This window comes from Lytechinus variegatus, chromosome 19 (assembly GCF_018143015.1).
Source record: "Lytechinus variegatus isolate NC3 chromosome 19, Lvar_3.0, whole genome shotgun sequence".
In the NCBI taxonomy this organism is placed as follows: Eukaryota; Metazoa; Echinodermata; class Echinoidea; order Temnopleuroida; family Toxopneustidae; genus Lytechinus; species Lytechinus variegatus.
Window position 1 is genome coordinate 538,378 of NC_054758.1, and position 72,089 is coordinate 610,466.

General features: G+C 36.7%; 1 protein-coding gene across 1 annotated transcript; it reads right to left on the reverse strand.

The window, feature by feature from the left end:
* Window positions 1–10,425: 10,425 nt before the first annotated feature.
* On the reverse strand, window positions 10,426–45,794 carry LOC121406104. Its single transcript, XM_041597120.1, has 5 exons — window positions 45,562–45,794; window positions 43,725–43,832; window positions 33,357–33,501; window positions 31,710–31,812; window positions 10,426–10,733 (listed from the first exon to the last, which is right to left on the reverse strand). The coding sequence occupies exons 1-5, from the start codon at window positions 45,604–45,606 to the stop codon at window positions 10,427–10,429; spliced, it is 708 nt and encodes a 235-aa protein (XP_041453054.1). The 5' UTR covers window positions 45,607–45,794; the 3' UTR covers window position 10,426.
* Between the last annotated feature and the right edge of the window lie 26,295 nt (window positions 45,795–72,089).

Here is a 72,089-nt window from a genome sequence, read left to right on the forward strand (position 1 = left end):
CCAACTCTTATTCTTTATCTCTACTCTCCCTTGCTTATCATTCCAACTTTTATTCTTTAGCTTTACTCACCCTTGCTTATCATTCCAACTCTTATTCTTTATCTCTACTCACCCTTGCTTATCATTCCAACTTTTTTTCTTTAGCTTTACTCTTCCTTGCTTATCATTCCAACTCTTATTCTTTATCTCTACTCTCCCTTGCTTATCATTCCAACTCTTATTCTTTATCTCTACTCACCCTTGCTTATCATTCCAACTCTTATTCTTTATCTCTACTTTCCCTTGCTTATCATTCCAACTCTTATTCTTTATCTCTACTCTCCCTTGCTTATCATTCCAACTCTTATTCTTTATCTCTACTCTCCCTTGCTTATCATTCCAACTCTTATTCTTTATCTCTACTCTCCCTTACTTATCATTCCAACTCTTATTCTTTATCTCTACTCACCCTTGCTTATCATTCCAACTCTTATTCTTTATCTCTACTTTCCCTTGCTTATCATTCCAACTCTTATTCTTTATCTCTACTCTCCCTTGCTTATCATTCCAACTCTTATTCTTTATCTCTACTCTCCCTTGCTTATCATTCCAACTCTTATTCTTTATCTCTACTCTCCCTTGCTTATCATTCCAACTCTTATTCTTTATCTCTACTCTCCCTTGCTTATCATTCCAACTCTTATACTTTATCTCTACCCTCCTTTGCTTATCATTCCAACTCTTATTCTTTATCTCTACTCACCCTTGCTTATCATTCCAACTCTTATTCTTTATCTCTACCCACCCTTGCTTATCATTCCAACTCTTATTCTTTATCTCTACTCTCCCTTGCTTATCATTCCAACTTTTATTCTTTAGCTTTACTCACCCTTGCTTATCATTCCAACTCTTATTCTTTATCTCTACTCACCCTTGCTTATCATTCCAACTTTTATTCTTTAGCTTTACTCTTCCTTGCTTATCATTCCAACTCTTATTCTTTATCTCTACTCTCCCTTGCTTATCATTCCAACTCTTATTCTTTATCTCTACTCACCCTTGCTTATCATTCCAACTCTTATTCTTTATCTCTACTCTCCCTTGCTTATCATTCCAACTCTTATTCTTTATCTCTACTCTCCCTTGCTTATCATTCCAACTCTTATTCTTTATCTCTACTCTCCCTTACTTATCATTCCAACTTTTATTCTTTAGCTTTACTCTTCCTTGCTTATCATTCCAACTCTTATTCTTTATCTCTACTCACCCTTGCTTATCATTCCAACTCTTATTCTTTATCTCTACTCTCCCTTGCTTATCATTCCAACTTTTATTCTTTAGCTTTACTCACCCTTGCTTATCATTCCAACTCTTATTCTTTATCTCTACTCACCCTTGCTTATCATTCCAACTTTTATTCTTTAGCTTTACTCTTCCTTGCTTATCATTCCAACTCTTATTCTTTATCTCTACTCTCCCTTGCTTATCATTCCAACTCTTATTCTTTATCTCTACTCTCCCTTGCTTATCATTCCAACTTTTATTCTTTAGCTTTACTCACCCTTGCTTATCATTCCAACTCTTATTCTTTATCTCTACTCACCCTTGCTTATCATTCCAACTTTTATTCTTTAGCTTTACTCTTCCTTGCTTATCATTCCAACTCTTATTCTTTATCTCTACTCACCCTTGCTTATCATTCCAACTCTTATTCTTTATCTTTACTCACCCTTGCTTATCATCCCAACACTTATTCTTTATATTTTAAAGGGGAATCCAAACCACATAAAAAGTTGTATTAGAGGGGAAAAGTCAGATAATTCGATAGTTGAAAGTTTGATCAATATCGGACAAACAATAAGAAAGTTATGAATTGTTAAAAGCTGTAAAATTTTGTAATCATTATCCCCATTCAAATTGGCCGCATTTGTCATGGCATAGTGATAACAGGCAAGTGTTACTCTTTCATTATACTCCAAATGGCTAATATGTCTCAAAAATTTTCTTCAAAATTGTATTTTTCTTTCATTAGGACATAAAACAATATACCTGGCTTATATTTAGATTACCGCCCCAGGGAAATATATAGGTACTTGTGAGAAACCTACAACACGGGCCTATGGGAAAGTTGTCCTTGCCCTTTGTCAGGTTTGTCATAATGTGCTGACCCAGTTGCCAATTTGAAATTTGCACATCCTTAGCAAGGGATCTCAACTTTAAAGCAGCCATAAGCCCGATTACTTTCATATCCCCACCGTTCCCTTTTACTTATTTTCCTCCTTTCCAACACAAAATTTTGAGACCAAAAAAGACACTCAAATGAAATAAAACGAAGAGATTAATTTTACTATATAAGTCGTAATATATTCTCCTGAATTAAAGTCTCTCTAAAAAAATCCTACTCTTCACAGCAAACCTATCAAGATAACCATGATAACGCATAGATATGATTGGGTAGCAGTCACATTTCCCCATATACGGTGTCCGCACGGCGAGTCGAAAATAATTAGACAATGCACACAAATAGGCTTCCTAATCAAAATAAACACGTGCTAAGTAAAACTGATTATGTTAAAAACATAAGTAAAATTGGTTCATAAAAATGTAAAAATATGTGATGAAACTTTCAAAAGCAGGAATCAACAGGAATTTCGAGACAGCGTAGGTATTATGTCACATTATCAAATTGATTTTTTTAAAGCTTTTGTAGTTTGTATTTGATACCATTGTGCTGACCTCATCTCCAGACGCCATTTGAATTTCAAACTGGCCGCTGTTGGAACACGTATTTTAAACCCTCATCTCTTTTTCTAATAAGGTTAAATTTCCGAAAAAAATGAAGTCTTCTAAAACAGGACACTCTCTCATATCTAAAATTATTGATCATTTTACCATGCACGTTAATGGCCGCCATCTTAAAATCCATTATGGCCGAAACAGCTGAACCCATTTTTTCATATCTCTGGTTACAAACATCCTAGATTAACATAAACATGAAAACTTCTTAAAATTTGATCATGTCATTTTATTAAATTAATTGCGATTCACGTGTATCAGCTGTCATTTAAAATTCAAATTGGCCGCCATGATAGTTGCATTTTGGTCCGTTTTTTGTGTTGCAAGCATTGCTCAAGTTTGATGGATGTGGTAAATTTATTCCTTTGATATACGTTATAATACATGTTATGTTTATACAAGCAACAACCAAAACCAGTACAACTATAACTACATAAACCAATACTTCCCCTAATTTGCAGGCATTAGACTACAAAAGTAATGAATCATTGAAGGCATAAAAAATACGTTTTGTTCTACAACAAGTCTGAATCTACATAAAGGGGCCAATAACGTCATTACTTTCAACTGAGTATATAATGGTTTCCTCTCTTTAGACTACGGTTTCCAATACAAATTTAAATTACAACAATTACAACATTATATATTTACATTTCAAATTCTACAATTTCCTACAATATTGGATGCCATGTCATGTAATATGGTCGAATTGACAAAGATATGATTTTCTTTTTCGTTACTCATCACGAATCCTCTTCAATACATGAATTCAAACAGGAAAGGATTCATGTCTTTCGAACAACCTGCCCCCCAAAAATGTTGATACACTGTCATGGTCTAAGTTCCTTAAATAAACAAGTTAACATGGTTAAAGAAGGACAAGAAACATCCAGCATTAAGTTAAGTTGAAGATTAATAGGGTAATCAGTGCACCAATCTGAAAAAAAATATGTACGAAGTACGAGTAGTACAATACATAAAACAATGAAAGACGAACAACACGTATATCACACTTTGCGAAAGCGAACAGTATACCAATGGAAATGGACTTGAAAAATCGAATAGGTAAATTAACTTGACCTCATTAATAAAGGGCAAGTCCGCCCCAGGAAAAACTTGATTTGAATCAATAAACAAAAATCGAACAAGCATAATGCTGGAAATTTCATCAAAATCAGATGTAAAATAAGAAAGTTATGACATTTTTGAAAGTTTCGATTATTTTTTCACAATACAGCTATATGTATATGCACAACTTAGTGATATGTAGATGAGAGAGTTGATGATGTCTGTCAACTAGAAGTCGTTGTTCTTCTAATATGAAAACAAATGCTTGGTGTCTTTGAACACATCATTTTGTTTCATAAAATTATCACTGTTATTCCCAATGGACGAAGTCGCCCCGCCTATATAACCGGCGAACTTGCCCCAGGGTGGGACAGGTTCTCCCTGCGGGGACTGGGGGGCACTCAGTATATAATGCATAGTGGGTATGTGCCGCGGAGGGGACCCCCATTTTCACACTCAAATTTCCGTTCCAAGACATAGCATTTTTGCCTTGTTGAGAAAAAGAACAAAGAAAGCCGCTCCAAGGCATAGCATTGTCTTCTTATCGAGAAAAAACAAGAGAGAAATCCGCTCCAAAGCTTCGCAAATTTTTCGTTACGCCGCTCCGATCGCATTGAATGAGCTGCAATTTTGGTGAAAAGCGGCCGCAGAGCTCCCCGGCGGAGGCCGCGCTAGCTGCATCATGCACGCATGACCGTTTCATAGGGATGCATACGCACTCACACGCTGGCGATCTGTTCCCCGGACCCCCGTTTTCACAAACATCTGTCGTTCTGAAGCCCATTCCGAGGACCCTCCTTTTTACATTAAGCCCGCTCCAAGGCCCCCGTATTTTGTCTCGCCCGCGTCACAACCCCACCACTTTTTTGGTCGAGTGTCCCCCCCCGGGTCGCCTTGCAGCGAAAATTTTCTTTACGGCCCATTTTTGCTTAAACCGTATGCCTGTCCTCGCCGAACATAAGGTATATCACCTAGACCTTTAAACATTCTAAAACACGACCTTCCTGCTAAAGGACGGTTCTAGAAGAGCGTGAAAAAGAGGACGGACTCGTCCCACTCTCCAGATACATCATGTATTCAAATCACTGTACAGGGAGACAAATGATTTTTTAAAATAGAAATTAGAGCATGAAATGAGGCCCCTAGTTCTGCACATCTAATTCATAATATTACTTAATTATAGAATCAATTCGGTTGTTTGTTTGAGGGACAATTATTTTGGGACGCGCTGTATAGGCCTATTTTTTAATTTCTCTTTATTTCAATTTGCTTTCATGTGATCCTATAGCCAATTGAGGACAAAATTCTCATAGCCAGGACAGACTTGTGAGCAGTAAACTGTGCAGGGAAAATGAAGGAAACATAATATACATGTATATGAAATATTGTATAAAATGTTAAAAGCGATTTTTCTGTGTTAAGTCGCCCTGTTTGGCTACTCTCCTGGACTGATCCTTACATTTATTCAACCATTTGATTATCTCCTTCTTTGTGAGGTCGTCTGTCTTAATGAGCATAAAACAAAAATATCCCACATTCACTGAGGAGCAGATGTGTAATTGCAAAACTTCATAAAAACACGCAACGCCTCTTATATATTCATGGTTTATTCATTCCAGAAAAAAAATACACATTTGGCAGCCAATGGCTTTAAAAAATGTGTTTACAAATGGTTCACATAATAAAAAAGAAAAAAAAAACAGATTCACAATATTATATGCAGTAGAGCTCATTATACTTAAGAAAAAATATGGATATGAGTATTAATTTCAAACTGAATAATGGAGGGTATAATTCATTTTAAATGGAATCATAATGTATTCAAAATATAACCTAATACATGTCAGAAGAGTGAAAATGAAAAACAGATCAATTTGCTAGAAAGATGACAGCCAGTAATTTATGTTGAGTTGATATAGATAGATCAGATAGATATAATAAAGCGATTAAAATTTAATAAATTGAAGAGAGTTGTTTAGTTAATTATAAATTGTTTCAGTTGAAAACAGTGAATAGATTAATCGTTATTTGCCACAAAATACAAGCAGTCTCGCTTGCATTACGCAATTCATTGTAGCAGCAGTGCTGACTTTCAAAACAACTACATGTACAATATGGATCATTTTTCAAACGGAGAGGGAAAGACAAACATTCATTTGAGAAGTAAATCCTCAGTTTGTCGACCTCAAATACCCTTTGGCCTCTTACCCAGTGACCTGAAATTGCTTTGTCTATTTTCCGATACCTGATAACCATTTTCATGGAACAGCGATTTATACTTGCAAAATTATATAAAAAATTGAAAATTAATGTGGTCGAAGTTTATTGACGCTAAATGACTTTTGACCTTAATCATGTGACCTGCAACTCATGTCAGATGGTCAGTGATACTTGATCAAGTTTAATGAAATAGGCCAGAGATGACATAAAAAAAACGTAACGTTGGCTACGATTTCAATGGTCAAACTTCATTGACCCTAAAGGACTTTTGACCTTAATCATGTGATCTGAAACTAATGCATGGTTATTTGCACGTTGCAAAAAGATTGAGCGCCCTATTGGCAATCTCGGGTTAATTTGTGGTTACCAGTGTGTTAATCCAACAACCTGGAGTTTTGTGGCCAGTTTTTGGATGGATCCTTGTTGATCCTTGTTCTTTCTATAAGTGTGAGACAAATTTCATCAAGTTTGTAATGGAGTAGGCATCAACTTGCTACAGTCAGCCATCATAGAAGCCTCTATTCTGAATCCCTATTCTTCATGATCAGCCAGCCTTATTTTCTATGGAACAATGCAGCTACTTAGGCTTCTATCTATGCAGCCACTCTCTGCCAAACTTTCAACTGTCATGTATTACATACACATGTACGTACAAGGATACCAATGTATATTCAAGTCGCCCCAAAGTGTTGAGGAAGTTCTCTGAACTCCCAATCCCGTACCATGCCAACACATCTTCAACTACAGCTAATGAAATGTGGTGATGTGTCCCGTGATGTGTGTCCTAATCCTCGCCCAGAAGAACATGATGGATCTGGGGAGCGTTTCATGAAAGGACTTGTCAGACGTTTTATTCGACAAGTCCTGTTTTATCCGACAGTTACTATAGTAACAGTGCTTCTCAAACAATCAGAATCAGGAAAGTTGTCAGATCTGACAACTTGTCGGACTAAAAATATTGATGAAACGTTCCCCGGGTGTTAAGATCAGATTTACTGGCACGTCTGTTACGGTCTTAAACTGTAAACTCTTGCTTTAGTGTAACTCGCTCCCTAGCTTATTGAAAAATGTGTCCAGTCTGTGCGCACACTGCCTTTGTGTTGTTTGGTACCATTAATTCGTTTGTACACCAACGCACCAGATGCACGCATGGGATCCATTGCATGCACACGTACACGATCGCCTATGATTTGCTCTAAATAGAAAATATGCTGCAGTTTTTTACCAGGTTATTATATGTCTTAAATCTCTTTTATTTTCTGAGAAAGATGCTTTTTCTAGAACGCGGACTACAACTCCCCACCCAAAAAGAAAAACGTAAGTAGTCGGGGGAAAAAAAAAGAAACACACAGAGTGTTTGTGCGTGAATATTTTATTGAAGCGATATTCTCGCTTAAACTCCCCATTCACTGTGCGCTCGTACATTATATTTGCAATAGAACACTTTTACGCGAACTTACCCGACGAGTTACTCTATAAGCACGATTCGCTTATAAGATCGTAACACACGTCTGACATACCTTCTGTTATGCATAGATATGATCCTCTGTATATGAAGTCTATCAATCAGTCATCACGGATTATGACACATGCACAGCCTCCAATGAATGTCAGAAGCCTCATACTACAGTAGATCTTGGAATCTCGCAACGTGATACAGGAAGATCAGTGAAACGGAAGAAGAGAACTCGTCGTATAAGACGGGGAATCCAGCATCCTTGACCATGCTTGAATCTGTTGAAGTTGCAGAGCCAAAGGATATTTACATTCCTGTGGTCATTACTTCTAGGACATCAATAGCATCTGTCTTCAAAAGCAAACATCCATCACAACATCTAGGCAAATCCCACAAACCATTAGTCTCCAGGGGAATCTCTAAAATTTCTCTAACAAGGATTGGACTTTGGAACACTCGATCTTTGATGAACAAAGAGACTGAAGTTAGTGACTTTATCATCTCGGAACGCCTAGACGTCTTGGCTTTCACAGAATTGTGGCTCAGAGGGGATGGGAGAGACTCCCCTACAATAGCAGGCATACAGAATACACTTCAGGATTTCAAGCTACTAAAACTACCCAGAAAGGAAAGAGGGGTAGTAGTCTCTGTGTAATTTTGCGAAATTCTTTTTCTAATAAAAAGAAGCCACATGTGTTTGACACATTTGAATGCCTTGAGGTAATTGCAAGCTTTAGAAAGACGAGTAGCCAGAGAAGTCTCTCTTTGTTTGTAATCTATAGACCACCATCGTGCTTGCGTGGTCAGTCATTTTGGCATTTTCTGATCGAGTTCTCAGAACTTCTTCAATCGACCAACCTGCTTCTGAATCAAGACTTTAGTGGTTATCTTGGGTGATGTCAATATACATGTTGACATGACACAAATACAGACGCAAAGAACTTTAAAGATCTACTGGAGTCAGCGGGTTTGAATCAGCGTATATCCCACCCTACTCATATTAAAGGACACACTCTTGATTTGGTAATTATGAGGGATAATGATCACTCAATTAGGGACGTTGTGGTAACCCAGACTTTGCCATCAGATCATTCTGCATCATCTTTTCACTCCCCTTCGTGAGACCACCGCCAACATCTAATGTCATTCATGCCCGTATGTTACGTGAACTTGACATTGATCAATCAAGTTAGATATCGAGTCCTTCGTAGCAGTTACAAGCTTAGAGGAAATGGAAATTGACCAGAAGGTACATATTTTCAATGACCCTCTTGCTTCTAATCTAGATCGCCACGCACCAATCAAGAAAAGGAAAGTGAGAGTTCGTCCCTATGCTCCTTGGTACAACGACGCAATACGCAAGGCCAAACAAGACCTTCGTGCATGGGAAAGGAGATGGAGAAAGAACACACGTTCATCTACAACATTTGTATCTGATGACATGAAGAAAGCAACGAGAGAATATTACCAACTTGTCAATAACTTTAAGCGTCAGAATCTTCAAGAACTTATATCCACTAGCAACAGCAAACAACTGTTTCATGTGATTGACAAGATGATTACTGAAAAGCCTGATAAATCATAGCCATCATATCAGTCAAGTGCTGAGATTGCCCAGAAGTTCTCAAAGTTTTTTGACAGTAAAATTCAACAACTGAGATCTTCATTTTCTTCCTCTTCTATTGTTGTGGGGGGGGGGGGGGAAGCCTGTGATCAATTGATCATCGTCTTGAGAAATTTGCGCCAGTTTCCCAAGAAGATCCAGCGCTAATTCTTAGCCAGTGTCTAGAGTTCCTGGTACCGGCCATCACGGACATTACCAACGATTCACTATAATGCGGAGTCTTCCCTTCAGCGCTCAAATCTGCTTTGGTCATTCCTACCCTAAAGAGACCGTCACTGGATGCAGAAAGTTTAAGGAACTACAGACCAATTTCAAATTTACTCTTTTGGGGTAAGGAAATATAACGAGTTGTCTCAAATCAATTTACTGAATACCTTACTGCTAACTCCCGTCTCGCATCCCGACAGTCTGCATATCGAAAAAATCATAGTGTGGACACTGTGCTACTTCGTGTTCAAGATAATATTCTACATGCTTTGGATACTGGAGATGATGCTATCCTCATACTTTTGGACCTACGTGTAACATCAGCCTTCGACACAGTTGATCACGATGTTCTTCTTTCCAGGCTGAAAACACGATTCGGTGTCTCTTGGACTGTAGCAAAGTGGTTTGACTCTTACATCACTGGACAATATCAACAGGTGATCATTGATGGCTCACGATCTGATCCTACTCTAATTAAATGGGGGTATCAAAATCATGACCAACCACCTCAACTTTCAAATAGTTACCGCACACAATAGGTCAATATCATGCGCTAAAATATACAATTTTAATATATACATATATTACCTGATGTACGCCTCTCATCTGGTTGAGATTAAATACATTTATACCAACATTTCTTTGAAAATAACTGCAATATCGAAATTTCAGAAAGTGGGCTAATAAGAGTTTTCACTGTCGTTGCAATCTTACTTTACACTGTGGGACACTATGTTATATAACATGATATAAAATACGTACTCATCAATATATAATTTTTAAAATATAATTATATACACCAAGGCCTACATAGGCCTCACCATATATGTCAGGGCCCAATACTTGGTTTTGTGTGTTTTAACAACCAACGTTATGACATTTATTCATACTCAGTGGAGTCATATAATCTCATGATGACATACTGATCTCACAATAAGATTTGATTTATGTCATAAATCCGAACCAAAACTCTATTCTATGACTAATTTCGTTATTTATGTTCGACGTCATATCGATACATTTCACCAAAGATTTGCCTTTCAGCTGTCTATTTTTATTCTTTTGCTTCTGTAGGATCACGTTAGATTGACACCACCCAGGTAGTTGTCTGCCAGATGAGTAAGCTTAGCATCTTTAAGGGCTTTCCTCAACTGTTCTCGTGCTCTTGATTTAGTTGTTCCTTTCCTCCATTTACGAAGCATATTCAGCGTGCCCATGTAATCTCCATCCCTCTGATTAACCCCTATGTAACGTTGCCTCTCCTCCGGTTCAAAGCCCAGTTTACCTCCAAGACGATCAATTTCTGTTCTTTCGTTGATCCGGTTAGCAATTTCTGTTAGAATGTCATCGAAATCCTTTTCACACTCTTCCCCTGGTGCTTTACTGAAAGAATATAAAATGAAATTAGGAAAATAGTAATGTTCAACGATGAAGATAACGACCAAAATGATCATTATCATCTGATTATTTGTAAACACCACATATATCGTCCCTGTTTTCACGAAGTGACGGATAAGAGGAAAATTTTCACTTTTTTCAATTTTGAGTTTTTTGCATTTTTGGACATCTATGACTTATATCTTGAACCTCAAAAAGTTTCAGATCACAATAATGTCTAATTACGTTGCTATGACGACATGACATTCAATAAAATACCGGGTAAAAGGATTTCTTGTTTTCACGAAGTGACGGATAAGCAGCCGTCAATACGTGAAAACAAACGAATACGCTTTGCACTCAAAGAGTTTTTTCACGAAGTGACGGAAGGCAAATATTTACAGTTTGGAACAGCCGAAGACCATGAAATGGTGAGTTTTTTGTAATTGTAGGAAATGAAATAAATGTAATGCAGCCTTTAAAGTCATTTCGAGTGATTTCAACCCTTTTTAAACGTCTCTGATAGCAAAAATCCTTAAAAATAACGTCCAATCTCTACATACATTGCCCCACATATTTATTTTCGTGTCAGTGAAAATTGAACGGAGTATTGCGTGTACTTTTTTGTCACTCAATCGAACTTGAATGTAAATTTAGTCAAACCATAAGGGTTAGAATATTTATCAAGACTAAATAGATTTAATGAAGGCTGAGGATTGGTGAAATAGTCGTATAGGCCTATAGGGGCATTAGTTTAGGCCTAGATCTAGTACATGCATTGCCATTGACATTGTGTTAACTCGCCGTACTCGTTAAGTTCTAACTTGTCTTCACAAGATCCCAGGCCATATGAATAGTATTTGCAATAAATTTCCATAAAAAAATCACAAATGAATACATAGATTTTATTGTCTGCTTTGCTATAGTGAACTCATCATGTAATTACATACTTTTAAAAATATGTAATGGAAAGATACCCCCCCCCCCACCCGGGGGGATCTATAAATAACAATCATGAATTAATTTGGTACAGTTAGTGGCCAACCTACGTGGGCAAATAAGTTGAGTCTTTAGTTAAACTGAAGATTACTGGGGATTTATGTTTTAAATAAATCATCTCAAGTCCAGACTCAGTCTACATCTAATGTAGATAGAGCTTTATACTTTGTTGTTTGGTGGCCACTTCCTCGCCCTTATCTCTATAACGTTTTACAGAAACTGAAAGAATCTACATCAATAACTGCAACTGGGATTTGATCATAATCATGATGATGAAGATATTTTCATTTTTTACAGATGCAGTGTATACAATAAGTGATGTTTCAGAGAAAAAATGAGAGAAGTCCTGGAACTGGTACACTTGCTATTTAACAATGCTGATGGTCAGATACAATTCCAGGTGAGAATTGTCATACTCACATGACATCCTGTCAGTATAAGCAATTCATTGATTTTCACTCACTACCAAAATTAATTTCAATTTCAAATCTGGTAAACAATGAAGCTATAAAACTATGTTGATTCAAAGTTATAATCAGAAAATATTAATTTTGGAATACGTTATAATTTAGCAGATATACATGTATTTCTAAGTTGTAAAAGAACATTATTCTCATTTTAATAGATGCTTGGTGTACTGCCCTAGAACATTACAAATTTGACATGTGATCATATTTTCAGCTGAAACTTTCTTATAAATTGGAAACATCTAATTGAAATATTTGCTTTAATTATCAGTGGTAAATAGAGTGTATATAGTATATTCTTGTACCATACTGACTGGGGAGTTTTATGTTTGGTAAGGGAAATTTAAAATATTGAGTCTGCTATCTATTCTACAAACTTGATATTGGATTGACAGAAAACTTTGAAAACAAACAGATAATTTGTACATTATTTCATTCCACACACACAGGTTAGATCCAGGGGCCAACACGCTCGTCAGATGGGTCATTGATGATTCCCTGAACATCGCAGATATGATCTGATTTGGTGACATGACAGTGGAATTGGGTAGTGACTGGATTTTTATAGTGTGCCCTGGTTTTGAAATATTGAAGTAACCAAACTAGAAACATCTTCTGAGAACTCTGACTGCAATTCTAATGATGAAACTCTGTCTACACTTGTGAAAATGTAAAAGGAGTTGGCTCTACCTCGTGGCTTTTCAGGTTCAGTGCTCTCATCTAACTTTTTCTTTTTCCAGCTGGGTAACTGATACCAATTTTAATTTTCTTGAGATTTTGACTTCAACATAAGTTAAGTTTTAATTTTGATAGGACTTTCAAATCTGGTTTCATTTTAGAGCAGTGTATTATATAAAGAAACTATACTGCTTGAACTATAAGTCTCTGCTCTTATACAGCGCGTCCCAAAAATGTCCCTCTGATATGCTGCTTAATAACTTCCAAAAATAAAAATTATTCTCAATGAAATGTATGGATATCGGAAGCCCATTTCATGTTCTAACTTCTATAAAAATTTCATTGGTCTTGCTTCAGTGGTTTTGAATACACAGCCTATTATGTAACAGTGGTGCTTTTCAACCCATTCCAAGATTATATGCATGCAACACTGCTTTGTGTTCTGCACTTTCTTGCATATCAACCCCCTTTGACCATTCTGACCAAGGAGATATCACCTCTATCTCCTTGTTCTGACCAAGGAATTTCCTGATCTGACCAGGGAAATCTCCATGATCTAACCAGGCTCATCAAATCACAACCTTGAGCATGTTCAGAAGGGCAAAAACAGTATTGACAGTTCATTTCATGTTTGATAAACGGGGAGACGCACAATGATTGAGACAACGGGTCATGTCTGTTTCATGCATAATTCTAACAATACTGCATTTTTGTTTTCATTACTATACATGCCATAGACAATGAAGAAATGCATCAATGCTGCAAACTTGGAATGAGCTAAAATGCACCACTGCTACGTAACAGAGTGTGTATTCAAAACCACTGAAGCACGACCAATGAAATTTTCATTAAAGTTAGAACATGAAATGAGCTTTCTACTCATGAACATTTATTTGAGAATCCTACCACATTTTAGAATTAATTCAGTCCTAAGTCAGAGGGACATTTTTTTGGGACGCGCTGTAGTGATATGATTATGAACTCCTTTAAAAATATTTTATATATACAGTCAAATATAAAGTTCAGAATAGTCACTTATCTGCTATACTTACATGTTAAAATTGCTAATACACATCGTCCACATATGGATGCAGAATAATTACCCTTTTTCATTCATTTGTTTCGCATGTTTTCATATTGCTTGGTGCTATCTAAAAAACAGAAATACTGCATATTTCTACATTTAGAACAAAACTGAATGTTATTAGCTCTATTGTGCTTAAATGTATTGTGTTAATACTCTATATTCTTTAATAATAACAATCATAAAATTTAGACTGACATGCATTGTGAAACTCGATAGCTGCATGATATATTACTAGTAAGGATGTAGGGGTGAAAATCATATTAGGTTTTTGTGAATTCATTTTCAAAATCCAAATGTGTTAATACAGACACCCCCCCCCCCCCCCCCTCTTCCATGAGGTAATGTTTTATTGGTTTATCAGGGGTGTGAGAATTCTTAAGCTGATTTTAGTTATTTTTTGCTTTTTATTTTAAGCTTGATATCCCCCATTCCTGTACAATAGTTTGAGAGCTCATTCAATTTAATCCCCCAACTCTTTACAGAATTTTCATGTCTTTATTTGTCATCGCTCACACACCTGGTTCATGCAGTCGATGTGTCGTAATTTTATTCCAGAAAATCCAACTGTTAGATTTTGTTAATGAGTGTTATTCAGGAAAGAAGTAATACATGATTATTTTTAGCTTGAGGTTAAAGATACACTGCAGCACATGTTTTTCTGTCTATTTGTAGTAAGAATTTTACTCTTTTTTTTAATCCCACAAGATCAAAGATGTTATTTTCTAAAACCATGAAGACGATTTTTTTGTAAAGTTTTCAGATTTGGAAGAAACTAAGGTGTATTTTAATATATGTTCCTGTTTTGGACTCTGACAATAATTTGCAATTAAAAAAAAACAAGTGTTTGAATGGAAAATGTATTGATGAATGTTATTTAGCCAATGACTTGAGAATGATGGAAAAAATACAAATCTACTTAGTCATTCGTATTTTTTATCATTGCCTTTTTTTTTGCTTTTGTCGCTGTCGTTTGGAATTTTGATTATAAATTTGTTTAAAAAATTATCCTGTTTGATTTGACGTTAAATTATTGATTTAAAATTATATTTCTTTCTTTGACCATCATAGTTTATAATTGTTTATTCAAAGGTTTGCATGGTTCCTTCGGTAAAGATAAGCTTTTTGTACTATTGGACTTTTTAGTCCTTGACAGTGTGTAAAAACATGAAACAACTCTCAAGGCAATTGATTTAATTATGACATTCTTTTCATTAAAAAATTCCAAAGAGTAGTGAATGTAATAAGTAATGTTGACTATGTTACTTCTATTTTGATGGAAAAGAAATAGGCAATTATACTTGTATATGTGTATGTTAATACAAATATACATTAGAGAATATAACTTTCCTGCACCACTAGCAATGATTATTTTCCAGTATTCTTGTAATTGAAAGTTTATTAATTTGTCATTGGAATGTTTTGAATGTAGAATTGGGTACTTGATAGCAATTCTGTATTTCTAAATGTGGCATTCCCAGACTAGGATTATACTGATTGTGTTTAGCAAGGTATGATATACAAATAAATATATTGTTGCATAACGGTATATTCAAGTTTTATGAAATGTATAAAATGACAAAATTCTGACAATGTGTACCTGATGGTTCATTTCCTATACCTTTCACAGTGCAATATTAAATTAATTTTAATAATTATGAATGTCGATGTGTTTGTCACTAGCGATTATGGTCCTATATATTATTGAATTTAAAATTTTGTCAAAAATATTTTTCCATTGTTAACATTGTATGGAGATGATACTTAAATGAATTTATTAAGCATACCTTTATCGAAATGATTGATATGAAAAAAATGTTATATTTAATTTTCTTTTTGTCACTTGCTGCTATGATTTTATGTTATAGAATTAAAAGTGTTCTTCTAAATTTATTCACATTGCTAAATTTGAAGAATTTATTTTATATCGTTAGTATTTTCAATGATTTATGACATAACTCTCATTTTGCATGAAAAGATATTTTAATAGGATTTTCAGGAGAGAATACATGACAATTGTGATAAAGGAAAAATGGAGTAGAGAGAGAATGAGAGGGTGAGTGATATGTAACTCGAAATTTGTTCGCTTTATTTTGACATTTTTTTTTTGGGGGGGGGGGGTAGCAATTAGTCATAATTTACCAATTCTTGTTGCCTTTGACAAGTTAGGTCCACATTTAGTTGAGTACAATTTTCGAGGTATTAGTCTCAAAGAATAATGTTGAATTACTAACTCGGCCTTAACAAAGAATTAATACACAACATTTAAGAGACATTCAATCGGGATTTCATTTTATGAAGGGGGTAGGGAGGTTAATAAACTAACAAAAGTTTATAATGTTGAATTTTCAATTTCCAAACGGAATCAGAGCACACAAAGGGTATATAATTAAACTCTTTATAAAGACAAAAGACAATTCGACTACATTGTAGTCACATTTTTCATGACCTGTTATACAAAGCTTTCGTATTTCAGTGTTCATCTATCAAAAATGAATATGATATTGAAATAAAATAGGCCTAAGAATTTAAAACGTGTGTCTATTGGGCTTCCCTTTTATTACGTGAAAAAAAAGAAAACAGTTTTAGAAGTGATTTTTTGTACTTATTAGCGGAAGCTGCAGGCCCTATTAATCTCACATTTAGGATTAATTTTGTTTGCAATAGCAAATAAAGAGTTTGTGTATATCTAAAACATAAGTATGGAATTGCATCCACTAGGCTATACGTGGGACTAAGGCGGAACCTCTTCCCGTCACTTCGTAAAAACAAAATTGAAGCGCGTCCTTGAATTTCGGGTTTTCACGAAGTGACGGTTATGCGCGCGGAGCACTATCCGTCACTTCGTGAAAATAAATCTAAGCGTGTCCCGTAATATTTTTTTTTCACGAAAATATGGTTCTGTTTATAGCTCATTATCTTCTTAAATACTAAAGGAAAATGCAAATGATTGGAATCGAAGATTGTCTAGAATATGCCCTCTACGAAAATATGATATTTATTCACCCTGCATACATTAAAGAGGTTGAGATTGAGGTCTAAACCTTTGCAAGCGATTTACTCAAAACTAGCTTTTAAAAAGTTACGCGCACATCCGTCACTTCGTGAAAACAGGGACGATATATATATATATAATATAAAATATATATATATATTAATATAATATACATGTATATATATATGTATATATATATATATATATATAAAATAATTTATTGGTTGGATGTTTGACTTAAGCTGGTCGTACAGACTGTTTCACCCGAAGGATCATCAGCGACTCCTGATGATCCTTCGGGTGAAACAGTCTGTACGACCAGCTTAAGTCAAACATCCAACCAATAAATTACTTATACTCAGCTCCTACACAGTCGAGCACTATTAGATATTGCAGTATATCACTACTCAATTGCTTACCTATATATATATAATATATATATATATATATATATATCGATGGATGACGAATAGGGGGAATGCACGAAATGCACGCAAATTCAACGAATTTAAATATAATTTCCGGCAAATCATGCATTGTCAAATTTTATCAACGAACGGTAAGCATGGTAAGCGAAGGATAAATACAACATACAAAGGATATCGATTTTTTTCGGTTCAACTCTTTGAGTAAATTGCAGCCGAAGGCGAGCGAAGACGAGCGAACAGTGAGCAATGGTTTGATGGCGTGCGATTAGAAACGAAGACGAGGGAATAGATTGGGCGTTCTTGTACGTTTGTGTCATCGTGTTGCTTCTTTAAGGGTTTATTTGAGATCGGTCCACATTGGCAAAAGTGCGATGAGGGACTATGCGTGACAATAAATTACGAACGATTACCGCAGACTATTCAAACAGTTGGCCAACTATTTTTCAATTCGTCCGCGCGAATTTGAATAATCGCAGCTGTTAGTTCAGAAGATGTACGAACCCAAACACGGAGGGTAAATGATATGATTTACTATCAGTTGCCATTGATAACGATTTAAAAAATGTCTTTTGCCAGCCAGGCGCGGATCCAGGATTTCGAAGGGAGGGGGGCCCAAATTCGACCTGATTTTGGCGCCCCTGTGTACTTTTCGGAAAAATGGCGGCCCCCATAGGCGGAGGAAGCGGGGGAGGACGTGTCCCCTCCTAAATTTTAGACGGGGACGGTCCCCCCTAAATTTGTTTATAATAAACTTTTTTTTTTTTGCTGGGCAATTTGTTTTCCTGGTTCCCCCCTAAATTCACGTGGACTCCCCCTGAAACATGTGTTGTCCCCCCCCCCTAGGTTGATGGCCTTTTTTTTTTGCTTGTCAAAAATTTTTGGTTTAGCAACTCCTAAAATTTAGGTTGATAACCTTTTTGGGGGGCGCTTGTCCAATTTTGTACCTGTGTCCATCCCAAAAATTCAAGTGCACACCCCCTACATTTTTTGGCTTCCGCCGCCAATGGCGGCCCCTCCCTCCCCCAGGCAATCATAAGTGCCTTAAATGCATGTTGAATTATCTTATTTCATAAGCACATGAATCAGGGGCGGATTCAGCCTTCGCCAATAAAGGGGCCACATTTTCCCCGATCGGCCGCTCGAAGATTTTTTTTTCGTTTGTTTCTTTGAAGGGGGTAGTCCTATAAGTCACCTCTTAGCTTTATTCTCTAAATCAACATAAATGTATAATATCATAATCCAATATTTTATAATGACCGCGCGAAGCGCGAGCAATTTTTTTTTGAAATTGTATGCATTTTTCCTAAAATTTGAACATTCTGAAAAAAGATGTGCCTGCAATACTGCGAACGCGAAGCGCGAGTATAAATTTTTGATAAACGTTTTGAACTGATTGGAAAGGTAGGCCTACCAGTCCTGTTAAAGACTGCATACAGTTAGCCATGAAGACGTTAAAGATTTCAACAATCAAATAATGCGAGCGCGAAGCGCGAGCTGAAAATTTTTGACATTTCTACATAAAGAATGGAAAACTTTAATCAGTTTTTGTAATCATGAACAGGATAGCTATACAGTATAACTAAACAATTGATGCGAGCGCAAAGTGCGAGCGGAAAATTCTAGATTTAGACCTAGAACGGGACACTCTATTCATGTTTCCTAAATCATGAAAAAGATGAGTAATGCGAGCGCAAAGCGCGAGCAGAAAATGTTTGTTTACGTTTTGAACTGATCGAAAAGTGCCTTTTAAGGACTGCTTGCATTTAGACATGAAGACATTACATATTTCATTAATCAAATAATGCGAGCGCGAAGCGCGAGCTGAAAATTTTTGACATTTCTACATAAAGAATGGAAAAATTAATAATCACTTTTTGTAATCATGAACAGGATAGCTATACAGTATAACTAAACAATTGATGCGAGCGCGAAGTGCGAGCGGAAAAATTGTAGTTTTAGACCTAGAACGGGACACTCTATTCATGTTTCCTAAATCATGAAAAAGATTAGTAATGCGAGTGCAAAGCGCGAGCAGAAAATGTTTGTATACGTTTTGAACTGATCGAAAAGTGCCTTTTAAGGACTGCTTGCATTTAGACATGAAGACATTACATATTTCATTAATCAAATAATGCGAGTGCGAAGCGCGAGCTGAAAATTTTTGACATTTCTACATATTAAAAGAATGGAAAACTTTAATCAGTTTTTGTAATCATGAACAGGATAGCTATACAGTATATAACTAAACAATTGATGCGAGCGCGAAGTGCGAGCGGAAAAATTGTAGTTTTAGACCTAGAACGGGACACTCTATTCATGTTTCCTAAATCATGAAAAAGATGAGTAATGCGAGAGCAAAGCGCGAGCAGAAAATGTTTGTATACGTTTTGAACTGATCGAAAAGTGCCTTTTAAGGACTGCTTGCATTTAGACATGAAGACATTACATATTTCATTAATCTAATAATGCGAGTGCGAAGCGCGAGCTTAAAATTTTTGACATTTCTACATAAAGAATGGAAAAATTAATAATCAGTTTTTGTAATAATGAACAGGATAGCTATACAGTATAACTAAACAATTGATGCGAGCGCGAAGTGCGAGCGGAAAATTTCTAGTTTTAGACCTAGAACGGGACACTCTATTCATGTTTCCTAAATCATGAAAAAAATGAGTAATGCGAGTGCAAAGCGCGAGCAGAAAATGTTTGTATACGTTTTGAACTGATCGAAAAGTGCCTTTTAAGGACTGCTTGCATTTAGACATGAAGACATTACAAATTTCATTAATCAACTAATGCGAGCGCGAAGCGCGAGCTGAAAATTTTTGACATTTCTACATAAAGAATGGAAAAATTAATAATCAGTTTTTGTAATCATGAACAGGATAACTATACAGTATAACTAAACAATTGATGCGAGCGCGAAGTGCGAGCGGAAAAATTGTAGTTTTAGACCTAGAACGGGACAATCTATTCATGTTTCCTAAATCATGAAAAAGATGAGTAATGCGAGTGCAAAGCGCGAGCAGAAAATGTTTGTATACGTTTTGAAACTGATCGAAAAGTGCCTTTTAAGGACTGCTTGCATTTAGACATGAAGACATTACGTATTTCATCAATTAAACAATGCGAGCGCGAAGCGCGAGCTCAAAATTTTTGACATTTTTACATAAAGAATGGAAACTTTAATACAATTTACTTATTACAGAAAAAGCAATTCGAATCTGTACTGATTCCCAATATTTATCACACACAAATCCATTATTCCATAAACTAAAGACTCTAATGCAGTATTTGACATAAATACACTTCAAAGTTTACTACTTATGTTTAAGTACGTAAATAACATGCTCCCACCTACCTTCATTCCACAATTTTTATTCTCTGAATACATCTATTCATTCATACCCTACCCGTAACTCCAAATTTCTATTTAATCAACCCCAAACTGCTTATTGCGCAGAAATCCATAAGACACCATGGTCCAGATTTGTGTAACTCTCTACCAGCAGAGTCTGTAAAACAATCTTCGTCTCTTTACTCATTTAAGGCAAACGTTATATCTATGTTATTATCAGAATATTAGAAGTAAAATTTTTGTGTCATATCCTTTTTATCGTGAATTTATTCCTCCTTCGATTTAGTCATTACCAATATCTTCATCATGACCACCATCATCTCCATGGCCATCATCATCATCATAATCATCATCAACATCATCATCATATCACCGTCACCCTTAGCTTTATCATCTTCATCTTCATACTATAACATTGCATGAATTTATGTTTCGTATTTGAAAATATATGCCAATTCTGCTTTATAAATGTATTAATTCAATTAGTATAAGTTTGGGATTGTCATTTTTTCAAGCAATCTGCTTATGATGACAATCCTCCTGCAAATTGTGAATATCATATAGTTAATCATTTTTGCCTGGAATTATTTTTTTAGTACTCATTATTTATGATTCATGCCAAAAGTGCTAACATATTATGTTTTTTATGTTGTGAAAAATGTATTATACGAATGTTATGGATGCAGAAGAAAACAATAAATCAAATCAAATCAATTGATGCGAGCGCGAAGTGCGAGCGGAAAAATTCTAGATTTAGACCTAGAACGGGACACTCTATTCATGTTTCCTAAATCATGAAAAAGATGAGTAATGCGAGTGCAAAGCGCGAGCAGAAAATGTTTGTATACGTTTTGAACTGATCGAAAAGTGCCTTTTAAGGACTGCTTGCATTTTGCCATGAAGACATTACATATTTCACAATCAAATAAATACGTGCGCGAAGCGCGAGCTCAAAATTTTGACATTTCTACATAAAGAATGGAAAACTTTAATCAGTTTTTGTAATCATGAACAAGATAGCTATGTAACTAAAAAATTGATGCGAGCGCGAAGTGCGTTTTGAACTGATCGAAAAGTGCCTTTTAAGGACTGCTTGCATTTAGCCATGAAGACATTACATATTTCACAATCAAATTATGCGAGCGCGAAGTGCGAGCGTAAAAAAAAAATCGAGATTTCGACCTTGAACGGGAAACTCTATTCGTGTTTTGTAAATCATGAGAAAGGGGATCTTCCTAATACGAGCACAAAGGGCGAGCAGAATTTTTCGATATTGTGATCTGAAACTGGATAACTGAATGAAAATGCGCGCGCGTGTTTCAGATTTACACCTAGAATCTAGGCATTCTAAACAATCTTTTATCATGAAAATAAAAGCGAGCGCGAAGCGCGAGCTTAAAATATTTGATATTCCGATCTGATATTTCAAACACTTTGTAGGAAACTTGTAAGGTGGATATAAATCGCACTTGATAAAGAGCTGATATGTTTCATTATTACTTTAATTTTGAGACATAGGACCTTGACATCCTTAGGACATGTTATCATATGAATATGATGACTATATATCTTCCTATTCATCTTGCTAAGCGCGAGATAAAACAAAAGTGACAATTTAATTATTAAATTGATATCTTAATATTAATGCATAATGAGGGCGCGGAATCTGATGATATTATGGCCTGAACACTGAACATTTCAAGCACCTTTTTATTCATGAATAGGATGCATCATTAATTAGTTGATATATTTTTAACCATTAATGCGAGCGCAAATCGCGATCAGAAATTTTTGATAAACTGTCATGAAAAGGGGATTTTAAGTAGTTTGTTATACAATCAATATTGAGACATACATAACCTGCCAATCAAAAATGCAAGCATAGCAGCGCTAGCTGATGCGTTTTGATAATCAGACCTGAAAAGGGATATTTTGAAAACTTTGTGGAATACATGAAAATAATAGGTACCTGATAAACCAAATTCGCGAACGCGCAGCGCAATTGGAAAATGTTAATATTCAGACCATAAAACTAACATTTTACAGAGCACTTTTTAAAAATCAATATGTAAATCACAAAAATTAATGAAAGTTCGATTTCCAAGGAGAAATATGTTTTGAATACTGACTTCCAAACGTGATATTCAAGCTCCGTGTTGAACAAGATATTTTGATCACTTAACAGGCAATGCGAGCGCGAAGCGCGAGCGAAAATTTTATATAGTGACATAAAATATTTTTTCCAAGTCTTCCTCTCATCTTATTTTATTCATTCGTCTTCCTCCTTTTCTTTTTTCTTTTCCTTCCTTTTTCTTTCTCCCCCCCCCCCCTTTTTGCTCTACCAATAGGGGGTCCGGGCCCCCTCGGGTCCCCACCTGTATCCGCCTATGCATGAAGAAGATGCAATTGAATAATGGTATTATGATGTGTTCATGAATAAATGTAATATCACTTTAACAAATAATCGATGCGAGCGGGAAACTCGAGCGATTTCTATTTTAACCATTTGATGCTTTCAATTCGTTTAACTTCTCATCAGAGTAGGCCCTGCTAGAATTATGTGAGCGGGATCCAGGCGCGGATCCAGGATTTCTTAGGGGGCCCTAATTTCAAGTCAAGTAATAATCGTTCCGAAATATTGACTCCCATTGCCGAATGGGTAATGTCTAGTTCAGTTACTTCTCACAGAAACCTCTCTTGCATTGTAGGCATTCTTCGTTCTTGTGGGTACTCCCATTACTTTTTTCTTTTCTACTTTTTGCTTCAGGGGTTGAAAAATCTTACGGGGATGACGCCCCTGTATCGCCGCGTATGAAAACTGGTTGTGCAATTACTAAATTGTATATTCTGCATGAAAGAAATTAATATTTTATTTTGGGTAAGATGTTCTTGAAAAAGATATAAATTTACATGTTTTTTATTATAAAGGTGAGGTAGATTCAGTAGTCAGCACTCAGCATTTACTAATTGGGAGTGCACTGCCTACTTTCATCTGTAAGTGTTTGGATATATTATATAATCTTTTGTTATTCGCTTGAATTCCATTCAAAACAGTGAGTTGTCTTGTCAATCCTAATCAGCAAACATTGGCTCTTCCGCTCTTGCAACAATCATATAAAGTATCAAAAGGTTATGCATCTTATAATCTTGCTCAAATTTTATATACTCCAAATAGATTTTCAAAAGAAACAAAATGCGTGTAAACGGTGTATATAAAAAGAATATAAGATACTAAAGATAAATTACTTACTGTAAAAATATACTTTATTGTCAGTGTCTTTATAAATATGAAAACAATGCTCTTAAGTTCGCATCATTTTGGACGATAAGTTCTTATCTCTCCCTTTCATACAATACTAGTGAAACATGAATTCCAAGGTCCCATGTATCTTGTATACATCAACTATTTCAAGATGTAAAAATAAATGTAAATGATAGCAATGCAGTTTAGGCCTGAGTAAATCCTCGTAATATTTTCAGTGGAATTCGTTAAAAAAATAAAACGTGATTTCCCACTGTAGGTTAGAAAAGAAAAGGTGTTGTATCATCAACTGTATATAGCTGTCTTTTACGCATTACTACATGAAACAAAAAATATAGGAACGATATAAACCATAGAGTTATTTCAGTTATTTGAGTATTTGACGATTCGTCAAAAAATAAACGCCTCCGAAACTTTCACCATTACAATGAAAGAATCATTTATTCTTTTACATATTGCACACTAAAAAATAAAGGTTCAAAATTGAACCCCGAAAGGTTCTTGCAAAATCAGCACCCAATGGGTTCAAAAATTGAACCCCTGATTTGGGGTTTAAAAATTGAACCCTGCGGTTGGGGTTCATTTTTGCACCCTGCGGGTTCAAAACTGCACCCCTAAATTTTAAATTGAACCCCTAGGGGTGAAATTTTGAACCCGCAGGGTGCAAAAATGAACCCCAACCGCAGGGTCAATTTTTGAACCCCAAATCAGGGGTTCAATTTTTAACCCATAGGGTGCTGATTTTGCATCAACCCTTCGGGGTTCAATTCTGAACATTTATTTCTTAGTGCTTGCAAGTAAACTTCAAAATTTCTGTAAATAATATCTATCAATATGTCCATCAGTGTTGTAGTCAAGGCTCAAACCTCCAAGGCCAAGGCTTTAATACCCAAGACCAAGGCATCAATCCCCAAGGCCATGCCTAAAAACCTCAGGGCCAAGGCACTTCAAACTTTCAATATATGGAACAATGAGCCGACAACAAGGCGGCAGTTCGAATATCAGTTCGGCGCCCCTACATGTAGGTCGATCATCAATTTGCCCCCCCCCCCCGAACATCATTTTGGCATCCCTTCGAACTCAATTTGCCTTCCCTAGTTCGAATATCATCCCCCCTAGCTCGAGTATCAATTTGCGCCCCCCTAGTTCGATCATTTGGCCCCCCCCTTCGAATTCCATTTCGCCCCCCTAGCTCGAGTATTAGTTTTGCGCCCCCCTAGTTAGAACATCAATTCGGCGCCCCCTAGTTTGAGTATCAATTTGGCGCCCCCTACCTCGAACATCGATTCGGCCCCCTCCCTAGTTCAAGTATCAATTTGGCGCCCCCACTTCGAACATCATTTCGGCGCCCTCATAGTTCGAATATCAGTTCGGCGCCCCCTACATGTAGGTCGATCATCAATTTGCCCCCCCCCCCGTTCGAACATCAATTCGGCCCCCAGTTCGAACATCATTTTGGCATTCCTTCGAACTCAATTTGCCTTCCCTAGTTCGAATATCATTTCGCCCCCCTAGTTTGAGTATCAATTTGGCGCCCCCTACCTCGAACATCGATTCGGCCCGGGCCCCCTCCCTAGTTCGAGTATCAATTTGGCGCCCCCACTTCGAACATCGATTCGGCCCCCTCCCTAGTTCGAATATCAATTCGGCGCCTCTACATGTAGGTCCAACATCAATTTGGCGCCCCTAGTTGAATATAAATTTGGCGCCCCTACATGTAGGTCGATCATCACTTCGGCCCCCCCCCCCCCCCCGTTCGAACATCAATTCGGCCCCCAGTTCGAACATCATTTTGGCATCCCTTCGAACATCATTTCGGCGCCCTCCTAGTTCGAAACTCGATTCGGCGCCCCTACATGTAGGTCCAACATCAATTTGGCGCCCCTAGTTCGAATACCATTTCGCCCCCCCTAGCTCGAGTATCACTTTGACCCCCCCCCAGTTCCAACATCGATTTGGCGCCCCTACGTCGAACATTAATTCGCCCCCCCCCCCGTTCAAACATCAATTCTGCCCCCAGTTTGAACAGCATTTTGACATTCCTTCGAACATCATTTCAGCGCCCTTTTGGTTCGAACATCATTTTCTTTCCTCCTCTTCCTCTTTTTTTTTCTTCTCGTCCTTTCCCTCTTCGTCTCCCCTTTTCTTCTCTCTTTCCCCCTTTCTCTCTTTCTTTTTTCTTCTCTCCTTTCTTCCCTCTTCCTCTTTCTCCTTTTCCCCTTTTCCTCTCTCTTTTCACCCTCTTCCTCTTTTTTCTCCCCCTCCCCCCCCTCCCTTTTCTTCTCTTTCTCCCCCTCTTCCTCTTTTTTCTCTTTCTTTCCCCCCTTCTTTTCTCCTTTTTTCTTCTTTTCTTTCCCCTCTCTTTTTTTCTTTCCTCCCTCTTCCCCTCTCTCCTTTTCTTTCCCCTCTTCCTCTTTTCCCCTCCCTTTTCTTCTCTTCCTTCCCCCTTCTCTCTCTTTTCCTCTTCTTTCTTCCCTTCTTCCTCTCTTTTTCCTCTCTCTCCCCCTCTTCCTCTTTTTTTTGTTCTCCCTCCCCCTCCCTTTTTCTTCTCTTCCTTCCCCCTCTTCCTCTTTTTTCTCTTTCTTTCCCCTCTTTTTCTCTTTCCCTTCTTCTTTTCTTTCCCCTCTTTTTTTCTTCTCTTCTTTCCTCCCCTCTCCCTTTCTTTTCTTCTCTTCCTCCTTTTCTTTCCTCTTTTTCCTCTCTCTCCTTTTCTTCTCTTCCTTTCCCCTCTTCCCCTCTCTTTTTTTTTTCTCCTTTTCCTTTCCCTCTCTTTTTCCTTCTCTTTCTTTCCCCTTTTCCTCTCTCTTTTCCTTCCCTTCTTCCTTTTTTCTTCTTTTCTTTCCCCCTTTCCTCTCTCTTTTTCCCCTCTTCTTCCTTCCCCCTCTTCCTCTCTCTCCCCCCTCTTCTTTTCCCCCTCTCCTCTCTCTCTTTTTCTTTCCCCCTTTTCCTCTCTTTTTTTCTTCCTTTCTTTTTTTTCTTCTTTTTTCCCCTCTTCCCCTCTTTTTCTCTTTCTTTCCCTCTTTTTTTTCGCCGAAGGGGGGGGGGGGGGGGGCCAAGGCCCCCTCGGCCCCCCCATGGATCCGCGCCTGTTGCCAGCCATCGCAAGGCATATTTCAGGCAATTCGGTTAGGAGTGAGGTGGCCTCAAAATCTAAACACCAACAGGGCTGGCCTTTATTGGGATGACGGCCTCGCCGTACTCAAGAGAACTTCGGGCAGTATAGGTCACGAAAAGCCCTTATTAGAAGAAACCAAAGCCAAATAAGAGAAGCAATCTCATTGGAATGAGTAAAATGAGAGAAACAATTAAAAAAAAATGCATTTAAATCGGTTAAATAAGTCTTGTTGTACTTTCTATGGTGATCCTCAAATTGGCAAACATGCTTCAAAATGGCTGATTTGTGGACAACTCCCATTTGTTTTTGTACACAATTTTCAGATTTTCCTAATTATCTTTCAAACTGCATCTCGCCTCCTTCTGAGCACAACACATATCATGGAAAATATGATTCACATCACTTATATCAAGGTCAGGAGGAGATAAAGTGAAATATGTAAAATAAAGGGGAAAATCTGAAAATATGTGTACAAAACAAATAAAAAGTTGTCCACAAAAATCCGCCATTTTGAAGCACGTTTGCCAATTTGACGATCCCAATAGAAAGTACCAGACGATTTTTTAAACGTCCATAACTTGCTTATTCCATAACCGATTTTGATGAAACCTTTTTTTTCAATTTATTGTTCCTCTCATTTTACTCTTTGTTCCTCTCATTTTACTCTTTCCAATAAGATTGCTTCTCTCTTGGGCTTTGGTGGTACTCAACCGATGGGTCTACTGGATGTAACATTGAATGTAACAATGTACATCCGGACGTACAGAAAGCCAAACTTAAACGTGTAAAAGAGATCCCTTACTCAAGCAGATTCCATAGTGAAACAAGTCTATCAACAAACAATTTTAATCAAACAGAAAAAGAAAGAAAGATACTGAAGAGAAAAAAGCAAGTCATCAAAAAATTATTGAATAAAAAAGCGTTCATAACGAAATCAAGCTAAAAATTCCTTGTGAAATATGAATCGTTTGCAAATGGAACCAAGAAGAACGAAAATGGGCCTACAAGATACAATCATTGTTTATAAGAATAAAGCTAAGAAGAAATTTGCAAATCGGGGGGGGGGGGACTTACATTGACGAGTGGATACCATGCGAGACCAAAAAAAAAAAACAAACGGATGTCTTTTTCAAGATAGGGCACACTACGTACGTAACGTATTAAGGGTGTCAAAATACTAAGATAATGAATAAAGGGTATCTATTTCGCTAACAAAACTACGTGTTAAGGGCAAAATTGCGAGGGTATAAAAAAATTAAGACTAAAATGTTTATAAAGGATGTACTTTTTGCCCCGAGAGTCAACACTACGTGTTTAGAGTACGATTTGCGCGAGGTGTGGAGGAGGGGGCTGTACTAAACCAATGATGTAAAGGTAAAACCGACGACCGACGTCCGTGACATAACAATTTAAATATCGCTGTACTTGTTAAGGGTTAAATTCAGGGAATACATGCCAATAGTATCGTTTTATTTTCAATACTTGTTAAGGGTAGGGTTTCACACGTCAATACTTGTTAAGGGGTGCATTTTCAGAATCTGGAAAATACATGTTTAGGGTGCTTTTGGAGACCCTATGGTAGCGCATGGTATCCACTCGTCAATGGAAGTCCCCCCGGGGGTTGCAACTATAGAAACCAACAGATATCAGTTTGAACGGCCGATCTGGAAAAATGTGGATCAAACTATTTTTGCGCGCTCTCGATCCTATCGGCGAACAATGGATGCGCTCCTGTAAGTCGCTGTAAAAATGTGGCATAGGTCTCTGTTACATCTGCATCGGGTTTGAAGCCGACGTCGGGCCACCTTCACGTGTGTGATTTGAAGCTTCGAGATCATTACACATCGTAGCATTGTCTTCTTTACACCATTAAAATGTAAGGCTTGGGTCCTCTTGTTCAGAACTTGTAAAGTTATTCTCAATAAGTAATGACAAACGAGCAAGTTTTGTGAAAACCTATTGAAATGATTTCATTTCACAAGCTGATAGGATATTAATGATACAGTTTTTAATGGAGTTTGTTTATTAATTGCAAGTTTTGTGAAAGGGTGCATATTACGGGTGATGATAATGACACTGCGACCCAATTCAAACGCTGCATTGATAAAGGAATAATTATAAAAAAAATCCCCCAGAGGAAAGGTCACATGTTGTATCAAATCATCAAATTCAAATTTTCAAAATTTCAAATTGGAAATTAGTGACAAAGTATCAATACTATCATCATCGCCAACCATCATCACCATCATCATCATCATCAACACCATCATCATCATCATCATCACCATCAGAATCACCATCATCATCACCATCACCATCATTATCATTACCATCATCACCACCATTAGAACCATCATCACCATAACTATCGTCATTATCAAAAGGAAGCCCCCCTAATTATTGTGGTACATGAAATTACTAATGTGGACAAACTGGAACTGATATGGATGCATACAAATATTCATATAATTGAAACTTCATTGGGGATGTTACACGTCGTCTGAGGCCCTATGGCCCGGCTTCACTTCGCCTTCATGCCGCCTATATGCACGAGTTACATGACTTGTCATGAACATAATCTTTTATTATTTTTCTTTTAATTCAGATCACAGCTATAACTATTGAAAGATATCACTTAACTACTGCCTTTTGTGCCGACGTCAGTCCCGGGGGGGGGGGGGGGGGCACTATATAATGCATAGTGGGTATGTGCCGCGGAGGGGACCCCCATTTTTTAACCCAAATTTCCGTTCCAAGGCATAGCATTTTTGTCTTATTGACAAAAAACAAAGAAAGCCGCTCCAAGGCATAGCATTTTGTTCTTATCGAGAAAAAAGAAAGAAATCCGCTCCAAAGCTTCGCATATTTTTCGTTACGCCGTTCCGGTCGCATAGATCTGCTGCAATTTTGGTGAAAAGCGGCCGCCGAGCGCTGTCCGACCATCGTCTCTGCCCGAGCGCAACAACCGGCGGCGGCCGCGCTAGCTGCATCATGCACGCATGCCCGTTCCATAGGAGTGCATACGCACGTACTCACACGCTGGCGATCCGTTCCAAGGACCCCCGTTTTCACAAAATTGTAGTTCCGAAGCCCGTTCCGAGGACCCTCCTTTTACAATAAGCCCGCTTCAAGGCCCCCGTTTTTTGTCTCGCCCGCGGCACATCCACTTTTTTGGTCTAGTGCCCCCCCCCCTGGGCGTCAGTCCATTTAAAGGTGTTAGACTGAGGCCGTTCGCACACCGCATTCAAACCACATCCAGGGGTGAACTCATTTCAGGCTGTTACATACCCGTCGAGCAGCCTCAGAAGCCAGCCGGCAGTCCACTTTCAAGACATGTACTCCCCCTCCCGATAAAACACAGTATTTGCTTGCCGGGGAGAATGTTTTGGGATTATCCGTATGTAAATATGCTTTATTGTAAATTACACGCGGCCTTTTCACACCGCCTTGCGATACAACAGTAAATTAGTAGGCACCGTTGTTGAACGAATCAAATGAAGTAACTAGTGGAGCGCCTCTGACGGTCTCACCTGCGTTACGCGATTCAATATAGCAGCAGTGCGACTTTGAAAACTATTTAATAATTTAATGATTATTCACAAAATCACCATTCATATAATGATACCGTATTGAGTTCACTGACCCTGAATGACATTTGACGTTGATCATTTGACTTAAGACTTGTCAATGATACTCGACTACCCCTATGTCCATATTTCATAAACCATATCCATAAACTTAGAGAGTTATGACAGCAATTTAATAATTACCTCCAACGTGGCAAAAGTTCATTAACTTTAAATGACCTTTGGCTTTCATCATGCGACCTGAAACTCGTATGAGATGTTCAGTGATATTTGATTCCTCTCATGTCGTAGTTTTATGAAATAGACCAATACAGTTTCAGAGTTATGCTGGTAATTCAACAAAACCCCCGATTTAAATGACCTTTGACCTTGGTCATGTGACCTGAAACTCGCAAGGATGTTCATTGATACTTGATTACTCTTATGTCCATGTTTTATGAGTAAGATCCATATTTTCAAAGTTATGGTAATTATACAAATACCCCTAACTTGGAAAAGTTCAATGACCCTAAATGACATTTGACCTTGGTCATGTGACCTAAAACTCACGCAGGATGTTTAGTATTACTTGATTAACCCTATGTCTTAGTTTCATGAACTAGGTCCATATACTAGCTAAGTTAGGCTGTCATTTAAAAAAATTAACCTTCGGTAAAGATTTGATGTCGACGCCGCCGCCGTCGTCAGAAAAGCGGCGCCTATAATTTCATTCTGCTATGCAGGTGAGACAAAAATGAAACGAAAATCACTGCTGCCAGATAAAGGGGTGGACAATGGAAATATGACCATAAATCGTAAAAAAAAACTTGTACGTGATTTGTTTTTGTCTTTATATTTTTTCTTGTCCTTTCCCATACCCTGTAATATTACATGTACCTGTTGTTGATGTTATTTTCGGTTTTAAGGCAATTATTATTCTGATATGAATATTTACGCCTATTCACCTACGAATATTTACCTAAGATGTATTAAGGCATTATTGTTGTATTGATTAAAACATAATTCTAACCTGGAATCAGCTGCTGTTGCTAATGTAACTGGATGAGGGATGTTAGATGATGATGATGAACTGTTGACTGGCGGGAAATTACTGGCTGCTGTGGGAACCTCATCTGAATGAAACAGAATCCAAAAATTATGATTAGAAGTTGTATGTACACAATTGTACGTACATGCCATTGGATTAAGATTCATTTGCTAATTAGGGCTATCAATGTTCGTTCCTCATTTGATAAAAGTTCATTACCTATCAAGACATAAACCGTGCCTTACCAATTCGCCCTCACACATGTCACATGAGATACGTTAGAAAGTACAGTATGAGATAATGTAAGTACATATTGACTCCTGAATTTTATTTCAATAAAGGGAGAATGTTTCATTTCTTCATGCAATGGAAAAGTCGAATTTACCTGTCAAGGATTTAGCGGCAATATATATGGTTTATACTCGACCCAATTTAGAATATTGTGCCCTAGTGTTCAATAGCAGTCTTACAGCAAACAAAAAAAATAAAACAAATATAGATGAAGAGAACAATGGTAGGCGTAGTCTCTGCCGGGAATCGAACCCGGGCCCCCAGCTTTGAACGCCGCTGCCTTAACCACTAGACCACAGAGACGGGTCAGTGGCTAGGCCGAACCCTATTCGATTGACCGTCAGTTAGACAAATTTTCGACACTATACCAATTATAATTTCCTTTGTCGGGTGAAGGTGGGTTTAGAACAATGACAAGCCGTCTAAACCCACCTTCACCCGACAAAGGAAGTTATATTTTTTTCGGCATCACCAATTTTTCCAAAGGGTAGATAGCTCTGGGGAACCTTGATTTAAGCTACGCCTACCATTGTTCTCTTCATCCATTTCTTTACAATATTTAAATAAAAAAGAGTTGCCAAAAGCTGTTGTACATGTATAACTTTACACACACACACATATATACATATATACATATATATATATATATATATATATATATATATATATATATAATAATATACATACATACATATATATATATATATATACATACATATATATATATATATATATATATAATATATACATACATATAATATATATATATATATATATATATATATATATAATATACATATATATATATATATATATATATATATATATATATATATATATATATATATATATATATAAAGATTGATGAAGAGCCGTGTGCCAATACAAACTTGTAAACTTGAATTGGCCATTTCCAGCTGTTTTTAAAAATTTTTTTTTATCTCATTTTATTTTGATGTTTTTAACGAATTGAATTAGAATGTTCGTCATTTATCATCTCCATCCATTCATAGTAAGTTCAAAAGGTGAAAGAAAACCTTGCTATAAATTGATATGGTTTGGTTAATCACATTTATTTATTACCATGTACAGATTTCTTGAAAGTTTCAATGGAGATTACAAAACCAACAAATAAAAGATTATTTTCACTCCTCTTCTCTATCTTATTTATGCAAATCGTTACACTATAATTATAGATGTCCCACTGCCACCCCGCAGGCCCACACAATGCAATTTCTGAAGTTGAAAGCACAATTTTTCTTATTGTGCCTACATTAATATTACATTTGATTTTTTCTTCATTTATATTGCATAAGAGAGATTCATTGATAATAATACCACTTAGCATCATTGGGACGATGAGATCCCTTCTTGTCCACTGTTCCAATAGGAAGTGCAACAACACTTTATTTCCGCTGAAGGTTCGTGTATCTAACTCGAACATCACTTTCTCCTTCTTCACATAGTAAAAATCCTTAAGAATCTACAAAATAAAAATAATTTTGCAGAATTTCAACAAATAACATAACACCAATAATATTTTTTTGCATTTTGATTTTGATTTTATTTCTTAATTGGGTGGAAGAGCCGTGGTGTAGTGGTTCTGACTCTCGCCTTGTAAACAGAGGGTCGTGTGTTCGAATCCCACCGCGGTCTAGCGTCCTTTGACAAGGCGTTAATCCACACTTTGCCACTCTCGACCCAGGTGCTAAATGGGTACCCGGTAGGATGCGAAAGATATTGTATGTTTGATTTTGCCAGCGCCATGAGGCTGCGATGAATGCAAGGAATGCTCCCCAGGGAGTGGAAATTGTGCACTTTTCGTGCGGGATTGAAATGAATCCCATGACCGGGGTAATAATATGCTGTAACTCGCTTTGGGCCATTCTGGGAAAAGCGCTTTATAAAAATTGGCTATTATTATTATTAGGTGGTCTGTCTTTGACAGATCACCTCTTAATTTCGTCAGGATTTTTTTTATTTATTTATTTTTAACGATTTTCTTGTCGCCAAGTTATCTCAAAATAGACTTGATCAATTTCATTGAATTTCATGTCATTTATAGGATCTGTCATGGACACGTCAAAATAAGCTTTTCAAGGTCATCAGGTCATGATGACGTCATCTAGGCGCCATTTTGTAAAATCACATTATCAATGATATCTCCATTATCAATTATCAAAAATCAATCAAATTAACATCACATTAACTTCAGGTCAAGGGTCATCAGGTCATGTCATCAAAGGTCACCTGGAGGTCACGACGCGCGCGTACGCGCGCGTCAAAATTTCAAAATGCTCAAAATCATTTTTTGACCAAAGTAGAGTACGTTTCAGGTCATTTTAGGCATTTCAAAATTTTGCGCGCGCGCTTCCGCGCGTAACGCCTTAACGCAACGCAAAACACTGTTTTTTTACATCTTTGCATTGATAATAAAATTCTGAACAATTTGATACCTTGATCAACCTTCTACGACCATTAATGACGTAATTAACACCCGTTAACTCTGCAGCACGTGTGCGCGCGAGCTCTCACTATAGGCCATATATGGGCAAAAACATGCCTATTGCAAATTCACTGTAGCTCTTTAAATAGTCCGTTGACCCCCAATTTTTTTTCATATATCGATAGAGTATTAGTTGTAGATTTGATTTCATGTCACCATTGTCCCTCAATATGATCATGACGTCATCAAAATGGCGCCTAAACTAAAAATTTCATTTTTTAAAAAATGACGTCATCAAATTTATGCAAATTTGGTTGTAACTTCTCGAATATAGATTGTTTTTCGCCCAGATTTCGATATGTTGTAGTTTAGAAAGTACTCTTTATGCTTAGTAAACATAAATTTTCGTTTTGAGAAACGCATCATTGCGTAAAACAGCGATGAAAAGAGGCATGTCATTTTTCCTCATTTTGCGTGTAATCTCTATGGGACATGACTTTTTTCTCAAAACTAGATTCGACATTCCTCTATTTCGTGAGCCATATCTCCATTTTTTCTTGTCGGTTTTCCCTGAGCTTTAGTATGTTGTAGCTGAGATTCTAAGCTTTCGAAAATGTGTCCACCATTTTTTGATCAGATGCCGGATCATGCCCGTATTTCGCTTGCAAAATTGGAATTGTAATTCTCAAATTTGCTTACGTGTAAAGTCTATGGGAAATATGCTAGCTCAATCGGTTAGGCGTCAGACTTGCATCTCATTCAACCATGCGGGCAGGGTTCGAGTCCGCGGTGAACATGATTTTTTTTTTTTTTTTTTTACTATCTTGCACACGATCAATCATAAAAATTCTAATATATATAGCTTAAATATTGCAAAATAAAACAGATTATAATTATTTTTTTTTTCATATTATATATATAATCTATCATATCCGTCCATCTGCTATCTGTTATAAATCTATCTATATTTCTATCTATCTATCTATCTATCCATCCATCTGTCTGTCTATCTATCTACCTACATGACATATATGTCTATCTCTCTTTCAAATATATATCTACCTGTTTGAATATGTCTCTCTCTCTCTCACTCTATCTATCCATATATATGTCAATCTGTTCATCTACCTACTTTGTATATGTAACTGTCTATCTCTCTCTCTCTCTGTCTAATAATAATATACCTATCTGTTTAGATATGTATATTTATCTATCTTTCTATATATCCATCCATCTATCTGCCTGTCTATCTATCGTTCTAAATGTTTGTCTGTCTGGCTATCTATCTATCTATTTCTCTTATATATATCTATTTGAATATGTCTATCTTTCTATATCAATCTATATGTCTCTTTCTATCTACCTACCTATCTATCTGTCTATCTATCTATCTATCTATATGTCTGTCTATTTATGTTTTATTAATATAACACCTATCATTTATCTCTCTACCCATCACTTGATCCATCCATCGCGCCATCCATCTATATATATAAACATGATCTATCTTCTATATATCTGTTTGAATATGTATGTCTGACGATTGTCATCACCACATTAATAATCACATTTGGCAATGGTCAAAATTTATTCTTTGGATGTCTACGATCAAGATTTATCAATCATATCTAAATGATTCATTTCATACATTAGCCGACGCTGAATGAAAAATCATGACAGACCACCTAAATTCGTCCGCATGACGAATTAAATTCTAGTTATTATTAATTTACTGTATCACTGCATACACACTCAGCCTATTGGCCGTTCTACTATTCCGTGCAAAAGTAAAAGTAATAGTACCACATATACATGTATAAAAACAAATGGTCTGATGATAAAACAAAGTAGAGTACATGAAGACATGCATATCACTTGGATGAAACAGGCTTTCTAAGGACTTGCCTACTTATAGACGGGTCAATATACGACCAAAATACCCTTACCCGGAACAAAATTGCAACAAATGATTTTCAACGGTTTGTGCACTATTTGACCTCAGGAATAACATACTAAAAAAAAAAAAACAAAATTCGCATTTGGGAAAGTGGTTATTTTCAAGATGGCGTCCAAGATGGCCGCTACTCACTGAAAATGGATACAACTGACTCATTGTCCACCCTCGAATCCTATTTCGATTCGTATTCCATGGTCAAGGGGGTAAAAAAAATTGTTGATACAGGCTAGAAATGCATTATAAGCCCTCCAGTTAAGTGTACCGGGCAAATCCAAGATTTCGCCCAAAATGGCTGCCGTAGGCTGAAAATCCACAATTCATCTAAGTGCTTTAATTTGGTTTTTTGTTCAAAGGTTTTAAGGGTGAAGTAGTGAATTGGAACAAATTACAAGGACACGCAGTGGTCTGGTGTGTCAAAAAAAATTTAGATGGTGTCCAAAAATCCAAAATGGAGTTTAAAATGGCTGTTGATAATTAGAATGGACATATTTCATTGTATATGCATCCGGGTCATAATGATTTTGCTGTCTAGACCGTGTTTTTAATGGTCAAATAAGACATAGGGACAAGTGACAAGGACAGTCAGTGGTCCAAGATGGCTTACAAATGAAGTCTAACATTGTTGTTGCTACTTAAAAAAAGAACGACATAGTTGATTCAATATCCAGAAATATGATTTTTATGTCTATACCATGGTTAATTGGGTCAAATAATACATTGGGGCAATTAGTTACAAAGAAAGCCACTGGTCTGGTATATGCAAAGATCAGCGATGGATTCCAAAAATTGATTCCGAAATGGCTGCTAATACTTAAAGCGGACAAACTCATTTCATTTTGGCCTGGGAGATGTGATTTTGATGTCTAAACCACTGGTTTCAAGGGTCATATAATAAGATAAGTTACAAGGGCAGTCAGTGGTCTGATATGTTAAAAAATCGAAGATGCTTCCAACAATTGATCTTAAAATTAGGCTGCTGATACTTAGAGCGGAAATATCTCATTTCCTATCGGCCTGGGAGATGTTATTTTGGTGTCTAAACCACTGGTTTTAAGGGTCAATTAATACATTAGGGCAAGTTACAAGGACAGTCAGTGGCCTGGTATTTCTAAAAATCTATGTTGACTCCCAAAAATTGATTCTAAAATGACTGCTGTTATTTAAACCGGACATAGTTTATTTCATATCGGCATGGGAGATGCGATTTTGGTGTCTAAACCACTGGTTTTAAGGGTAAAAATAATACAGGATGTATCGAAAAAAAGGAAACCCAAATTTGATCAATAATAATTTCAAAAATATAAATGTGGCAATAGTGGGGTTTATATCAACAGATAGATCCACTCATCACATTTCTTATGATAGCACTCTTAGCTCGTCACCCTCATGCGTCACTGAACACCATCGTTCTGAAAAAGTGTTACAAAATTTCAAGTGGTTCACTCTCACGCATCTTTCATTTTCAAAATTAAACTTTTTTAGGATAAAGACAAAATGATGAAACATATCAACAATTATTCATTTCCAAACTTTGTTTATTTTTCTTCACTTCTTAATCATTTCTTTTTTTAATGTCTGTAACAAATAATAAGTCTCTGAACTCTTCAAGCTAATGCTGATGAAATGAGAAAGAAAACGTGAGTGTGATGAAACCAGATTTTTTGCTTATGCTCCAAGTCAATCGATGTGTCCCCCTCCTCCCATTCATGACATGTCTCACTTGTTCAGGGTTTGCCCTCAATCTGTCCACCTCAATTTGAATTCTCTCCCTTAGTTCTTGAAGGGTACCGGGTGGTGTGACGAAGACTCTGTCCTTCAAGTATCCCCAAAGAAAAAGTCGCAGGGTGTCAAGTCAGGTGATCTTGGGGGCCATTCCACTGCTTGGTGCATCGCAATCACTCGCTGATGGAAGAGCTCCCTGAGTCGATCTGTAACTGCTCCAAGTCGATGAGCTGGAGCTCCATCTTGAGCCCACCAGAGATAGCGGACCATTCCATTTTCTTGCTTGGGAAATTATTCTCCAACTGTGGGAAAACTTGCTCGTTGATCATCGGAGGTAGGTTTGACCATTAATGTTTGCATCGAAGAAGAATGGGCCTAACACTGCGCCGTTTCCACAAACACCAACCCATACCGTAACCTTCTCTCTGCTGCACCTCTTCTCAAAGTTGAAGGCAGGAGGATGCCGAGACGGAGCGTAGTGGACGTTGTTCTTCCTATTTGCCCCTTCGTTGAGTGCGAATGCTGCTTCATCACCAATAACCAGGTTCCTGATGAATCTTTGGTCTCTGTTGCAACGCTGCAGAATCCACTGAGAGAAATCACGTCTTCTGTTCAGATCTGCCGGCATAAGTTCATGACGAACATGTAGCCGATATGGATGGAGATTAAGATCAAGCCTTGTGATCCTGTTAAAGGAAGCCTGTGTGAGCCCAACTCCATTTCTGCGAGCACTTGTCTGATGAGGATGGTGTTCCAGTTGCTGACGGACAGCCTCAATGTTTTCCTCTGTCCTTGCTGACTTTCTTCTTCCTGATCTTCCTTTGTTCAGATTATGGCTCGTTCCTTCTGCTTCATACTTGCGCACATTAAGCCAAATTGTCTTCTTGGTAGGGGGGTCCCTATCCGGAAACATTAAATGAAATGCTTCTTGAGTCTGGAGATAACTCCTTGTCTCATGATACTTTTTTACCAAGAAAGATCTCTGTGCAGTTGTGAGTTGCACCATGTTGGAAATCATGGAGTAGGAGCCTTGTTTAGTTAAATGAATAGACATTTCTAATTCATTCACCAAATTCAAAAGTCATTGGAATGCTTAACTGAAATCATTTGAATTGCTAATCATTTTGGGGCACATTCAAAGAAGCCACTCAATAGGCAATGAAAGTGAACCACCGTGTCTTTTGTATAAATATTTCAAAAGGATGGTATTCAGTGAAGCGTGGACCCTGTAAGCTATGTTAGGTGTCATTGAAAAGGGAAAGAGTTGTAGTTTTTAATGACATGACTATTATAACAAAAAAATTCCATATTTTCCAAATTATACTCGATCAAACTTGGGTTTCCTTTTATTTGATACAACCTGTACATTAAGACAAGTTTTAAGGACAGTCAGTGGTCTGGTATGACCAAAAATCCAATATGGCTTCCAAAATTGATTTTAGAATAGTTGCTGATAATTAAAAGTGGCATGCATAACTCATTTTAAATCCGCCTGTAAGATATGATTTCGGTGTCTTAAATATGGTTTCAAGGGTCAAATGATATATTTAAGGACATGTTACAATGACAGTCAGCAGTGGTCTAGTATGTCAACAATTCTAAGATGGTTTAAAAAACAGTCAAAATGTCTGATGTTACTTATAAAAGGACATAGTTTGTTCAATATCTGTCTGGGGAATATGAGTTGGGTGTCTAAACCATGGTTTAAAGGGTCAAGTCATACACTAGGGTAAGTTGCAAGACCAGTCTGTTGTATGTTAAAAAAATCCAAGGTGACTTCAACAAAATGGGTGTAAATTCACTGTTGTTACTTAAAAGTATAGTTTATTAGAAATACACCTTGGAGGTATGATTTTGGTGTATACACTAGAGTTTAATTTCATCATTTCATTTCATTTATTTTCCACAAATCAATCAAAATACAAAGAAAAACATACAACTCATTCCGAAATAGTATGCATAATTACAATATAAAAGCAGATTCTAAGTGGATGGACCTAAAGTAAAGCAAAAGCTTGTTGTGGATAGGCCCTTAACAAATAATTTATGTGTAATCATTGATAGCTACAAATAATTATAGAAAAAATAGAGCTGAGCTCGGAGAAAGTTACAGAAACTGGACAAGGACGAAAACAGAGAACGTTACAAAGAACAGGGGCACACAGGTTACTAGACAAGACAAGGAGGACAAAACAAGACATAAAAGAAAGAAAGAAGGAAAGAAGACCCGTCTATTATATTGCTGTTCATTATTGCGTCGTTAAAGCATGACGTAAAATATTTTGACAGAATTGATCGTATGCCAGTGGAATAGTAGACGGGTCCTTTGTAAGGGTAAAGGTTTAAAGGGTAAAGTAATATATGGGTAAGTTGAAAGTACAGTGAGGTGTCACGTATGTCAAAAAATCGAAAATAGCTTTAAAACTTGGGGTTTTAAATGACTTTTGTTACTTGGGGATATCATTTTGGTGTCTACACTAGGGTTTCAAGGGTCAAAATATACTTTGGGACTGGTTACCATGATATGCAGTTATCCAGTTTGCCTTAAAATCTAAGTTGGCTTAAAAAATGGTTCCAAAGTGACTGCTGCTCCTTAAAAATGGACATAGTTAAAACAATATCCACCTGTGAGAAATAATCTTGGCGTCTACACTTAAATGCATGGGGATAAGTTATCATACTGTTTCATGAGTTGGTAACAGCACCCATTTTTATGAAATTTAAGAATCCACCATGGGTTTTTTTTTATTGGGACATAATGTAATATTAACCATCCTTGTATTTGTCCGAATGTATTATTTGACCCTTCATACCACAATTTAGACACCAACATTATTTCTTACAGATAGATATTGTAGAACTCTGACCATTATTGAGTGATATGACTCGTTTTGGATGCTTTTTTTTAAAACCCTCTTGCATTTTTTTGCAATTTGGACAACTTCACATCAATGTAACCAGTCCAAACACATTATTTTAACCATGAAACCATAGTGTGGACACCGAAACCACATCTCCTTGGTGGATTTCAAATAAACTATGTCCATTTTTTAAAGTAACAGCAGTCATTTTAGACTCCGATTTTTGCAAGCCATCTTGGATTTTCGACATACTGGACCACTGACTGTCTTTGTTACTTACTTTCTGACTGTTAAAACATGGTATAGACATCAAAATCAATGCCCTTGACGGATATTACATGAAATATGTGCATTTGTAAATACCAGCGGCGTATTTGTACTATTTTTTAAGCCATCGTTGACTTTTGGACATACTTGACCACCCATCGTCCTTGCAACTTATCCCAATGTTTTATTTGACCCATTTAACCTTGGTATAGGCACAAAAATCATATTCACGGATATTGAACAAACTATGTTTTTTTTGTAAGTAGCAACAGCATTTTCTTACTCCATTTTGGGAAGCCATCTTGGATTTTTTAACATACCGGACCACTGACTGTCCTTGTAACTTGTCCCAATGTATTAGTTGACAATTGAAACCATGGTCTAGACGCCAAAATCATATCTCCCAGGTGGATATGAAATGAGCTATGTCCATTTTAAGTATAAACAGCTATTTCAAACTATTTTTTTTGGACACACAAGACCACTGGCTGTCCTTTTAACTTGTCCCAATGTACTACTTCACCATTAAAACCATTGAATAGAAACCAAATTAAAGCCACTTAAGTGGGTAATAGATGAATGTTTGGTTTTTTTAGCCTACGGCAGCCATTTTAGGCGCCATCTTGGTTTTTCCTGGTACAATGGAGTGGTAATATTCACTCTACCTTGTATAAATTAATTCGTTCACCCACTGGACCATGGAATATGAACCGAAGTAGGATTCTAGGGTTGATAATGAGTGAGTTATATCAATTTTTACTGAATGGCGGCCATCTTGGACGAAATCTGGAAAATAACTACTTTTTCATATGCGGATTTTGGTAGATTTTTAGTATAATAATAATAATAATAACGTTTTATTTACCAAGGGTAGCCACTTCAGTTAGGAAACTGCTCTACCAGCGGGCCCTGCATAACACAACATGTTATTATTACCCTTCTCCAATCTTAATGCTGAGCGCCTAGCAAGAAGGAAGAAGGTCCCATTTTTATAAGTCTTTGGTCTGACTCGGCCGAGGATCGAACCCACGACCTCCCGTTCATGAGGCGGACGCTCTACCACTGAGCCACCATGCTCGTGTTATTCCTGAGGTAAATACTGCCAGAAACAGTTGAAAAATCATTTGTTGCAATTTGTTCCGGCCAACCATATATTGACACGTCTATTACTGAAATTCGCTTGATTCAACTCCAATAATAAGGATAAAAGCTGAATGGAGGAACATTACTCGAATAACGTATTTAATCATTGGCTCAATTCAAAAATAGAAAACGTATACAGTGCGTCCCAGAAAAAACGAAACCGAGATTAAGCGATCATTTATCAGTACTTAATCATAAATAAAATAGACAAATGACCTACTAATTTAAAGCTTAGAATCTCTTCTTTTTTTATCTGATATTACTTAGATTATTTCTCATTCACGCATGAGTGAGCAAATACAAGTTGAAGAAAGGATATCAAAAACTCATTTGGCGGGGTATCTGGGTTTCAAAAAGAAAACCACATTTTTGAAAAGTTCAATATCTCCCCTTTAATTTGATACCTAAATTATAGAAAATGGTAAAGAAATAACAAAGTTCTGGTCATTTGAAATAAGGCTTGAATTTCAATAATTTCATAAAATGAAGAGGTTCTCCAGGCTGGCTTTCAAACTCACTCGACACTCCGTTTTCTTGACGATCAGCCATGCATTAAATCTTTTGTTCACCATGCGAAAGTTTTCTGGGAAACCGGTGAAAACACGTTTATCTCATGAAATTATGGAAATACAAGCCTTATTTCAAATGACCAGAACTTTTTTATTTCTTGACCATTTTCTGTAATTGAGGTACCAAATTGAAGAACAGATATTGAACTTTTTAGAAATGTGGTTTTCTCTTTGAAACCCAGATACCCCCCGCCAAATGAGTTTTTGGTATCCTTTCTTCAAATTGTTTTTGCTCACTCATGCGTGAATGAGAAATAACCTAAGTAATATCAGATGGAAGAAGAGATTCTAAGCTTTAAATTGGTAGGTCATTTGTCTATTCTATTTATGATTAAGTTATGATAAATGATTGCTAAATCTCGGTTTCGTTTATTCTGGGACGCACTGTATAAGTTACATAATTACTTAATCAGTTATGCTTATGTTTCCGTATTGGAAAACCAGGGGCAGATCAAGGATTTCCCAAAAGGGACAGGGGCGTTTTTTGTTCACGAAATTAAATAAGTAAATAAATAAGTAAATGAAAATACAAGAAAAATTTCCTCACTTCCGAATGAAAGTGATTTATGCCACGACAAGTTTGACAACTCAAAAGGATGAAAGAAGGACAACAAACGGTGTATACACGATATTGTCCACTACAGGATTATAATTCTTAGACAAAGTGTTCTCTAAAAGTGTATGAACAAGTTGCTTGTGAAATAAATTGTGACAATAATGAAATCAATCATCTGTTGTTACCTTTGGTTTCTTCGTTGAGCTTTCTTTAAATGTGATCTCAAATCCTCCCCAGCCCCACCACACTCGGAATTCTTCTTCGGAGATTGGAGCCTTATATCCCTCCAGGATCTTTCAAAAAAAGTACGATTTTTTTATTAAAAGGCCTTGAACTATTGACTCTACTAAAAAATAGTTAATTTGTATTCCGTAAAATCATGGTATGAAAAGAACATTCGTTTTTTTTTTCTGATTTCAAAACGGAAAACATTGAGTGAAAATAAATTCTCATTTTGAGGTTTTAAAAAGAATAAAGGCCGTTGACCACTTATTTGAATCAATAATAAAATGTGTAAAAAGAAAAGAAAAACTCTGTTTCCTAGACTCACTCCGTATTTGATTTGCTGTTAGAGTTGAAAAAAAATCAATGCTTATTTGCCATCAAATTTTTTGTTTTTGTCTTGACAAAACAGAAAATTAAACGAATCTTTTTCTTGTTCTTTTTTTCGTTTTAACTCAACAGAATATTGCAAGCGTTTTCTCGTTTACCCTTTTTTGCTGTATCGTTTTCGTTTTCGCTTTCACAAAACAGAAAATTGAACACAGGCCCTTTTGTCTTTGTCAATATCAAATATTCAAACCCAAAAATGGAACCAGAGAAGGTATTAGAACATGTAGAGTGAAGGAATGTAGAGTTGACCTAACATCAGATAAAGAACTCAACAGACTTTAAGTAGGAAGTCAGAGTCCAGAAAAAAATGACTTATATAAAAAAAATTCCATATAAGATGAAGTCCCAAGCAAAAAATTGTTTCTTGCTGTCCGATTTCAATTATCTTTCAAAAAATAATTAGAAAAGCATGTTCGAAAGGTTAAAACAAAAAATCTTCACTTCGCTTGCTCGCGGCTTAAAAAAATTATTACATTTGCCATGTTATAAATCATCTTAAAGTGCTTGGTTTATCAACGCCACTGCGTTGAAGTGTGCTGTGTAAAACTTATACCAGTGATTCGAATTAAAGTAGCGGCCACTGTCAAGGTTTAACATCTTTGAAATGGCTTAATCTCCAGAAGTTCCGGGGGCTCTGCCCCTAGACCCTACCCGCATACCAATGCAATACAGATGGAAGAGATGTGGGCCATGGTTCCTAAAACAATTTCAAAGACTTGTAAGACCAGGAACAAAAAGGAGAAAAGAAAGGAAAAAGCAAATGTAAAATATGTTATTTCCTGAACGGAATAAGATGTTAAAATCTATCAAAAGGTAAGTTCTCATAAAAAGGTGAATTTATGTGTTCACTTGCTTCACTCATTCACAGATTTTCTCAAAGCTGTACCCCCTTCATTATAGAGCTTCGTACAATCATAATCATCATGTATATTATCGGGAAATTTTACCGGCCCCCTCCCGGCTAACAACCCCTGTAAGCCCCTGGTTTGATGCATTGTAAAGATAAATTTGACATCTTTAATTTGTATCTGCACTGATTTGTCAAAACAACTGGAAGGAAAATTGGTTCGTATAACGGCCTATGATCAGAGTGAAGAAGGTTGTTAGGTCCGGGGGCGGATCCAAGATTTCCCAGAAGGGGGGGGGGGCACATTTTCCCAGGATGAAATTTGACAAGCAAAAATAAAAAAAGGGTTTTCAACCAAAAATAAGGACATTTGGCCAACGAATAATATGTGACAAACAAAAAAAAGAGGCTGGTTTGAATTTTCACATTACAAATTTTAATTGTGCCTCTAAAGGAGGGGGGGGGGGGCACGGTTGGCTTCCCCTCATCCCGGATCCGCCAGTGGTCGTTTCGATTATCTATCAAAATTGACACTAGGAAAAGGGGAAAGAAAAAAGACTAACCTCACTTTCTTTGATGCTTGCATCTCTCACATGAACATAAACCATGTGATCCTCATTCCTCAGAGCTGGTACAGGAATACATGGTGTACAATACAAACGTTTCCCAGTGAACAATCGTCCTATGACACCACTAATCCAAAATTCAGAAAAGTGATCTAAAAATATCTAGATCATAATCTCTGACAATACATCGTGGATTACTCGTGCTGGTTGAATGAATCACCCGAAACCTTGTCGAACCTAGTTGTGAAAAACATACATGTTACATTGATTTTTGGCCTAAACCATCTAGCAAAGAGACCGTCATTTGTTTTTGATAAATGCAGAAAGTGAAATGTGAAATTTTTCAAGCACATAATAATATAATTTTGGGGATGTATTAATAACGGTATAACGAAGAAAGTCTGATGAAATATGAACAAACTAAGATTTAGAAATAAAATGAGAAGATGAAATGTGTAACAATAGTAAGGCCTGTATAACCTCCATCATCAGTTTTAATACATCTTGTTTTTTTCAGAAGTAGAATGAACGACATAGCGATTTTATTGAACAAAAAGAGGACAAATTTAATAGAATACTTGAGACAAAAGGTAACAAAAACCCAGCAATCAATGGAAACACATGACGAATAAAAAAAACAAATGTAAGGTGGAAAGATAAATAAGGAAAATATGAGGGTAAAAACTGAGAGAGGAAATGATAAGATAAAGCCACATTTCTCACAGAACAGAAAGCGGACAAAACAAATTACAATTGGCTTGAGATACTTTTTGAAAGGAAAGAGCCGGGTAATTTGTTTAATGGATGGTTCATTTTAATTAAAAGACTTCGCTAGCCAAAGAATACTTATTCGAGTAGACTCTGTATGTAGAAGCGGATAATGATCATGCTTAGATTGCCTAGTGCAGGACATAAAAAACCCTGATGAAAAGTATATATATACTCGACTGAGCAAAGGGCGTCCTCAATGAGGTCTACTGTATGATTTACATATCAGAGTTGAAGATGAAAAACTTGAAGTCACGAAAAACATAAATAATAGGATGTACCATTATTGCGATAGTAGATTAAGACTTTTGCATGCTCTGACTTTGTAAATACACCACAATGGGGCATCGTTATCGTCACAGGACTGTCAAAGACAGCATCAGAAGGCGACATCTTCAATCCAACCGATATGATGGCTTCTTTTTTCTTCAGCTCCAGCTCAGGTGGGACCTCTTCAATCACTTCCACAGTGATGTCCTTTGCTCTGTACATTTCATGCTTAGAAATTCTGACAGTAATACAATACTTTTCCAGACTGATCAAGTCATATTCTTCATCATCCTCTTCGCTTTTTATAGTTTGGGTGTGAGTTTCATTCTGCTCACTCCGCTCCCTCTTAACTGCAGGGTTTGGATCATCCTGATGTGTAGGGAAATCCTCTGAAATTGTTTCAGTAGATACTTTTGATTCCTTGGGACGTTCTGTATTAAAGATCAAGTGCACCCCTGTTACACCCACAAATGTAATAAACACCCACAAATGTAATAACGCCCACAAATGTAATAACACTTTAACCACAAATGTAATAACGCCCACAAATGTAATAACACTTTACCCACAAATGTAATAACGCCCACAAATGTAACACTTTACCCACAAATGTAATATTTTTTGATCGCCCACAAATGTAATAATGACTTTACCCGCAAATGTTAAAAATTTGAAGGGATTTTCGGCGAATCTGTTTTAAACTAAAATCCTATAGTACATGTAATGCTTTCATATAGCGCAAAGTCACAGTCTTTTTTATCCAGACTTACTGTTTCTGTAGTACACCATCGAATGCAGCAAAGGCTTAAATTTGTTCTAGCTCCTTACTTGAAAGAAATTTACTGGCCCTCTCTTCTAGGGTAAGACGGGCATGTATCATATATATGCTGGTAGTAAAACGTCATTTAGCTGTCAAAACACGACGAAGACGACAACATCTTATCCGCCATCGTCGATTCTATATATAACATATAGCATATAGACCAATTTCACAACGTGAGAGGGCAGCAGACTGGTCACCATACTGCGGTGGGCGAATCAACTTTTACATGTTTTATAGTACACAAGTCAATAGGGTCTTTGGTACATTCGTTCGATTTTTTTTATTTTGGACCACTTGAGCAGATTTCTTGTAAGATTCACAATGAGCATTAATCGGAGAAGTTCAGGTCGCAGCTGTGCTGTGTTCAATTGCCACAACAATTGGAGAAAGCTTCAGGATTGGAAGCAAAGTGAATGTGAAATTCACTCGCCTTGGACTCATGAAGCCTGTTTGTGTGTGAAGCCGTACTCCCTGCATAGGTTTCCAGGCCGTGATGAAGGAATGCGTCGCCAGTGGCCCTCTCTTCCCCTTCCTCCTTTCTCCTTCCTCTCTGTTTTATTCTCTTGCCTTGTCCCCTCCTTTTGGATACTTATAGGCCTGCATAAAATGTGGGGGGTGTTTTTTTGTGGGGGGGGGGGGGGGGGGGGGGAATTTATTTGATCATGCTTAGATGGAAATATCAGTCCCTCTCTCTCTCTCTCTCCCTCTCTATCTCACACTATCCCTCTCTCTCTCTCTCCCTCTCACTATCCCCTTCTCTGTATTACACTATCCCTCTCTCTCCCTCTCTCACACACTCTCTCGCTAGCCCCCCCTCTCTCTCTCTCACTACCCCCCCTTTCTCACTATTCCCCTCTCCCCTCTCACTACCCCTTTCCTCTCACACATACTCTCCCCCCCCCCTCTCCCCTCTCTCATCCTCTCTCTCATCCTCTCCCTCTCTCTCACTCTATGTCTCGTTCACTCTCCCGCTACTCTAACACTATTTACTAGCAACAAGAAGTGAGCTCCCTGATGAAAACCAACAGCGATTCTTGGTCATCATCAACTCACTTTTACTGACAAAACTAAGGGGAAAAAGTAGCCAAAGTGCAAAAATTCATCATACCTTCATCGGTCAGATATGGCCATTGTCTTACATCGTCTACCCAGGTGTCCATGCTTTATTTTATTGATTTATGATGAAGTTAATGACACAATATCAGAGCTTATCTGTCATCTTTCATTGAATTTGTACACAGAGCCAATCGCGGTCAGCGCACTTGCCCACCGCAGCAATGGCGTCGCCGATAGAGGGCCAAATACATAAACCGGCCGTGAAATTGGTCTATACAGCGAATTAAAAAAAAAACGCGAACAAGGATACATGCATTGTACAAGAGCGCGTTTGCGGAGTCCTTTACACAAGGGTGAATGGCGGAATTTCCAGTCGAACCAATGGTATATTAATATTTTAATTTTGAGCTCAGGAGCAGAATTCGATGGCAACATGCTGCATGTATTCACAGATAATGTTTTTTGCTTGAATAAAAAACTCCAATAGCCACAACACTAAAACTTTCAAAGCTATGACATTTATTTTTTTTTCACAAATCAGTTATTCGCACAATTCAGTGATATGCAAATGAGAGAGCTGATAATGTCCATCATTTATTATTTATTTTGCAATTTCATTATTTGAATTGTACAATATTTCAATTTCTACAGATTTTACAATAAATATCCTGTCTTTTTGAATCACAAAATGTCGAAACAATGAGAATTATTGATGTACTGGTAGAAATAACACTTGTTTTACATGATAGTGAGGAGAAAATTAGATTACAATATTCCATGAAATGAAATACAAAATAGATATTGAGTGGATGTCATTTGTGTCCTCATTAGCAGACCAGTATATGTGAATATAACTATTTTGTGAAATTAAGCAAAACTTTAAAATGTCATGGCTTTCTTTTTTACATCCAATCTTGCATAATTAGCCTTTAGCGAATGACACATGGTAATGACCTTCATTACTCTACAGATGCCCATAATATTGATAATAAAAGCAATAATCATTTATAAGTAACAGGAGTAGCCACTTCATTTCTTATGAAATGTTTTCTCAACAGGCCATGCATAACGTGAAATAATTATACCCAAAAATCTGATACACGTTGAGCGCCAGATAACGCAAAAGACAAAAGACTTGTCCTTTTTTAAAGTATTGGATCGAATCCATGCATGGCCTCCCATCAATGAGAAAACTGTCTGTGATATTTCTTTGTGAATTCAAATGTTCTTACCTTGATAATAATGTGCTTCTTTAGATTTTATTCTGAAAATTAATCAAACGAGAATTCAATTACCATTAACCCTAAATAGACTGGGCTATTTCGACGCCTAAGAAGACTGGGGGGGGGGGGGGGGCTGATTCAGCCCCCCCCCCCCTTATGATCTCGGCCGTCGATCGCGCGATCGCGACAAAAATTGGCACACGCGTTACCCATGGCATTATCTACAAAACTAAAACACAAATTCTGCAAAAAATCTCATGTCTCATTAATTATGCTAATTTATGCGTAAAATCATAAGTTTGCTCTAATTAATAAAATAATGCCCCTGAAATGCTAATTTTTGTTTCACATACTTAAGATAGTCATCTGATCAAATTGATTTTAAAAAAATTTCAAAATCACATTTATTTTCTTATGTATTCTATTGTTTTCTAAATTTCTTATGTATTTCTTTGTTTTTCGACTTTTTGTTTTTTATTGTTTTTTCAATGGAAATTGTTGGGGACTTTATTTTGACCATAAAAAAGATAAAATTAATTGATTTTAAGCAGTAAAAGGAAAAATAATGATGCATTTGTGAATATTGGCTAAGAACACTATTTGCATTGGATTTGTACACAAATTCACGTTTTTGAGTAATTTTGGGTCTGCATGCACTTACGAAATGTTGCGTAATTTTGGAACCGCGTACCCGGGGTCACAATTTTGGTCTCAAAAGTTGCGCGAGACTTGAAAGTAAAAAGTCAGCAAGCAACGCGGTCAAAAAATTTCGCGCGGCGGATTTATCGCGAAAAATGTCGAGGGGGGGGGGTGGCCTGAATCAGCCCCCCAGTCTTTTTAGGGTTAAATCTACAAGGTATTATTTATTTATTTATTTATTTCACATATTTAAAGGTAAATGCTAGTTTTGGTAATGATATCAAAATGAGTTTGTACAGAATCCAATGAAATGACCACCAAAGTGTCTGTTTGTATAAATAAAACGCATGTGCCAAAGAATTCTGGAAGAAATTGTGTAATTGCTGAGAAATCAGCAAATAAGCACAGGAATCGGGTAGGGCGTCGGGCCCGACGCCCTAAGCAATAATTATACATTGTCCCACATGCGCTTATCTGTGTTGGGGATCTTCGGTGTGAACATTTTTCAGCGTAGATTTCAAGATTTCACAAAGTTCAGTTAATGTAACTGTACCAGATCTAGATCCTCGATGATATACTGACAATTAAGCCTTGTTTTACAGACTTTCTTATGAAATCAGTGTTTACTGCAACTACTGGAATTTCTCTTTAAAAAGGGTGGCCCAATCAGTACAAACACTGGTTTTCGTTGGGGCCCTTTAATTACATAGTAGATACACATAATATATACAGATATAACAAAATTATAAATACGAACTTATGTATACTAAGAACTAACTCAAAATGTTATACGATTAAAGAATAAGGTACAAATTTAACAGTTAAAAGTTAGAAAGGTGATCGTAAACAAAGCAAATAACAATGCAGCTACAGATTACAATACTTATCTCTACACATTTGAACTACTCATGCATACACCCTCAATACATACCCACGGGTCACCTACAGCCAAAGACATTCGTACACACATTCCACCCCACCCCCCCCCAAGCTGTAAAATTTTGTAATCATTATCCCCTTCACATTGGCCGCAATTATCATGGCATAGTGATATAAGGCGAGTGATAGTCTTTCCTTATACTCCAAATGGCTAATATGTCAAGTTTCAAAATTTTTCTTTAAAATCGTATTTTTCTTTCATGAGGACATAAAACAATATACCTGGTTTATATTTAGATTAACGCCCATATAGGTACTTGTGAGAAACCCACAACACGGGCCTATGGGAAAGTTATCCTTTGCCCTTTGTCATAATGTGTTGCCAATTTGAAATTTGCACATCTTTAGCAAGGGATCTCAACTTTAAAGCAGCCATAAGCCCGATTACTTTCATATCCCCACCGTTCCCTTTTACTTATTTTCCTCCTTTCCCACACAAAATTTTGAGACCAAAAAAGACACTCAAATGAAATAAAACGAAGATAAGAGATTAATTTTACTATATAAGTCGTAATATATTCTCCAGAATTAAAGTTTTTCTAAAAAAATCCTACTCTCTACTTATCAAGATAACCATGATAACGCATAGATATGATTGGGTATAGCAGTCACATTTCCCATATACCGTGTTCGCACGGCGAGTCGAAAATCATTAGACAATGCACATAAATAGGCTTCCTAATCAAAATAAACACGTGCTAAGTAAAACTGATTATGTTAAAAACATAAGTAAAATTGGTTCATAAAAAATGTAAAAAGTAAAATGTAAAAATATAGGTGATGATAATTCGATAGTTGAAAGTTTGATCAATATCGGACAAACAATAAGAAAGTTATGAATTGTTAAAAGCTGTACAATTTTGTAATCATTATCCCCATTCAAATTGGCCGCCTTTGTCATGGCATAGTGATAACAGGCAAGTGTTACTCTTTCATTATACTCCAAATGGCTAATATGTCTCAAAAGTTTTCTTCAAAATTGTATTTTTCTTTCATTAGGACATAAAACAATATACCTGGCTTATATTTAGATTACCGCCCCAGGGAAATATATAGGTACTTGTGAGAAACCTACAACACGGGCCTATGGGAAAGTTGTCCTTGCCCTTTTGTCATAATGTGCTGACCCAGTTGCCAATTTGAAATTTGCACATCCTTAGCAAGGGATCTCAACTTTAAAGCAGCCATAAGCCCGATTACTTTCATATCCCCACCGTTCCCTTTTACTTATTTTCCTCCTTTCCCACACAAAATTTTGAGACCAAAAAAGACACTCAAATGAAATAAAACGAAGAGATTAATTTTACTATATAAGTCGTAATATATTCTCCTGAATTAAAGTCTCTCTAAAAAAATCCTACTCTTCACAGCAAACCTATCAAGATAACCATGATAACGCATAGATATGATTGGGTAGCAGTCACATTTCCCCATATACGGTGTCCGCACGGCGAGTCGAAAATAATTAGACAATGCACACAAATAGGCTTCCTAATCAAAATAAACACGTGCTAAGTAAAACTGATTATGTTAAAAACATAAGTAAAATTGGTTCATAAAAATGTAAAAATATGTGATGAAAACTTTCAAAAAATCAACAGGAATTTCGAGACAGTGTAAGTATTATGTCACATTATCAAATTGATTTTTTAAAGCTTTTGTTTTTTTTGTATTATATTATTGTGCTGACCTCATCTCCAGACGCCATTTGAATTTCAAACTGGCCGCTGTTGGAACACATATTTTAAACCCTCATCTCTTGTTCTAATAAGGTTAAATTTCCGAAAAAATGAAGACTTCTAAAACGGGACACTCTCTCTTATCTGAAATTATTGATCATTTTACCATGCACGTTACTGGCCGCCATCTTAAAATCCATTATGGCCGAAACAGCTTAACCCATTTTTTTTATATCTCTGGTTACAAACATCCTAGATTTACATGAACATGAAAACTTCTTAAAATTTGATCGTATCATTTTATTAAATTAATGGCGATTCACGTGTACCAGCTGTCATTTTAAATTCAAAGTGGCCGCCGTGATAGTTGCATTTTGGTCCGTTTTTCGTGAGCATTGCTCAAGTTTGATGGATGTGGTAAAATTGATTCCTTTATCATACTTTATAATACATGTTTTGTTTATACAAGCAACAACCAAAAAACAAAACAAAAGTACAACTATAACTACATAAACCAATACTTCCATTAATTTACAGGCAGTAGACTACAAAAGTAATGAACCATTGAAGGCATGAAAAATACGTTTTGTTCTTCAACAAGTCTGAATCTACATAAAGGGGCCAATAACTTCATTACTTTCAACTGAGTATTGAATGGTTTCCTTGACGTCGATCAGCGTGTCTCACAAAATAATGATATACTCTAGATGTGGAATAGCCGTGGTGTAGTGGTTCTGACTATCGTGTTGTAATCAGTGGGTCATGTGTTCGAATCCCACCGCGGTCTAGCGTCCTTTGGCAAGGCGTTAACCCACACTTTGCTACTCTCGACCCAGGTGCTAATGGGTACCCGGTACGATGCGAAAGTTATTGTATGTTTGAATGAATGTGCTAGCGCCATAATGAGGCTGCGATGAATGCAAGGAATGCTACCCAGATAGTGGAAACTGTGCACTCTTCGTGCGGGATTAAAATGAATTCAATGATCGAGGCAGGGAAGTGTTATTCCCTGATCGAGGTAATAATATGCTGTAAAGCGCTTTTAGCCGGTATTGGAAAAACGCTATATAAAACTTATCATTATATCATTAGGAGTATAATACCAAAATAAAAAAATATATTTACATTTTATTTTCTACAATTTTCTGCAATAGGATGAAATTTCATGTAATATGGTCAAATAATGACAAAGATATGAAATATCTTTTTCGTTACACATCAAATTCTAACAGGATTCATGTCTTTCAAAAGCACCATAGCCTTATTTTGAAATAAATGGATTTGAATAGGCTCTCCCATTAATAAAGTAATGCAAATCTCCTTTTTAGGGGTTGACAAAAAGTTAACTCATTTTTTGTTTAATTTGCGGAAATGTATTCAATACTAATAGAAAACCAATGAAAATTGGAACAAATCAGGTAGATAAATAGTTTTGTAAATGAATATTAAAATATCTCTTCGTCGTAAAAACAACTATCAACAATTGCCAATTAGAACAACAAGATTTAAAAACAGTCCATTGCCTTTTTTGGTTGACAAAACAAAAGATGAGTATGCCGACCAGGAAAGGCAATAAAAATGGCCACCGCCGGCCCCCACTCCACCACAAATTATTTTTTATCATTTAAATAATTGTCAGTCTCCTCTCCTTCAAGTCTGCCACTATCATGTTACATTCATTCATTCATTCATTCATTCATTCATTCATTCATTCATTCATTCATTCATTGCCTTTTATGCTTTATTTATATTGTATTATAACTTTTAAATGTATAGCCCTTTCAATGCATGTTTACTATGTATTTAATTGTACCGACACCAACTTGTAAACATGATCTTTCCAGCTCCTGCTGTTTTTTTTTTCATGTATGATTGTTAACATATTTGATTATCAATAATTTTTTTTGATCGAACTGACAAAGCGTTAATTCTGTTTTTGTTTTTAATTTGAGGGAATATATTCAATACTAATAGATAGCCTATGAAAATAAAAACAAATCAGGTAGATAAATAGCTTTGTAAATGAATATTGAAAAGCATTGAAGAATAATGGCAAAATAATGAAATTGTTAAGAGGAGTATGCAGTTTAGCAAGTCCGATGATTATATATCTAATTTTCTGTAATTTTGGCAAAATTATTTTTGAACCCCGAGTAAAACGTTTCGGTTTGCTATAATAATAATAATAGCTGGATTTATAAAGCGCCTTTTGCCAGAGGATATAAAGCGCTGCTATTATTACCCCGGCTTTAGCTCGAGCTACCATCACCGGCGCTCAGTGCATGCAAGGAATTTATCCTGCCGGGTACCCATTCACCTCACCTGGGTGGAGTGCAGCACAGTGTGGATAAATTTCTTGCTGAAGGAAAACATGCCATGGCTAGGATTCGAACCCACGACCCTTTGTTTGAAAGGCGAGACTCAGAACCACTAGACCACGACGAGCCCACATAATACCAAACTTGGATTGAGAGGTTTTCTGATGAACGACGAAAGTAGGCTCACCACATAAAATTTAAGCCAGTTTATATGCTAGCTTACGATTATAAAACTATATACAATATGATTTGGTAATTTTCATATCACTCATTTAATTAATTCTAAAAATGTTGTATTTTTCTCCATTACATTTGAATTAGAAATCTTATTTCAGTTTCAGACTTCTCTTAGAGCTTCATTGGTATCGCTTCAGCGTTTTAGTACACATTCTGTTGTGTATATTAAAAATAGTGGTGCATTTCAACCCCATTCCAAGTTTATAGCATTTTCTGTATTTCTCTAGCATGTTAACCCCTTTTGAACCGGTGACAAGACATCCAGAATTTTTGCATTTACTATTGGCAAACTCTTTACAACTCACCCATCCTTTGAAGCCCGGGGGGGGGGGGGCACTTACATTAGCGAGTGGATACCATGCGCGACCAAAAAAAAAAACGTAAAAAGGATGTCTTTTTCACGATAGGGCACGTTACGTACGTAACGTGATAAGGGTGTCAAAAACACAAAAATAATGAAAAAAGGGTATCTATTTCACTAGGAAAATTACGTGTTTAGGGTCTAATTTGAGGAAATGATGAAACAAAATTAAAATGTTTTATAAAGGATGTCCTTTTTGCCCCAGCACTACGTGTTTAGAGTCCGATTTGCGCGAGGTGTAAAAGGTGGGGTCGTAGTAAACCAAATAAGGTAAATCAGACGACCGAAGGACCCGTAACAATAAAACATTCCTGTACTTGTTTAGGGGTTCATTTCAGGGAAGTTTGCCAAGAGTATCGTTTTGTTTCCAATAATTGTTAAGGATAGGGTTTCACACGCCAATACTTGTTAAGGGGTGCATTTTCAGAATATTGAAATTACGTGTTTAGGGTGCTTTTCGAGACCCCATGGTCGCGCATGGTATCCACTCGTGAATGGAACCTCCGGGCTTTGAAGTCAAATCACAATGGAGAGGTGAGAGGCTTTAATTATTTTGTCGAAAGTTAGGGGACCGGGATTATGGTGGCCCTGAAGGGACATCGCAAATAGACCAAATCGCGAATATTCACGACGAAATTGGCGACGAAACTCACGACAACGTGAATATCGTCGACAATTTCGTCACGAATTATTCAAGACGTCGCCAATATGAATATTCCCGACCTTACGTTGGAGAACGCGAACGCTTATTTGCGATGGTAGTTGATTTGGGAAGAGACTTTTGGGCCCGTCGTCATGGTCGTAAAACTCTGTCCTGCAATGCAAATTGTGTGACATGAAATTTTTTTTCGTTTCGCATCTGGAACGGAAACATTCAATCTGCGTTTCGTGTGCAAAAGTCTGGTTGCTACTATGGTAACAGCGATATATCCGATTTAGGACGACTTTCCTAAGCTACATTTGGTTCCTCCTAGAGCGCGAGAGGCCGCCCGGGGGCCCACCTCCATTGGAGAGTGGATACCAGGCGCGACCACGCGTAAAAAGGGAAAGAGTGAGCAAGTACGTTACGTATAGGCCTATGTAACGTTATAAGGGTGTCAAAAACGATGTTTAAAATACTAAAAAGGAGGATATGTTTTCAATACTTGTAGGGTTTCACAAGCTAAATACTTGTTAGAGATGCATTTTCATAATCTGGAAAAGCCTCGCTCCCCTTGTTTAGGGTGCTTTTCGAAACCGCATGGTCGTGCCTGGTATCCAATCATTAATGGAAGTGGTCCCCCCGGGAATTCGAATCTAATCCCCCATTTCTGGGGAAAGTAAAACATAATGCCCATTACATTGTGTAGTAGAGGCATATCGTTTGTGTAGGAGTAAACAAAAGAAATTTCGGCTGGTACGTGTTCAGAACAAGGTAACTCCTTGTTCAGACGTATACATGCTGTGTACATAATCAACGCATGCGAAATTGTTTCTGCAAGAGAGGTGATTTGACCCATGGAATCAATTGCCAGAGATCCACCAATAATCCACATTAAATGCAATATCGATTCGATGGACTGTAATGATCTATATATCTAAGCCTTAATTCAGTAACCTTTTCCTCACTCAATATGTACTCGATTTGTTTGGAAAAACACTTTCTTATCCATGTCATAATCTATTGTAGGCCCTGCATTTCGAATATCTCCAGCCATCGGTCGTAATGTACTTGCATGTATGGTGTCGCGGGAAAGGATTTTGCAAACGAAAAACAGATATGTAGGGCCTGTAACCCCCTGTTACAAAAAGGTTAGGATTGATTGTAGAGCAGTTTTCTACGTTTGATTCTATTGACTATAATGTGCAATAAACCTTAAAAATCAAGTGTATGATAAAGCGTTAACTTTTGTGTTGGGGGACCCTAATATTAACGTCCGTGAGGTTTGCGAAAGGTCCCAAATGACGACGAAATTGGCGCCGAAATTTACGACATCGTGAATTTGTTTTGCTTCCCTGGGCAGTATGCGGCTTGAAACCCATTCGTCTGCTGCTAATTTCTCCACTCACAACAGGGTCTACCTTCATTTAGTCTAATGCAATTCTGTCCAACTTTTCGCCTAACATCCACATGGTCCAATCGGGGGGGGGGGGGGTCCAATAACCATTTGGTCTAATCACCAGATCTTCTATGACCATTTCGTCTCATAACTAGTTGGTGTAATATCAACTTTATTTTCCTTAATTTCGCCCAATTACACACTTAGTCCTTAGTCCTAGAGCAAATGGCATATGGACTAAATGACAATTGGACCAACTGGTTATTAGACGAAATGGTAAATGGACGAAATGGCAGTTAGACCATGTGGATATAGTGGACGAACTGATGGTAGACCAAATGATAGCAGACGAGTTGGCATTAGACCAATTGAAAATAAACCATTGAAACGACAGAACGATGTCCACTGCTATCCACATGGTCGTTTTGGTCATCACCATTCACCGTATTATTTCTGATTTCTTGTGATCGTTATCAAAAGTTCTCTCTTCTATAGTTTCGAAAAAAAAGTCCACCACTCCCTTAAAAAATGAAACTATAAAGATAAAAAAGTCTACTTTTTGGTGTAATAATCAAGGGCGGAAATCTGTCTCCAAAGGTAGGGGGACCAGGGGCTGGAAAATTTGACAAGCAAAAAAAGGTTATTACCCCAAATGTAAGATCATTTCGACACAAATGAATTTGACAAGCAAAAAAAAAGGAGGTTCATTTCCAATAAGTAATGTTCATCTCGTCCAAGATACATGCTTTATTTCAATTTCTTTCTTTCCATCATTAAACAACGAAAATAGTAGGGGGGGGGGCATTTTATATTGTGTCCCCCTACCATTTTGAGTGGGGGGGGGGGACACGTCCCCCTGGGATTTCCGCCCAAGGCAATAATGTTATAATTTCCCAAACGGAAGAGTTGATGGTGATAAAAATGGTGATGATTACGGCGATGATGATTATGAGGAGGAAGGAGATGGTGATGCCGGTAGTGGTGGTGGTGGTATCGGGTCCTATGGTGATCGTAATGGTGGTGGTGGTAATGATAATGAGAAAAATGACATGGTCGTAATGTTGGTAAATCAATGAAAATAATAATTGATGAATGAACTTCAATGCTTACCCTCAAGCATTTCGTAGGAGTGGTGGCTGCAGAACACTATGACAGCATCGGTAAAATCACATGGACTGAATCCATTAATATATGGATTCTTCATCTTCAGGAAACCTCTTTTAGCCAAAAGAGGTTAGTGAATAAAACATAAAAGCCTACGTCATTCAAAGAATCAAACAATTTTGTCTATCTTTGCGCTGGATCGGAAATTAGTCTCGATAAACAGGTCCTCAAACAAGGGTGTCAAGAGTTTCATATGCACGTACCGCATACCGCCCAGGCAAGCAAAACAAATTCACGACGAAATTGGCGACGTTGTGAATAATTCGCGACGAAATTGGCGACGTCGTGAATTTCGTTCTCAATTTCGTCGTGAATATTCGCGATTTGGTCTATTTGCGATGTTCCTTTAGGGCCACCATACGGGATAGCATCTGAATCTCTTGAAACTGGACACGACATACTTGAAATAATTGTTCATCCGGTTCAAATCTTCGGATGATGTGCTTCCCCACCAGTCCACCAAATTTCGACAAAAGTCTCTCAGCTCTCCATAGTGATTTTAATTGCTTTTTCCAAGGAGTCGATGCGTTAATTTTAGAGTTTTCCGCGTAGTAAATGCGAAAACTACCTACTTCGTAAAAAATGTAAAGTTAGGGTTGCAAGACGGGTTCATGTTAGGTTTAGGGTAGAGTACACTGTAAAAATGAAGTGCTAATTTAGCAGTTACAGTGCTTGTATAGTGACTGCAGTACGATTTCTGATTTTTTTTGTTCATATTTAAGCTAGAAAATCAGCACTCGTAGTGCAGTCACTATACAAGCACTTTAAGTGCTAAAATAGCACTTTGTTTTTTACAGAGTAAAGTGTTAAACCCAGGGTTGAAGTTGGTCATTCAATTAGTGAGTGGAATTTAGAGCGGAGCAATTGTGGGAGAAAATGTCAGTAAACCATTTTAACATAGATCTGAGCTGTAACATTTCCCCGGGGAGCGTTTTATAGCATACATGGCTCACAGAAACTGTGTTTCTCTGCCAATCATAATGGTGAAGGTGAGTTGTCAGACCTGACAGAAAAAAAAATGTTGATGAAACTCTGTCACGACCTATCCAGGTTCATCAAGTTGAGCATGTTAAAAAAGGACGAAATATCCAGCATAAAATTAATTTGAATATTAATAGGTAACCAGTGCACCATGGAACCCCAAGAAAATATGTACTGTGTATGATGGATGAGTAGTACCAATGAAGGAAAGAGTGTATGCGAAAGCGAATAGTATACCAGTGGAAATGGACTTTTTATTCGAATAATAATAATACATGTAATTTATAGTGCGCCAAATCCACTCAGCAGAATGCCCAAGGCGCAGTGAGAGAAGAAAGAAAGAACGAAAGAGAATAGGTACAAATATAATAGTAATAGATCCAGGAACAATTAAGAGTAAGAGACATTGAATAGACGAGTCTTAAGGTAACGTTTAAAAGTATCAATGGACGTGCATTCAAGAATTGTCAGGGGAAGACCATTCCATAGAACAGGGCCATCATGCGCAAAAGCCCGAGCCCCCCATGTTTTAACGGATTTGGGAATAACTAGGGAACCGGAGTTTGATGAACGGAGGGACCTCACTGGAGTGTATTTGCTGATTAGATTAATATTGTACTGTGGAGCAGAGCCGTTAATTGCATGGAATACAAGGAGAAGGATTTTGAAGATGATGCGATCGTTGACCTTTAACCAATGAAGGGATTTCAGAATGGGTGAGATATGAACATGTTTTTTAGATAGGGTGACCAAACGTGCTGCAGCGTTCTGGAGCTTTTGGAGTTTAGACAACTGTGTGTTGGGTAAATAGTAAAGTAAGGCATTCCCGAAGTCAAGTCGTGAAGAAATCAGAGCATGAACCAATTTTTCAGTAGCAGATTTTGACAAATATTTCCTGATGAACCCAATATTTCGGAGCTGATACCTTACAGACCTACAAATGTTGGTTATTTGATTTGACATAGACATTCCATAATCTAACATGACACCTAGGTTACGACACGTCTGGGACACATTAATGATACTTCCCGAAAAAGAGACGGATGACAACTTGACCTTACTAAGTTGAGCCCTTGAACCAAATAGAAGGAACTGAGTTTTGGAGGGATTCAGTTTCAATGAATGACTATCCAGCCAGGAGTGAATGTCAGCTAAACAATTCTCAAGAAGGGGAATTGCATTTGTTGCAACAGCCTGGTTGGGTTTGAAGGAGAGATAGAGTTGGATGTCATCGGCATAGATATGATAATGGATATTATGACGTTGTAAGATATGTCCCAAACTAATCAAGTAAATCGAAAACAAAGTGGGTCCGCCCACAGAACCCTGCGGTACACCGTGAGAGAGAGGCATACTACTAGATTTGCAGTCATTAATACAGACAATCTGCGAGTGACAGGAAAGATATGACTGAAACCATTCGTATGCCTGACCCCTAACACCAAATGAACTGAGTGTATTAAGAAGAACAGTATGATTGACAGTATGAATAGGTATTAACTTAACCTTGTAACGTAAAAACAAGATGTTAATGAGAAAAGGAATGCTGTTGTTGAATTGAAACATTAAATCGGGCATGATCAACAGGCAAGCTCTATAATTGTCTCCATCAGTGTGCATTTCATATAATATATATTGTCAAACCTGGGATGGACTGTAAAACAAACCTTGCCTGTTCAGAAGGGCAAGAAATGTATAAACACCAGACTGGTGTTTATACATATCTTGCCCTTCTGAACAGGCAAGGTTTTGATTTGATGAACTTCGCCCTTGGTTAGATCATGTGGGTTTCCCCAGGTCAGATTAGAGAATTCCCTTGTCAGATTGTGAATGATTAACTGGGGTTGATATGCTTGGCATAAAATACATCTGTGCATGCTGCAAACAAAAGTGGAATGAGCTTAAAAGCCCCACTGTTATATAATACAATGTGTTTTCAATATCGCTGAAGCGAGACCAGTGATTTTTTTTTGGATAGAAATCAGAGCATGAAATGAGGTACCTAGCTTTATTAATATTAATGCTTTAATTTTAGAATTAATTCGGTCGTTTGTTCAAGTGACATTTTTGGGAAGCGCAACATGCTTAATATGCTTTATTTTTCTTTAAATCATTTTGTTTTCATATGATCTTCACCAACAGTAAACATAATTCTTATAACCAGGAGAAATACATATACTTATGAGCAGTAAATTTTGTAAACATCGTTGCGTAGAATTTTAATAGCGTTTTTACTGGTTGTGGTTGCCCTGACTGGCTTCTTTGTTGTACTTTTTGCATGCTGCCAACCATCTCTGTATCTCCGTCTTTGTGCGGTCGCTTTTCAGCTTGCAGGAGTTCCATGCCGCATCTACAATAAAAAAAACCCCATCAACTTAGTGAGCATACAACTAAAAATATCAAATTCAGCATGTTCAAGAGTAGACGTGTATGATGTGCAAAGCTTTATTCCTGCCTGTATACGCAATTCATGTAGCAGCAGTGCCGATATTCAAAATAACATGTTCAATTATGAATCATTAAAAAGAAAGAGAGGGAAAATGCCAACATTCACTTTAAATCTTCAGTTTGTTGACCACAAAATTTCCCCAGTGACCTAAAACTGCATTTGTCTATTTTCCGAGACCTGATAACCATTATAATGAAAGTTTTATGGAGCAGCGACTTATCTTTAAAATTGAAAATATAACCTATGTAAAGTTATTTACATTTATACAATGTGGTCGATGTTCATTGACCCCGAATAACCTTAGATCTTGATCATGTGACAGACAACTCATGTTAGACGGCCATTGATACTTGATTACCCTTATGTTCAAGTTTCATGAAATAGGCCCTAGAATAACATTGGCTACGATTTCAATGTTGTTTGTTGTAACCCAACATGATCAAAGTTCATTAACCATAAATGATTTTTGACCTTGATCATGTAATCTGAAACTCATGTAGGGTTATAAGTTATCCCTTATTACCCTACAAAGTCCACGTTTCATGAAATAATTTTGCCCAAATAGTTTCGAATAAAAGCCTGTTATCCGGAGGTTAACTGTTATCCCTACCTTTTTCAGAGTTTAATAGCCACCCCCACCCATGACCTATGTCACTATTCTTTCTGCAAGCGATAAATGCATTAAACACTCACCCCTAACAATTCTTGCCAGAATCAGTTTTCGGAATTCTATATTCACTTTTTTCCTTTCTTTCCCTAACCCTGTCCAGGTGACGGATGTTGCGAGCTCAGGGGTAATTATCTCCGACATCAGATTTTTGACTGTCTTGCTTTGTGTATCTCCTCCGATGCGCTCTAGTTTAGAAAGCTTTAAGAAAGAAGTATGACATATAAGATTCAAATAGTGAAGAACATACACATTTTACATGATTTCCTCAGGGCTTGAGGTACAAGACACAGAGATCAAAATGCAAATAACATGGTGGGTCGCACTTTGAGTTAAATCACTTTTTGGTCATAATTTATTGATATTATCCACGGACCCTAGCCCTACCTCAAATGAATATAGCCAAGTGTGGACGGTACTATTCCCGACCTTTCGCTAGAGAACGCAAACACATATTTATGACGGTAGTTGATTCTGGAAGAGACTTTTGGGCCCGTCGTAAGAGGCTATCCTGTAATTTGAATTATGTGACATGAGAATTTTGTTTAACTTTCGCATCTGCAACGAAAACATCAATCTGCGGTTCGTGTGCAAAATACGATGGTAACAGCGACATATCCGATTTGGGATGACTTTCCGGTGCCAGGTAAAAATGGCAGAGGTAAAAATGGCAGAGGTAAAATTGGCAGAGGTAATAATGGCAGAGGTAATAATGGCAGAGGTAATAATGGCAGAGGTAATAATGGCAAAGGTAAAAATGGCAGAGGTAATAATGACAGAGGTAATAATGGCAGAGGTAAAAATGGCAAAGGTAAAAATGGCAGAGGTAAAAATGGCAGAGGTAAAAATGGCAGAGGTAAAATTGGCAGAGGTAGAAATGGCAAAGGTAAAAATGGCAGAGGTAAAAATGGCAGAGGTAAAAATGGCAGAGGTAAAATTGGCAGAGGCAAAAATGGCAGAGGTAAAGATGATAAAGATATGCTACATTATGATTATCATCCATGACCGGACTCTTGTCGACGAAATGGGCTATAAAAACTGATTAAATATTATGTTGTTTTTCGTCATTTAAGATCTAAACTCAATCATTTTCTTGCCAAAATGATTTCAATTAGTGACTGCATGTTAAAAGGATCTTAAGCTCGTAAGCAGAACAACGCTTTACATACAAACCCAACGATGTTTAAAATGTAAACACCAATGTGAGCAGCCACTTACCCTCTGAAACGAACAAGTTCGGGTCTACGTCGAACTACTTTCAAAATTTAAACTGGATAAAAAAATAACTGAACATTCTGTAATAAAAGTGTTTTTTTTAAAATTTCCATATCATGATGGATCATGATGAATAGATCCGCCAGTGATGTCACTGGCGGATCCATGGGGCACAGCTGGCCCGTGCCCCCCCCCCCTTTGAGAGGTAATTATTAAAATCTTAGCAAATATGCTTACTCAAGTGTGCTCCCTTTTTAAAGCGAGACCCTTTTCTGCTTGCTATTTATTTTGTTTACGAGTTAGTAGGCGGAAAACTTTTTGCATGTCATTTTTCAGGAAATAGTGCCCCCCTTGGAAAATCCTGGATCTGCCCCTGATTAATGTGATACGTTAAATGTAAATGATACAATTATTGTTCAGTCTTTAGAGCAATACCTCAATGCAGCTAGTCCAAGTGGATCAAGTTCCCAAAGGGTTTGACATCATATATGGGAAGCTGCCCCATGACATTTTATGCACTAAAAATGGTTCATAATTGCTTAAAAAATATTTCAGGAGCGTCAGTGAAATGATTTGTCGCTTGATATATACTGAAGATTTACTGAAGGGTTTTTCTAGAAAATTACATTTCATTAATATTTTCTATACACCAAATATGGAAAGCTGATCGCAAATGACGTCACCATTGAAATATAAAAATATAGCTTTTTAAATCTTGATTGATTTCCTAAAGCCCTCATCATTATCATTTTATTTTTTCTGCTATTCTACAATGACTTTTAACCGAGGTTGAACTTCCCCTGTAATGAATTAAGTGCAATTGCGGTCAAGAGTGTGCTTCAAATTTGAATGCTAATACAGCGATTTGACATGAGAAGGCCATCCATGAGAGTCGAGAAAAATAAGATATTCTAGCCAAAAGATTATCAATTTGGTGCAGACGATCTATTTATATGATTTTAAGAATGTCACCCTTTCCATTATTTTTATTTTCTTAAAACCTTCCTTAGTTAATCTATGTAGGGCTTACATGCGGGGGCTTTTTGATTTTTTTTCATGGGGGTTGAAGACTCTACATATACCATTATTACCTCTGCCATTATTACCTCTTTACCTCTGCCATTTTTACCTCTGCCATTATTACCTCTGCCATTTTTACCTCTGCCATTTTTACCTCTGCCATTATTACCTCTGCCATTATTACCTCTGCCATTATTACCTCTGCCTTTATTACCTCTGCCATTATTACCTCTGCCATTTTTACCTCTGCCATTATTACCTTTGCCATTATTACCTTTGCCATTATTACCTCTGCCATTATTACCTCTGCCATTTTTACCTCTGCCATTATTACCTCTGCCTTTATTACCTCTGCCATTATTACCTTTGCCATTATTACCTCTGCCAATTTTACCTCTGCCATTATTACCTCTGCCATTATTACCTCTGCCATTATTACCTCTGCCATTATTACCTCTGCCATTATTACCTCTTTACCTCTGCCATTTTTACCTTTGCCATTTTTACCTCTGCCATTATTACCTCTGCCATTTTTACCACTGCCATTATTACCTCTGCCATTATTACCTCTGCCATTATTACCTCTGCCATTATTACCACTGCCATTATTACCTCTGCCATTTTTACACCGAGCCGACTTTCCAGAGCCACATTTGGTTCCTCCCAGAGCTCGAGAGGCAGCCTGGGGGAGGCGCGCCGGAACACTTTTTTTTTTTTTTTTTTTTGGGGGGGGCAAAATCCCGAAGGGGGCACAATATTTTTGACAGCGTGAGATACCGAAGCGATCGAGTGGGAGAGGGTGTTGGACCCCCCACGGTAAGGACTTTGTGTAAAAATGGAGTATAGAAGTTGCGTTTCTAAGAGCAATTAAAATTAAGTTTCTTGAGAATTAAACAGTCTTGGAGTTCTTTTTGCTCGTACTGTTTCCTCCCTTCTGACCCAGACTGGTGTTTCTTCATGATTAGGGTCGCATTTCCAGCAAATGACGAGCCTTATTGCAATCGAAATTGTTTCAAAACTATGTAATATAGGCCTTTTAAAGACTTTAAGATGACAAACATGACCGTACACAGCCAGGGGCCGCCGATCGAGAGGGCAAAATTCACAAAATTCACCAAAAGTGTGCACGAAATTCTTCAATGTTATTCTAGAAAATGCAAAAGCCCCCTGTTACACCCACAAATGTAATAATCGCCCACAAATGTAATAACACTTTGCCCACAAATGTAATAACATTTGATCGCCCACAAATGTAATAACGCCCACAAATGTAATAACACTTTACCCTCAAATGTAATAATTTCACCCACAAATGTAATAATGCACTTTACCCACAAATGTAATAATTTTTGATCGCCCACAAATGTAATAATGACTTTACCCACAAATGTAATAAATTTGAAGGGATTTTTGGCAAATCCGTTCTAAGCTAAAATCGTATAGTAATACGTTCATTTAGGACAAACGTGCAAAGTTTCATTTCCTGACCCGGTTAATTAACAAATTATAATATAAGTCCAAAGTCTTTATTCCAAACCCGGTTTTTTCAAAAATTATAATATGAATCCAAAGTCTTTATTCCAGACCCGGTTGTTTAAAAAATAATAATATGAGCCCAAAGTCTTTATTCCAGACCCGGTTGTTTAAAAAATTATAATATAAATCCAAAGTCTTTATTCCAGACCAGGTTGTTTCGAAAATAATAATATGAGCCCAAAGTCTTTATTCCAGACCCGGTTGTTTCAAAAATAATAATATGAGCCCAAAGTCTTTATTCCAGACCCGGTTGTTTAAAAAATAATAATATGAGCCCAAAGTCTTTATTCCAGACCCGGTTGTTTAAAAAATTATAATATAAATCCAAAGTCTTTATTCCAGACCAGGTTGTTTCGAAAATAATAATATAAGTCCAAAGTCTTTTCTCCAGACCCGGTTGTTTCAAAAATTATAATATAAATCCAAAGTCTTTTTCCAGACCCTGTTGTTTCAAAAATTATAATATAAATCAAAAGTCTTTATTCCAGACCCCGTTGTTTAAAAAATAATAATATAAGTCCAAAGTCTTTATTCCAGACCCGGTTGTTTAAAAAATAATATCAGCCAAAAGTTTTTATTCCAGACCCTGTTGTTTAAAAAATCATGATATGAATCCAAAATCTTTTTTCCAGACCGGGTGTTTAAAAAAATCATGATATAAATCCAAAGTCTTTTTTCCAGACCCGGTTATTTCAAAAATTATAATTTTAGTCCCAAATGAGATACATTAATGATATTCCAGTGGAATAAAAATGAGAATCGAGCTTAGCCTTTTCTCCAGACGCTAATGGTAAATTGAAAATCAAGCATATTCTTTGCTCCAGACTCGGTAACTAAAAGCTGAAACTTTATAGTAATGTGTTTATATGGCACAAAAATATGAAATCTTTTTTCCAGACCCGGTTAATTAGAAAATTATAATATAAGTCCAAAGTCTTTTTTCCAGACCCTTTTATTTCAAAAATTATAATAATTATGAAAAAAACAAAGACCCACGATCCTATTTATGTTGAATAACATGGAAATGAAGCGTAGTCTTTCTGTCAGACCCAGTTATAAAAGTCATTAAAAACACAACAACAACAACATAACAAAGACCTCTTCAGAAAAATGTTGATTTGAATCAATAGAGAAAAATCAGACAAACACAATGCTGAAGATTTCATCAAAATCGGATGTAAAATATGAATGTTATGACATTTCAAAGTTTTGTCTATTTTTAACAAAATAGTTATATGAACGAGCCAGCTACATCCAAATGAGAGAGTCGATGATGTCACTCACTCACTATTTCTTTTGGTTTTCATTGTTTGAATTATACATTATTTCAATTTTTACGACTTTGACGATTAGGACCTCCTTGCCTAAAGCACAAAATGTTAAAATAATAAATTTCCAGTGTTGCAGGGAGGAATGAAACTTCATTTCACATGACAATGACGAGAAAATAAAATTATTTCATATTTCATTTAAGAAAATACAAAAGAAATAGTGAGTGAGTAATGTCATCAGTTCCTCATTTGCATACCGACCGAGATGTGCATATAACTGTTTTGTGAAATGAAGCGAAACATTAAAATGCCATAACTTTCTTATTTTACATCCGATTTTGATGAAATTTTCAGTGTTATGCTTGTTGAATTTTTCTCTTTTTATTCATATCAAGTTTTTGTTGGGGTGAACTTGTCCTTTTAAAAAAATAATTTCTTGTATATTCCTTCCTTTTTTCTTTGAAAACACCTAAATAACAAAACATTAAAATACATAGGAGGATTACTTCCCGAAAACGATAGATTTGTTGACTGACGATCTATGATATATTATATAAAAGAAAAACATTCTAACAAGAGGGGATAACCATTCCATTCCATGTTTTTATTTGGCAATAAGTCATGATTGACTAGTTTTGCCACCCACTGTATGAGAAGTAGGGTAACAATTTTATTTAGTATTATTTTTATTACTTCTTTTTGTCTCACCTGCATAGCAGAGTGAGACTATAGGCGCTGCTTTTCCGACGGCGGCGGCGTCAACATCAAATCTTAACCTAAGGTTAAGTTTTTGAAATGACATCATAACTTAGAAAGTATATGGACCTAGTTCATGAAACTTGGCCATAAATTAATCAAGTATTACTTAATATCCTATTAGAGTTTCACGTCACATGACCAAGGTCAAAGGTCATTTAGGGTCAATGAACTTAGACCATGTTGGGGGAATCAACATCAAAATCTTAACCTGAGGTTAAGATTTTGAAATATCATCATAACTTAAAAAATATATAGACCTAGTTCATTAAACGTGAACATAAGGTAAATCCAGTATCACCAAACATCCTGCATGAGTTTTACGTCACATGACCAAGGTCAAAGGTCATTTAGGGTCAATGAACTTAGACCATGTTGGAGGATTCAACATCAAAATCTTAACCTGAGGTTAAGATTTTGAAATATCATCATAACTTAAAAAATATATAGACCTAGTTCATGAAACTTGTACATAAGGTTAATCAAGTATCACTGAACATCCTGCATGAGTTTCACGTCACATGACCAAGGTCAAAGGTCATTTAGGGTCAATGAACTTTGGCCGATTTGGGGGTATCTGATGAATTACAATCAAAACTTTAAAAGGTTTTGGATCTGATTCATGAAACCTGGACATAATAGTAATCAAGTATCACTGAACATCCTGGGCAAGTTTAAGGTCACATGGTCAAGGTCAAAGGTCATTTAGGGTCAATGTACTTTGGTCGAATTGGGATTTTTTTTTGTTGAATTACCATCATAACTTTGAAAGTATGTTGGTCTAGTTCATAAAACTTGGACATAATAGTAATCAAGTATCACTGAACATCCTGTGTGCATTTTAGGTCACATGACCAAGGTAAAAGGTCAATGAATTTCGGCCATAATTGGGTATCTGTTGAATTACCATCATAACTTTAAAAATCTATTGATCTGACTTGTGAAACTTGGAAATAAGAGTAATAAAGTATCACTGAATATCCTGTGCAAGTTTCAGGTCACATGATCAAGGTCAAAGGTCATGTGAGGTCAATGAATTTTGGCCACATTGGGGGTATTTGTTGAATTACCATCCTATCTCTGTAAGTGTATTGGTCTAGTTCATAAAACGTGGAAATAAAAGTAACCAAGTATCACTTAACATCTTGTGCGAGTTATAGTAGTTTTCAAAGTCAGCACTGCTGCTATGTTGAATTGCGTGATACAGGTGAGACGGTCAGAGGCATTCCACTTGTTTATTATTATTATTTCTTGTATATTCATTCCTTTTTTTTATGAAAAAAAACACAAAACCTTTAAATACATATAAAACAAAAAACTGAGGAATAAGATATCAGCACACAATATGGGGTTACTTCCCGTAAACGATAAGGTTGTTGATCGACGATCTATGAGATATTATATAAAATAAAATCATTCTAGCAAGAGGGGATAAAGTTTTAACAAGTTCTTCGGTACTTTAAATTTTCAGTGTACCAAGCACCATTTGTAATATATTCAGCATTTTTTTTTATTAGTTACAATTCCAATAATCTCAGTGGCCAAAGATATATTTTCTGGGGTTATATTGACCCGTTAAGTAAAGAGAGAGAGAGAGAGAAGGAGGATTTATGTCATCAAGAAGTGATAAGATAGGAAAAAAACTGATTTGAAATGACTGAAAGAGAGACAGGCAAAAAAAGAAGAGTCCCCTCCCACACCCGTACCAGAGTTACGGAGTTAAGCTGTCCCGTCGGTGGATTCAGGTCCATCAACATTTTGAGGTTTAATCTTTCCAGGGGCAAACGTGTGTGTGTGTGTGTTTGAGATTTGTCAGACGTGTCTCAATCAGATATGGTTATTTACGTCTGGGACCGACCTTTAACGTCACCATCAGAAAGACGTGACCAGGGCTCGAACCTCTGCATCAATTTGTAACTTCCCCACATAGCTTGGATTACAGGCGCACAACGCCCAGTCTTTAAATATGGTGTAGTCTTTGCTCTAGACCCATGCAGTTATTTCAAAATAGGAAATTATTAGAAACGATAAAAACAGACAAACTATATCAACAAAGACGCCACAATATCATTGATGTAGAATAACGTTGTTGTTGTTGTTGTTATTTTGGGTTTTTAAGGTGTGTACCATTCAGATCTGAATATTTACACCTTTTATTAATTTGACGTTTTTGTGGTATTCAATTCAATTCAATTCAATTTTATTTATTTCACTTCCATCAAACAAACACAAGTTGTATACCAACTTACGGTATGCCTTATCACAGGATTTTATAGTTTGGGAGATGCTGGTGTCTAAGTTTTTAGATTAATCTTTTGCTTAATTTGTATTTTAAGAGAACTGGATGTGGGGTAAAGACAACTCTCTAAACCCAAGCATTTTAACTGGGTTTAATTTTAAAGATTGGTCTCAGCTTTGATTTTTTCAATATTTGTTTATCTTATAAATAGCTAGGTCTAGACAAAGGTACTTGGTCTTAATTTGGAGGATTGTTGGTTCTTAGATTCGTTGTTGGGGGTTGGGTTTTATTGTTTTTTTATTCTTGAAATAATTGTGTCTGGAGGAAAGTCTACAATCGATCTCCATGTTATTCCACAGTAGTTAGATTATTGAGTATTTGTTTTAGACAAATGTTTTAAATAATAACCAAGTCTGGAAAATGGACGTTTTCTTTGCAAATGCAGAATTACAATGTTTTGTAGGGGTCTTAGTATTATTATACAAAAGAATCTGGGTGTGGGGTACAGACATATTTTTTACTGGGGTGTAAATTTTAAAAATTGGTTTTAGATTTGATTTTCTTTTTTAATTCATTTCTTAGATAACCTGGTCTGGAGGAAAGAGTACGTTTTACAACTCATGTTATTCCAAGAGAGTATGATAGGGTCTTATGTTAGAAGATTTTTTTTCGTAATTTTTGTAATGATTAGGTCTGGAATAAAGACAACTGAACATTCTAAACCTCTTTTTAAAAACATGTTCTTAGGTTCAAGATTGCTTGGTATTAGATTTGGAGTTATTTATATTTTTACTCTTAGCCTTATTTTGAAAAACAAATCACTGGGTCTGGCTGAAAGACTACGCTATATGTCCATGTTATCCAGCATTAATAAG

Coding starts and splice junctions, on each gene's coding strand:
- LOC121406104 (XM_041597120.1), bottom strand. CDS start 45,606: ATGGTTTATGTTCATGTGAGAGATGCAAGCATCAAAGAAAGTGAG. Junction 33,502..43,724: donor GCTCAACGAAGAAACCAAAG/GTAACAACAGAT, acceptor TTTATTTTGTAG/ATTCTTAAGGATTTTTACTA. Junction 10,734..31,709: donor GCAACAGCAGCTGATTCCAG/GTTAGAATTATG, acceptor ATATTCTTTCAG/TAAAGCACCAGGGGAAGAGT.